Genomic DNA, 60,142 nt, shown 5'->3' on the forward strand with positions numbered 1-60,142 from the left:
AATGCTAACATTTTAAAAATCATCAAATCAAAATGTTAGCATTTATAATTGCTTTGTTTGGAAAAAAATAATTAATTTAGAAAGAAATTAAGTTATTGGAATTTTACGAATTAAAAATAATTATAAAAGAAGAGTAATTATATTAAAAATAAATAGTATAAAAATATTCAATATGGATATTATTATATTTGTAAAAATAATAAATATTTTAATAGAATAAAATTTTTAAAAATATATATTACAATTAAATAATTTTTTTTAAGTTTAAGTTTTTTTTTAATGTTGGACTATATGTATTAAATGAAATAAAAATTAAGGGAATTTTGAAAGACCACCTCTTTATATGGAATTTGAAAAATGAAATTGCGCTACTAAAATCATGAAATTCTCCCATATTTTTACAAAAACAACTAAATCCATTTTTAAAAATTTGAAAATATTAATACAAATGAAATTTGTTCTACAAATCTGTCATCTGGGCATATCCTAAAGGATTTTATAAAGGATTTAAGAAATATATAAAAATAAATTAAATTAAATTAAATCATGAAAATATCACTTTTCCCTTTGAAAACATTCTTTGGTTTTTGATATTCGCTCTATATTTATCGAAATCCATTTTTGGTTCATTAGTCTTTTATAATAAAATAGTTATATTTGTTTAACTATTATAGTGAAGAAGTTCAAAGCTTCCTATAGAAAAAAACTCAAATTGACGGATTACGAGTTGATCTGACTTGAAATGGTTGGTTTTTTCGAAATTGAGTTTCATGTCATGCTAATTTTAAGACATAATTGAGTTAGGTCGGGTTAGGTTTAGCGTGAGACCACCCTTGAGGTAATTTTAAAATTACTCTCCTATATATTTAATATTAATTAGGTTTAAAAAAATACAATTTTACCACATTTATTCTCATTTTTATTAGTGTCCTTCCCTTTCTTTTTAATTTATTTTTCCAAGTTTCCCTCTAATTTTTGTTCATTATTTTTTCTTATATGATATAATATATATTTTACTTAATTATCTCAAGCATGGTGTTTGTTGTAAATCTCACATGCACCTCTATAGTTGGACATGACTCCAAGGTGCGACAAATGAGATCGCAACCATTATAGAAGTTTTGGAGCCTTTCATATTTAACTAAAACCATCTGTTCAACAACCTCGGGCCTTGTAAGCTTGACAACTCTTCATAATGGCTTAAAGATATCCATCTAGATTCAAACCCAAATATACTCTTCGCTAATCCCCTTTTTTGTCTTTTTAATCAACAACCAAGACTTCCTCCCATAGAACCCCTGAGTTGATGGGCTATAACTCAGCACATCTAAGTGTGGGGGGAATTATAAAAATGTAACCAAAAAGGAACCTTAGTCAAATGATAATCAGCAAGAAGGCAACCCTCGATGTACTTGGTCATAACAAACAAAGATTTGTCAAAGTTCCAAGGACCTAAGTTGAAAATTTTCTTTCTATCCTGAACAGAACCAAACTTAATGAGCACTAGTGAAAGGATAAGGAGGAAAATTGTGCCTCTGTAGTTGTGTACCACATGCTTTGGAAATTAGAAAAAGAGCTTCATTATAAGAGCTATTTGAGACAAGCCTTCTGATCTGCCACAATTTATTGTGGCAAATTAAGCTCTTTTCACTACTTAAGGGCTTGTATTCGAGTAGTTTTATGTCTTTTATGTTTATTTTTAGAATTATTTAGTTTTAAGGTTGAATTGAATAAATTGAGCTTTTGGTGCTGTTTTATGACCTTTTAGGTTAATGGCCTAAGGATGAACTAACAAGTTGATTGAGTGTGCAGGACAACAACTTAAGTCGAGGAGTCAATTGACTTCCATGGATGTTACAACATTCAAGGGGAAAGTCGCGACATTGAAGTAACCCTCAAAACTTAGTCGATTTTCAAATTCAAATCCACAAGGCAAGCTACTAGAGTCAATGTCGCGACATCATAGAAGCAAAGTTACAACATTCCACTTGAGGGGTTCAAAGCCAAATATTCTGCTAGCAAAGTCGCATCACCAATTATAGGGTGTCATGTCACCAGTTCGACAAGATTAGTAATTTCTCAAGGGTGTTTTCGTCCATACAATCTCACTTAACTTGTTAAGCAGTTTGTAATTGACCTAAATAGATCATAATACATTAACACTATAAATAATAGCTACTGAGAACAAATTAAGTGGGTTTTAAAGTTATTCTTAGTTATTTTCATAAATTGTTAGAGTTTTAGAATAGATTTTTAGATTCTTTTAAGTTGTTCAATACTTTGTTATTTTTTAATTAAATTTCTTTTTAGTTTATTTGTTTCTTTTATTTTCTGTTTCGACTTTGGCCAAAGCATAATCAATTATTGTTCATGGGTTCAAGCAACCAATCATCTAATCAAGATTTTTGGATTTCTGAGCAAAACTTTCATTTCTATTTTATTTTGCATTTAATTGAATGTTTGATAATTGGGTAGGAATGTTTGCCTCTAGAATGGTCGCTAACTAAAACCCTAGGAAGGTTGATTGACCGAAGTGAGAGTGATTGGCTTGGGTTTAAGGTTTCAAAACTGATTAGTTGGATTAGGTTGAATGTGTTTAAAGCTTAGTTTAACATTGCTTCTCAAAAGTGCTTTTGGGCTAAAAAGTACTTTTGAGCAAAAGCTAAAATTTTCTGCTTCTGCTTTTGACTAAAAAAGTGCTTTTGCAAAGTACTTTTTTTGTCTCAAAAGCAGTTTTGAAAAGCTCAAAAGAATCTTGTTTAGCAATGCTTTTATCTTAAAAGTGATTTTTGCCCCAAAAGTTCTTAGAAGCAATGTTAAATTGGCCCTAAACCCTAGAATTGACGACTCTAGAAAGTCACTTAGGTGGATGATACCGAAAGGGTATTTTACTTACACTAGTTCAACCTAGCTCGGTTTAACTCACCAGGTCGAAAGATAAGTGAATTAAGTCGATCAATTGACTTAGTTATAGGTCGAAAGGTATTAATTAGGTTAATTGTTAGCTAATTAGTAAAAACCCCTAAATTTAAGTTAATCATGAACATAAAGGTTAATCATACTGCTATCTACTTAATAGGGTTGTGAACTTGGTATTTTTGTCTTTTATGCACTTTAGTTCTTTTCTGCAATTTCTCGATCTTAGTTTTTGTCGTAATATGATAAGTAAACTAGTATCTATTTAGACCTAGGTTAATGTGTTCTTCCTTACTGTTAATTTAGAGCCCCTTTGGATGGGCATTTACCTCCAGTGCAGTGCGTTTAGCTTTCTTTTTGTCTAGCGCTATAGTATCGCTACAATATCTAATCTGACCACCACCACTGTTTTTACACTAACCGCAAGTAAATGCACCGCCCATCCAAATTGGCCCTTAGTTTAAACAAACCTTCCTTGGATACTATCTTCAGAATACTTACGTGTTTCATTGTAAACAAAAATCTATATTATAATTTGACATGTTCGCTTGCAGATACCACATTTTAATTCCAAATTTAATTGCAATTTTTTAAGCCTCAACCCACACACACTAAGGCGCAGTGACCTTCTAATTTCTTATGCCTTAAAACCCTGTGTGAATCAATTTTTCATTATTCGTAATTGTGAGCCCCTATACCTTTTTTTCACAAAATATTATCTTTCGTAGAAAAACATCAATTTTGTTTACTGTGAGTGCTAAACAAACTAGAGGAAAACTCAAATTCAAGGAGCATAGTAGAAACACAATCGTTCACACAAAATAAGAGAATTTTGTCAAAAGACTTTTAGCTTGAAACCACTAGAGCTCGCACAAGTTTAAGGCATCCCATGTTCAATGTTCTAGTTTGGCTTTAAAGTTTATGGGAGAGAATTTTCGATTAAAACTGAGAAAATTGAGAAAACCAACTCAGTTGGTTTAATTAGTTTTGGTTTGGATAGTTTGTGCGGGTTTTCCAGTTATGGGTTTGGTTTGGGTGGTTATTTCATTTAGTATAGGTTTTTAAATTTTCAAATCGACCCGATCGAAAAACAAACTTAATTTAATATATATTTTTAATTATTTATAATATATTTATAATTTATGATATATAAACTAAATATATAAGATTCAAGCCCATTAACTAAAGTTGGTTAAGTCAGTTAACCAACCGAATCAATCGACCTAAAGTTAGTTCGGTTATGTCGGTTCTTGAGCTTTAATTCGATTGGATTGGTTTTTTTAGAATATAATTAGTTAAGTTGGTTGAATAAAAAACGGACCAAAGCGACACAAAGAAAACCCAAATGCTTTCCCCTACTAAAGTTCGCCTATATAGGCCCACAATAAACTAAACACTTTTGGTCCAGTGTGTACTAAACTCTACTAAGAGTTTTTGCGTGAGTAGGCCACCTCAAAGAGAGTCATAATCTAAGTTGGACTCTTACTAGTTACCGCCTATCCACCCAATGACGATGGCCAATCACCTTGTCTTTCCACCCCTTGTACTATTGTTGTTATCACTCTATTCGTCCTTATGGCACCATGAAAAAAGGCTAAAGAACAACTAGTACGATGCGTCATGATCAGATTTTATACACTCTTACCATGTGCCCACACCTACCTATAACTTGCATTCAGAATGCTACTACTCTACTAGTATTCCTACAATCAATTGACGCTACATTTATTTTTTGATAATTGAAGGTGGAGGATAAGATTATTTGAAATTTTGAACTTAATATTTTTGTCACTGCTAACAGAGTGTTGAAATTAAACAGAAATTTTTTTGGTGAAAATAAATAAAGATTACACCTAACTTAACTATTTACAAATACCATCAACTCTATCAAAACGTATGAGTTATAAAACCTCTTTTGGCATATTATCATAAACCTGCAAATCTCCTTTCTTGTTGATCAACATTTTGGCTAGGCAATCAACAACTCGATTCTTTTCTCCAGGGACATGTCTTAGACTTCAATGCTTAACATGAGGCAGAATATGATGAATTTTGCTAATCAAAGCAGAGTTTAAATCTACCAATAAACTATCTTGAATACCTTTAATCACTTTCAAGCTATCAGATGAACCACTATCTTATTGTAGCCTTGTCGTTGGAGAAGGACCAAGCCATCCAAAATATCCTATAATTCCATATCAAAGGCTAAGTATTTCCCCACATGCCTATTATACCCGAAAATCCACTCCCCAACCCCATTTTGCACTATTCCACCGACACCCCTTAATCCTGATTCCTATTTAACTGCTCCATCAGAATTTAAATGGACCCAATTTTCTGAAAAGGATTGACTAGGACTATCTTCTTGATAACTACTTCGAGCATCCTTATGAATTGACATGTATTGTTTTGCCTAACTATACGTAGCTTTAGCAATCTCAAAAGAACTCTAAGTTGTTCTTTGGAAAATGAGGAGATTCCTATTTCCAAATGGGCCAAACAATCAAACTGAAAAGACAAGGCCAACTAACCTCCCTTATATTGAATCCCGAAAGATTCTGTAAATTAGAAACAAACCATTCATAAAGGTTAGTCGAAAAAACGTACCATAGTGATTTACAGGAATGACTTGCGCCTAAACTTCCTTCGCGGCTAAACAATCCATGAGCACATGTAAGATATCTTCCATGGATTCACCACAATGTATGCAGGAGCTGTCATAACCAACACCTCTTCTCACATGCTTGACATTAGTAAGCAAACCCTACTTAAACACTAGCCACAGGAACAACCTTATCCTTTAGGGCTCCTAAAACTTCCACACCAATTTCCACTATGTATTTCTAGGGGACCAATTTCCTTTCCGTAACATCCAATACGCATTTTTCACGAAAAAAGACCCTATTGGATTATGCATCCAAATAGTCCTATCCAACCTCGCAGAAGGATGGAGAGGGAGAATGCTCACAATATTATTAATGACTTCATCCAATAACCAAACCTAAAAAAGGTCTAAATCCCACATAACTTAACATGTTACCATGTTGCTAAGTAAACAACCTGAAGTAATATTGGACTGCGAAAGGATATAGTTTATTAAAGGGTCTATTTCTGGAATCCAAGGATTCTCTCAACAATGAATAATGTTTCCAACTACCATTGACCAAACTAAATTATCTTGAAGCAGAGACCACACCTTAGAGTGTCCTTTTCCAAAGAAAAGAGCATCTACTCATCGCAATATTTTTTGGGAGTGTTTCCTTCATGTTGTATTTAGACCGAATGACACGAACCCATAAAGCATTATCTTTTGCAACTAAGTTGAACCCAAGTTTCAGTAATAAAGAAATATTTTGATATTTCAATAGCCTAAGTCCAAGACCCCCACAAAATCATCGTTGCCACACAAAATCCCAGCCAATGAGAGACATTTTCTTCTTACCATTAGAAGACTCCCAAATGAATTGTCTGACCATACGTTCAATCTTCTTGCTGATTCCTTTAGGAATCGTCATGGACTATATAAAATACGTTAGAATAGATAACATGACCACTTGTACCAAAATAGGCCTACCTACAAGCGAGAGTTTTTTAGCCTTCCAACTCTACAATTTGTTTCGAACCTTTTTGAATACAAACCTTAGGGTGTTATTAGTGAATCTTTCATGGTACAAGGGAACCCCCAAATAATAACCCAAATCCTCCACTTTTTGGAAGCCAAGCATACAACTAATTACCCTTGTCAGATTTTCCCAACTGTATTTGAAAAGAAGATATTTGTCTTTTTAGCATTAATCTTGTGACCAGAGAAAGCACAAAAATTCTCTAAGATGCCTTTAAGTAATCTGGCTTGTTGGACGTCTACTTTGCTAAAGATAACCAAATCATCTGAAAAGAATAAGTGAAATAAGGTCAAACTGAAGCGTGATAACCAGATAGCACACCATGTGGCTAAAGAGACAACATAGTGAATTCTATGTCACAACCATTCCATACATAACACAAAGAGGTATGAAGACATTGGAAAACCTTGTCGAATCCCTCTAACAGGCCTGAATTTTTATGTAGGTACTCCGTTCCAAAAAACTTGCACAGTAGAATTAGATATCGCAGTTATAATTACATTCTCGAAGGAATTTAGAATATGTGCAGCTTGGAGCGAGGCATCAATAAAGTTCTATCACACCTTATCATATGCCTTATACAAATCAATCTTAACTGTCATCTATTACTTGTTATTTTACTTTCCTTTCATAAAGTGTATAACCTCCGATGGTATAATGATATTATCCATATTGCTTCTACCTACTATGAAACTCGCTTGTTCTTGAGCAATTAATTTATGAAAAATAAGTTTAAATCGATTGGCTATAATCTTCATAATTAGCTTGTACACTACTGAACACAAACTAATTGGGCAAAATTGAGCAAAATTCTCAGGATTAGCGACCTTCAGAATAAGAACTATTAGTGTATTATTTAACTCAGAATCAATAGCCCCTCCATCAAAAACATTCTTGACCCATTTACAAATATCTCTCTGAATAACCTTCCATTGGTTTTGAAAAAATAGATCGTGAAACCCATCACTGCCTTCAAATGAGCCATGTCAAAAATGCCTTTTTGTTTCATCATCAAATTTCAGTCTACCTAGAAACTCAATATCAAGATCAAGATTAGGAAAAGAGCTTTGGGGTAAGCCCCTCATAGGTTCTGGAATATCACCATATAATTTTTGAAAAAAATCCACTACTTCTGTCCTTAAAACATCCGGATTGTAAATCCACTCTCCAGAAACATTTCGCAAGGCTATAATTCTATTATATTTTCTTCTTTAAAATGTATGTTTGTGAAAAAACTTGATGTTACAATCACCCAATTTAAACTAATCACATCTTAGTTTTTGTTTCCAAAGTAACTTTTCATGATGAATGACGGTTTCCAGCTCCTCCCTTAACCTAAATTCCTTCTGAAGTACATGATTCGAGATCGAGCCTTTCATTGTCTTTTGAAATTCTGACAACTTTTTTATTAAACGCCTTTTGTAAGTCCTAATATGCCCATACATAGACTTATTTCATTCCTTTACACTAGAGGTAAAGTGGGATAAAGAATCTGATATATTCTCGTTAAAGTTCAACTTACTTTGAAAAAAGGATGAAAAGCTTTGTTGTTCAGTCCATCATGCCAAAAAATGGAAAGGCTTTCCTCTAAGTAAATCAAGCTTCGGAGAAACTGATAAAAGAAGAGGTCTATGATCTGATTTGATTTGTAGAATATGGGTAGCCAAACTATTAGGGAAATCTCTCATCCAAGCATCATTACTAAGAGCATGATCTGATCTCTCAAAAACACCACCTCTATGCCATGTGAAAGGACCCCTGAATCTTAAGTCATGAAGCTTTTCCACCTCCACAAATTCACCAAATAGAGGACAACCCTTCCCTCTGGATCACCCTAATTTCTTTTTATTAGTAGAAAGAATTGTATTAAAGTCCCTCATGACTACCCATGGTGACGAATTCAGAGGGAAAACCAATTTTAAATCTTGCCAAATCAACTTTCTTTTCTATCTATCAGGACTTCCATAGACAAAAGAGACAAAAATATCATGCAAGGGAAATCTACTGAAGACTATTATCAGAATAAACTAACTATGGTTCCAAATTACCTCAACTCGAATCAAGTCCTTCCAACCAATCCAAATTCCTCTAAAATAACCAATATCTTCCACACGATGAGACCGTTGAAAGCCTAATTTAGCAATAATTCTATCTACCTTAGCACAATTGATTCTCAGTTCAAGTAAACCAATAATATCTGGTTTATACTCCACATTATACTTACGAAAAATTTGAGGGAATTTAACACTAGCACATTTTTGACAATTCTAAGAAAAAATTGACAAATTCATAATAAAAAATAAAATAGGAAGGAAGCCGACCTCCATTAACCGAAAAGTGTATTATCTGCCAGCCTTGTATTTAAGTCAATAATATCCCCCTTACCAGTCTCAATTTCCAAATGGGAAGCAATAAGATCGACCGTTGAGTTAATTGAGTCAGACAAAGGGACTATTAAATTTCCAAACATTTTAAAATGACTCCCACACCCACGGAGAGAATTGTTAAGTTTCTTCCCGCCCCTACCAACACCGATTTTCTCACTAGCTCTTCTTCCTTTCACACCTAAAATTCCAAAACCACCCCCTTCCGAGTTTCCACCATCAATTTCAAAGGTGATTTTTGGTTGCAAATTTTCTTTCCTAAACTTAACAGCTGAATGTTTTAAAGGATCCAAAACACCCTCGTTCAATAGAATTCCAACCTCCATTGGACCTTCAAAGGTTGGGTTAAAATGAGAAATAATTTTGGAATTAATTTCAACATCCAAACATGAATTACTTGTAGCTAGAGAATCAACAATATGTACAATAGGAGATAATTCACTAATGAAATTCAATTCCATATGTTTCAATACCACTCAAGCTTTCAAATTAAAGGCTTGGGAGTTAAAGACCGAAACCTCAAAGTCACCATTGACCCCATTCAAAATTTTGGTTGATTTCACAATATTATCCTTACTTGGGCCCTTAGGAGAAGAGGCCCTAGTACACCTAGGAGCCCCAATACCATCCACACAACCTCTACTAACCAACGGGCTTGACAATTCATTTACCATCATGTGGCCCACTTGAGAAACCTTACTACCCAACTCCCTATTTAACCCACCGATAGTCCTGCTACCATTAATCTAAACCCCTAAACCAGAATTAGCAACAATTTCTTTTTCCTTAGATCTAGCACCTTTAGATTTCTCACCACCATCAGCAATAATTTCTTCATCTTTATCTAAGGAAATTAACACAGAGAATTTGGACCCCCCGATTATTCGTCCCGAATTTTCCTCATTATATCTTTGTTTGCTTGATATTCGCCATGATCTCCTCTCAACAACTATCCACGGCTCGTAAGCATCCTTCCCATTAGCCATGTTAGCCACTATAGTGGGCGTTTTAGTTGATGAGTTTTGCTTCTTCGATTGCACCATGCACCCGACCCAAGTATAAAAGCCTAATTCAAATGACCATAGCATCTACAGGAGAAGCAAATAATCGGTAATGATTCGTATTCAATTCGCTGAAATTTGGCATTAATCAACACCTGCGACACCAATGGTTTGTCTAGATTTATATAGACTGCCATATGAGCAAAACGCCCCCTCACTTTAGTATTTGTGTTAATATCTAGTTTAACACCTTTCTCTTGTACAAATGCCTCGGAAGGCCTGGTAACTAATCAGAGTCTTAACAACACTAGGGTATGGCTGAGCCGAACTAAATTCTATTGTTTAAGGTTGTATCATCATTTGTTGTCCAAAGACAACCCAAGGCCCTTGAGATATCACCTTGTCGAAATCCCCTTTGTCTGAGAACTTTGTGAGAAAATAACCGTTTTCAATGTCCATTAGTTGGATCGACACAGAAGGTCTCCAAAGACTATGAATCCTATTAAAAAGAGCCACATACCCTATATTACGTCCCAACAGTTTTAGCACAATTGTGATAGACATATCCTGGATGAAAAACTGATGAACCCTTTCCGAAAACTCAATCAAAGGAATGCCATTGATAGTTGATTTCTTAATATCCCCTTCACAAAATTCAAAATCATCATCACATTCTGGATCTATGCCTTCAGTCGTCTTCTTCAAGTTTGATTGTCCCTTACCCACTAACCTATTCTTCCAAGACAAGGTTGACTCATTAGATATATCTATATCCCTCGACTCGTCCGGATTGATATATTTATCCTTAAACATCACCGACTCGATCATTAATATTATGAGTTTCAGCCCCATTCTCTTCACCTGTAGACATCATCGTCGCCATAACCAATCTTGCTGTTCTATTGCGCTTATTCTAAATGTTATGATATACATTAGACACGTTTTTTAAAATACAGGTGGTGACATTGCAATTAAGAGGGCGGGACCATTAAATCAATAGTCTGACACGACTGGCCTAAGTTGCTATGGATCCAATACATTAAACCTGTTGTGATAGTTAATGTTATGTTATAGATATATAGCAACCATAATGATTCACATGTCTTAATTTGTAACCTGTAGAGACAATTAATTATGTGTTCTAAGGTCATATTGATATAAAAGTTCCTTTGAACCAGGAAACTTAACACTATTAATCCCGTGATACAAACAAGATCAAGCAGCACATGTCATCCAAGATATTGTTTTTAATAAACAATTATATTGCTATGCAAATTTCACTGTTTTCAGGAATAATCTAGAGATATAAAGCGCCCGCATATTGGGAGTAATAAAAACTTATAAATATTTCTCGATAACTGCATCATTTTTGGAGTTTTGGTTAGGACTTATAGGAAACCTTGGTGCATCAATGATTGCACTAAAATTAGGTCTCAAATAATTTACCTTCATTCAAAAACATTCAACATCACAACAAAATCTTTCAATAACAAACTTTTAACTGCAGGTAATTCACATCATATCACAACTAAAAACTTTGTAAAACAAACCTCTCATAAATTGATAAGCATCTTTTTATTTATGTTGAGGTTGTCAGTTGGCGGTGACCAATGATGCCATAAAAACCAATTTAATTTACAATTTTTAATCGCATTGTCTATATTATTATTATGGTTGTTTGTTTTTTAACCATAATGAGCATCACGTGTTTTGATGGGTAAATGCTATAATCCAGAGCATTTCGCCTCCCAATTTTATTAGAGTTTTTAGATTACCACTTGGAAATAATGTAAAATTACCAACACCTTTTTCTTAGCCATTCATGTAAATTTGTAGTTTGGTGAGACTTGAAAATCTAGGACATCATGATCTCTAAAACTTAAAATTTATGATTTCAACCAAAACTTCTTTTTTTTTTACCTAAATTTTTTTTGTTGATATATATTAACCTTAAACTTAGTTGTAATTTTTTTTATTCAATAAGCAATTTATAGAATAAGATTAAAATATGTTATTAGCCCCTGTATGTTGACAAAATGTGATATTTAATTCATGTATTTAAAATTTTAAAAATTAAGTCCTTCTACTTTTCGATTTAAAAAGTCTAGTCCATTCATTAAAACTGTAAGTATTTTCTCTCAAAATTCATAAATTTGGAATTTTGATTAAGCTGTCATCATATGAAGTTGCATGTGATTGACAGAAAATAAACATGTTAAATTGATAAATTTTAACAAAAACTATTAACGACGATAATGATTAGAATAAGATTTTAAAATTGAAAAAGCATGAGAATTGAATTTTTAACTTCTAAAATAGGAATGGAATCTCAAATTCTATACGGACTAACAACAAATTTTAACCATAGAATAATTAGCTATTGTAACCCTAAACAAACTCGGGTAATATTTTGGGGTTTGAGAGGGGTGATGAAAATGACAACGAAGTTAAACAAATCAATTTAAACAACAGATGAGATTGGTGTCGAAGCAAGCGAGAGAAGCACGCACCCTTAATTGGGTTTGGCAAAAGTCAATATTATGTACATAACTAATGGCCTGCACTCATCTCATCGATTTCTGCATTATTTATTCTGTACTCCTTAATATTATTTAATGTCTGAGTTTTCAATGTTCACAAACACTGCCCTATTCCTTGGAATTTCCATTTATTTATTTCCTTCCATCTCCATTGTTTTAGCTTCACCAACCGCAGTGGTCATTGTTTATTGTACTTGGTTTAATTTAATTAGTTTACATAATTACGTTTTTTTGTTAAAAATATCGATTAAAATATATTTTAAGTATAAATAATTAAAAAAAATTAAAATCAAATCATTGTATGCAATATATGTAGGTAGTGCAGAGAAATCTCACATTAGTTGTGTATAGGCTAATAAAAAGGTTTAAATATAGACTTACTCGTTTCCCTTATTGAGTAATTGGGTTAAAGGCTTAATACATGTGTATTGCTGTTGTCAGTGTTAACTTTAGATTTTAACTGGGATTGCTTGTATAACCCTTTTTTGACCACTTTCCTCATTCGAGTGTATGGATTTGAAAGCACTATGTTAACCATGAGGGACGATGTCCATTTTCGATTACACTTAAGGCAGTGGTTCTCCACTGTGTAATATTTATTTATTTATTTATTTTCTCTTATTATTTGTACTTGTCAGTGCTATTGTCTTTGTTTTGTAGTAGTACTTTTCCAACAATATATTAGTCCAAAAATATATTCAATAATATGATTATAATAAAATTAATAAAAAATAAATACATACACAATTTTATCTAATTACTCTAGAATTTTATATTTGTCAGGGTAAATCCCGCTCTAAAATTAAACATATATTCTTTATCATCAACGGTTAGTCATTGGTTAAAATATAATACTATGTAATTTAGTTAAAATTAGTATAAATAATTTATAATAATTCTAGATAATTTAATTAAATATCAAGAAAATATCTCAATTGTCAATAAAATTTTAAATTATGAAATTAGTTAAAAAAACATATATATAATTATATTTTAAAAACAAAATATATATTAAAATTAAAAACACTATTTTTATTGTATAAAAAATGATTTCTTAAACTTAAATAATGTATAGGTGTGTTTGGAAAGCCATAGGATAATTAGATTTGAGTGTATTGTTTGTAATTATTCAAATTCTCACTCTCCCTCTAAGAATTGGAGAGTGTAATTGGAGTGCTTGAATTACACTCAATTCAATGAGACTCACTATAACAATGATTACCTAAACATGTCACATATATGTTATTACAAGCAAATACACTCGATTAATCCAATTACTAGTGACTTTTTAAACACATCCGTAGCTTGTAACGAAACTCTAATAATTATTACTTTTAAATACCCTTTATTTTTATTATGTGATTTAAAAAAGATGTATGATTCATTATTCCGCTAAAAGTCTTTGAACTATCATTTAGATTCTACATTGATCCATAAATTTTAAAATGTTCTAATTGAGTCTTCTAAAGATAATATTGTATTAATTAGGTCATTCCTTCAACCTAATAGACAATTTAGGCCTTAAATGTCAGTTTGAGTCTAACATGGAGCATTGTTAAAACACGTGAATCAAATTGTAAGTGCGTTTGCAAATATTACATGAGCAACTTAGATATGACATGTTAAAAAGAACAAACAATGTCATTTTTTTTTAAGATGGCTATTTTTTATCACGTCAAATCCAAGATGTCTATGTATTAGGTGCATAGGTAATACAAGAGCGGTGCCAAAAGGGCAGGCAAGGGTCTTACACCCCTCAAATGGCAAATTTATAATTAAATCCCTCCAAAAACTGTAAAGTTACATGTTAATATAATGGTAAATTCAATTATGCTCCCCCCAAACTTATAATACAATTCTAGCTTTGCCTCTTGGATATATGTATTTACAATTTGATACACACATTTTAAATATGTTCCGTGCCATATTTGAGCCGACATTTAATGTTTTGAAGTTTTGATACGATATTGATTCTTTGAGAACAACAAGTAGAATGCATTAAAGTTTCGAGACCAATTTAAAATATAAATCATTGTTTGAAGACATCTAATGAAATTAATCCTAATAAACAAACTTCATCTGTATTCTGTGGTAGATCTTGGGATTAAGCTTTTTTGAGGGGCTTAATTAAAATTTTCAAAAAAAGGAGTTTAATAAGAAATTTTTAAAAAATTGGGGGGGTTCTAATTAAATTTTCTAAAAATTTTGTGAGATTTAATGAGAATTTCCCAAAATTTTAGTTAATTAAAAATTTCAAAAGAATTAAAAGGCCAAATTAGAATTGTCAAAAATTTGGAGGACCTAATTTAAATTTTAAAAAATATTCAAGGAAATTTTAATTTTTTTAAAATTTTAGGGGTTTGGCGAAGTCCCCCCGTTGGCCACCATTACTGTTTGCCCTTTTCTGTTATTAAATTGATTCCTTTGAATAAGTAATTGAAGATGATTTATCCCTATTTCTTAGGGGAAGATTGTTTTTTGAAAGTGAAAATATTCACAAATACAAATATATGTTTAAACAATTATAACGTAAAATTAAATTAGTACAAAGCATAACAGGTAAAAAATAAAAAAAGGGACAAAATTCATACATTGCATACACATATATAGACTAAAAACTCATACTTAATAATTACTTAAGGTGAAATTTAAACTTGAGTACTTAATAATACATAAGGACCCAAAACATATACCTTAATCAACATGCCAACTAGGGAAAAATCTAAATGAATAATTTGTGTTTATTTATTTTTTTGGTTTAACCCATAAAATGATATCTAAACTATACCATTTTTTCATTTTGTACCTTAATTTTTTTGTCACAAGTGGTATCTAAATTATTTTTTTCCGCAGGTTAGTACTTTTGTTGGGTGAAACAGTTAAGTCTATTTCAAAAAAGGTTTAACCTACAAATTGGCACATAAACTATAATTTTTTCCCATTTTAGTACCTAGACATTTTTTTTGTCAGGAGTAGTTCCTAAATGATTTTTTTTCTCAAGTTGATACTTTTATTAGTTTAATCGTTAATAAACAATGAAGTTTATTTAAAAAAAAAGATGAACAATTAAAATTGAAAAAAAAGAGAGACATAATTTAGGTACCAATTTATGAGTTAAATAAATTTTACGGTTTAACTACTAAATTAGCTAATGAAAGTATCAGCTTGGGAAAAATATAATATAGATAGCAATTTGTAACCAAAATTTTTTTTAGATATAATTTAAATATCAATTTAAGTTTTTTTTTTCAAGAAATGAGTAGGTTTGGAGAGGGAGTGATTGTTGCTCTAAATAAATGCTTCACCATACTTCAGTTAATATAAGGTTAAGTAAAGATTATTGAAAGCAAAGCACCAATTTATTCCTTTAATTCCGATGACTTTCAATTCCTTATTAACCCCTAACATAATACATTGAGAAATTCAACTTGAATATATATCATTATAACCTGATTTTGGACGTACAAACCGAATCAGCGGTCTGGTTTTGGATAAAAACTGTGATATTACAACTGCTACTACTCGAAGCTTTCAACTTGAAGATGTTGAACACATTCACTTTGCCCTGCAACCGTGTCGACGACGTAAAATTGAAAACTCCGGCAAAAAAATCGTTCAAGAAATTACCATCGGCGGCCAACCTATCGGCAAAGATGATTACCGACGCACTAACGTTGTGCTTCGACCGAGGTCGGATCGTGTCCTTTCCGATTGGAGCTTCGGCTACTAAATTCCCACGATAGTTTATGTAAGCGGTAGAGTTATCGTAGTCGAAACCTCCGTAATTTCGATTATCAACAGTCACAGCTAATTCCAACGAAAGGTTTCCTGTTATAGAAGGGAAAACGACCAAACGAAAGCCTTCGAGGGTGACCGATTGAGGGATGATTTTGGGGTCTTTGGGTTTAAAAAGGGTGAAGGCTAAAGTAACTAAAACAACCGCGATGACGATGATTAAAATCGCAGTGACTGCACAACAGAACTTCCATTTTCTTTTGACTTTAAACTCTTTTCCCATGATATCAGTTTGGTCTGATTGTGGTTTAAATTGAGGGTTTTATGATGATGATAATGAATATATGATTTAACAATTTGGCGAGTACTTTGATAACAAGATTTTAAACATATGTGATTGTTTGGTCGTATCGGTTACCATTCGTTTTTTTTCTCTGAGATTTTCTTTTTGCTTTTACCTCTGTATGGAGAGGACGGTTAGAATCTTGCTTTTTATTTGTGTTATGCTTTTGGATGCTACTGTTTTACGAATCAGATTAGATCGGTTGGTTGGTTAAATTTATTTGATCGAGAATTGAGTGGGATATCAATTCAAAAGGAAGGGTTGAATTGGTTGCTTTGTGAGTCGATATGGACAACTTGAACTAAACTAAAGAATTAATTGAATTGATTTTTTTTCTATTTTTTAATATTTTCATTTTATATTCTTTTAATAATTTATTTGATTAAACTAGTCGAATCGATCGAACTAATTAAACAAAAAACCAATGATCTAATTAATTTAACCACTAATCTGATTTTGAAAAGTTTACCTGCAATGCCGTGCTTGAATTTTCAAGAAAAAAAATGAGAAGGATTAAGTGAAACAATAGAAATGAATTCAATGTTTGAACACATGAATTTGAGAATAGATTTGATTTAATCGGAATATTTCTATGTTATGATTTTAAAAACATATCATTGATAATCTAATTTTAAGTTTATGTAAACGGTACTTTGATAAGAATATATATGATTCATCATAAAATAATTAAAGATTTAATTAAGTTTTTGTAAAATAATTAAATAAGTCATTTTTCATGCCATACTTAGAAGTATTCATAATATTTCTTCAACCCTTAGATAGAAAGATAAATGTGCTTCAACACATATCTATGTTCTTTTGCACCGTCAACATTAAATAAGCTTTCAAATCAATATTTTTTCACGCAAAATCTCACGTCAGCTGCCACATCATCATTTTCCACGCCTGCTACCACATTAGCCACAACATCACATGTCGAATCAATAGTTAATGATGTTAGTGGCTTCAATGAAAAACTATATTATAGAGACTCAACTGGTTACTAACTTTCAATTAAAGGTTCAATTAATTGTTTAATTATTTTATAAGTATTTTTTTAATACTTAACCCTAAATATAATTAAAACTTTAAAGTGTTTATACACGTAAAAGGCTAACCTTAAACCTAGGGATAAACAATATCAATATGATAAATAATAATGTTTGTTAAAACGTTGTGAACATTAATTGCATTGTTGCAACATGTCTTCTGACATTGCAAGTATTCATACTATAATGTTAAACCTTTGGAGTCAATGAATAAGAGATATACTATGTTGGAAGCAAACAACTGTTTTAAGAAGAGAGTGACTGAGTGAGTGCATACAAATACAATTATCTTTTGGTGAGTTTGAATAGATTGGATTGTAAGAGTTGTATTGAGAAGTTTGTATAATGAAATTCATTTTTTATAAGAACCCTGCAGATGTAAGTTTGAGTAATTATTTAATATTTTTAACTGTCACACTCTATTGCCATACCATACTGCATCAACATTAGTTTAGCCAATTCATAAGCCAAACGTTTTCAGTTGATATCAAAAGCTTATCACCTAGGTGAGTTCCTTAAGCTATAGAGGCAGTGAAGGAAGGGGGTTGGATATCACATCCATTTTTACGGATTGGAGCAACCAATTATGACTATTGGAAAATCAGGATGAGTGCTATCGATGAAACGGCCTAAAAAGCTATTATGAATGGATGGAAAAGACTTGTTACCACCAATGAAGATGGGACAACTCCTAAGGTTGAAGATCTGATATACCATAGAGGAGGAAAAGACAACCATCTTTAATTTAATCTTCAATAGGGATGATGTGGACCAGTTCAAAATGAGATCAATGCGAGAGTCAACTAGGGAGATTTGGACAATTCTTAAGAACCAACATGAAGAGAATGCTTCTATTCGCACATCCAACTTTTAGCTCCTCACTACCAGGTTTGGGAACTTGAAAATGAATGAAGATTTTTTAAGTTTTATGAGAAGCATTACATTTTGGTGAACGATTTTAATAGATGAAATTGATGCGCAAAGAGCTTCGATCTCTTCCTAAAAGATTTGCTATAAAGGTAACTGTCATTGAGAAAACCAAAGACATACATCACCGCTATAAAGTTTGACGAACTCATTGGACCATTTAGAACATCTGAGATGAATTTGAAAGAATCCAAAAAGGGAGGAAGTGATACCCCCTTAGAAGAACTAGTATAAAAATAGGCTCCCCAGACAAAAATTTCAACTGTACATTCAACAAGTTTTCCAAGAAAAGATATACAACCCAAAAGATTGAAAGAATATCAACAAGAATAAAGGAAAAGTCTTGTTGAAAAAAGAGACGTCTCCAAAAAAAACAAAACAAAAAAGAATTCGATGCCATAAATGTGAAGGGTATGACTATATCCAATCTGTGTGTGCTAACACTTTAAAGAAGCAAAAGTAATCCTTCACAATCACCTAAAGTGATGGGAAATATGAAAGTGAAGATACTAATAATGATGAAGAAAAGGATAATAGTAAGCTAAAGAATTGAATCTTGTGTTCTGAAACGCTTTCCAATGATCAAGTCAACTAGCAAAGGTAGTATTGATATGGAGGAGGAAGTAAAGAACTTGAGTTGGAAGCCTAGAAAGAGAATGAGACGTGTATCTAGGGTTTTTATACCATGTCTTTAAGTTGTTTGAGGCTGCCCGGATCATGTTAGTATATTCATTGGCTAGTTTGTTGGCCATACAATCTAGATTTCTCAAAGTACAACTGATCCTTAGAGTATCAGGTGGCTTGCCCTAGTCCGTAGCTAATTATGGTAGATACTTGGTGTGAGCTTTTCTTTAAATTATAGCTTGTTTTAGTATTGGGTTGTGCTTAACAGAGTATAATAAGTTACTAACGGATTCTTGTCATGTTGTCAGACTAGTTATGAAGGATAAAAAGGAGTAAAATGACAAGTATATTAATTTAATAATTAAGCTACAAAGAAACAGAATGGTTATGAATTTTAACCATAATTATAAAAATGTTTCAAAAAAACTATCAAGGCAAAACATGTAAAACAAAGAATCTAAGATAAATTTAAGAACTGGTGCAGTGAAAAAAACACACATAAATGTGGACCATTATAATCAAATCAACACCTGAAAATCTAATAGCAAATTGATTTTCCAGGAAAAAATGATGTCAACTTGTAACAAAACAATGTTCTTCAAGGCCAACATTATGTTATTTAAACATCTAAAATTGATATCAAATTCTAAACTAAATTTTCCAAATGTCACAAAAACCATTATTCACCTCATAGTAGTCGAGGAAACAAACAAAGGTGATGATGATGACCTTTTTAATTCCATCTGGAAGGCCAGAATCCATGAATCGCATACCTTGTTTTCCAATTGTCCAAGAAAATCACTTGCTTTACAGCCCAGAAAGATACGAAAACCGAAAACAGCATTCCTATACGCTTGGTCTTTAAATCCTTAACATAAACAAGAACATGGGTAACCACTGCAAGCAACAATCCCACAATTGTATAAAGAAAACCCACCATGAATCCTTCCAATCCAAGCTGTACCCCTGTTCCTTGGTAAAAGAAAATCAATTTGTTTGGATCCTCCCTGTCCATCAAAAACATGGGCATTTTCCTTATTATAATATGCATTGCCCCCGAGACGCTGAAGAAATAAACGAAGATGGCACCGGAAAGCCAAATTCTTGGATTGTGAAACATGGTTTCGCCGGCGAAGATCTTTCTAGCAGCGAAAGGGGACCAAATCAACAAAAACCCAATGATCAGAACCATTTGCTTCTTCGAAATGATGGGTGAATGATGGATTGGACCCACGGTGAGTTGAGTCCTGGACTCGATGAACTCGACGAGCGACTCAGTCAGTCGGGTGAAACCGCTCTGTTCCATTTGGTCTGTATCGTCTTTCAAGGATTCCGCATCGGGGCCGACGAGGTAGATGTTGGGAAGGGAATTGACATCGAAGAGTTTGAACGAGGATTGGGATTCACGGAACTCGAGGTCACAGAAGAACAACTTGGTGTTGGAACCGTTGTGGTTGGCAATGAAAGAAGAGGCAACGAGGGCGAAGTCGTGGACGAGCACAGGGAGGCGGAGGTCGGATTTGTCGTGTAATGGGATGGCGTCGAAGAAGATGAGGAGGGAGTAAGGACGAGGGGTTTTGGTGGAAGTGATGAATTTCGAGACGGTTCGATCGTTTAAGTGGATAACACCCGATTCTGATTGCGATTGAAGGGTTAAAAGATCGGCTACAAGCTCCGATTCCGCTCCAGCTTTTGAAATTACAAGGAAGCGAGAAATGGAAATGAACGATAGTATGAAGAGAAGAATATAAGAAATCGCCATTTTGGGGGAGGGGAGTTTCTGGGAGACGTCTGGTTTACGAAGAAGAGAGTTTGGGTTCTACTTTCAACTGCTGCATGTAGCTGTTTTGTTGGAGAGAAGATTGGGTGAATCTCTCTAGGAGGGCCTCTATTATAGAAATTTGATCAAATTAGTTATTTTACTATTAAATATATCAATTTAGTCCTTATATTGTTAAAAAAAAAACTAAGTTAGAATAGTTAGAAAAATATCATTTATCAGTAAATGAAATATTTTATAATGTAATTTGAAAAATATTAAGCCAAAACAGCTCCTGTATAAGGAGCGAGGTATTGTAATGTAGTTAAAGAATGTCTTTCGGTAACCACAATGGTATATATATAATTATGCTGAAAAAATATTAATATAAATTTTATTATCATATATATATAAATATTTTGAAAAAGATATTGAATTTATTAAATTGGGATTGGATCCGAATTGGTTGGGTTTGAATTTTTTGCCAGTCCTAATCTATACATGTTTAAAGAAAGAAATAGCATTTGACGATAAAATTGACTGCTAAATTTACAAAATAACTTGATTGGAAGAATAATTTAGTTTTTGAAGATTTAATTGGAAAGTTTTAAAGTTTAGGGATTAATTTAAAATTTGATCCATAATTTAGGGACTTTATATGGATTTAACCCTTATTTTAAACAACAAAACAAATACATAAATGCCTTCTATTTGAGACGGCCCAAGAGAATCCTAAGGGCTCCGATCTGTGAAAAAGGGGAAAAGTTGCAGAGCAAAAGAAAAGAACTCCAATGGTGTGCGAGAAGTGTAAGTTTTCTTTTTATTTATTTTTTCTTCACTTTTATTTAAGATGTTTTCGATTAATTGGCGTTGATTGTGATATCATTAATCTGAAAAAACTGTAAAGAAAAAAAAAACTTACGGATTTGATTAATTTAATTTGTAGGTCAAAAGAAGCTGTCGAAGGTGATCGTGCCGGATAAGTGGAAGGAAGGTGCCAGCAACACAAACGAAAGCGGTGGCCGGAAAATTAACGAGAATAAACTCCTCTCTAAAAAGCGAAGGTATTTGTGCTTTACTCTATCGTTTATTAGTTTTTTTTTTGATTTATTAATTGCAAATCGTGATCAAATTTTAGATCTTCGTTACAATATTTTTCTTAAAAAGTTGATTTCCCTGTTTTTTTTTTTCCTCGTAGCAATAGTTTGTTGATCAGTTGATTTCTTGGCTTGATGATTGCTGTAAATTACAATTAATTCTTCCATGTTTGGGATTGAGTTCTTAATGTTGAATTGAAACTCTTATAGTACTAATTAGTATATACGCAAATTTGCATGTGTGGCGGTAACCCGTTGGGAATATGATTTAATTAGAGTGCTAGTTTTCTGGGTTTAAGCTGAAGGTAATGGTCGAAAACATAACTTAGGGCTTAGGTTTTGAGCTGCAAAATTTTCTTGTTGTTCCTTGTCTTTTAAGTAATTAGTAGTGTTTGGGATCATAGATTTCAAAATTTTGATTTGGATTTAAAAATAGTGCAAATTGTGTAATTATCAACACTTACAAAGGTAACATTCATGATTATTTCCGAAATCACTGCATTTGTTGAATGCCTATTTAGGGTCTGTTTGATTGCCAGTAAAATGTTTTCCGTAAAATGATTTCTGGAAAATGTTTTACTTTTCTGTAAAATGATTTACCGGAAAATATTTTCTGGTGTTTGATTGAATCTGTGTAAAATATTTTCTGCTGTTTGGCAGATTTTCTGAAAATATTTTTCGAAAAAGTTGTTTTTACATATATTAATAATTTTTTATATTTTAAATTATTTTTACATATATTGCAATGATTTATTTATAATAATACTCAATTATTAAGCTACAATATTAATCGTTATAAATTGAAAAAAACTAATATCAAATAAATTATTTGTAATTGTGTTAAAAAAAAGGTATTGAATAATTAAAAAAACAAGTTACTGGAAAATCGATAAACAGAAGCAGTTTTCTACTGGAAATGAAGGAAGAAATGAATGAGGCGATAGAGAGGAGAGCACGGAAAATGTCTTACGGAAATTGAAAGGGTAAGACATTTTCCTTAAAATGTAACCCATTTTTCCTTGTTTTGGAGTTCATTTTCCAAATAGAAAATGTTTTCCGCCAATCAAACGCTGGAAAAGTTGGAAATGATTTTCCGGAAAATCAATTCCGTCAATCAAACAGACCCTTAGTTGTGAATTTAAAATTTCTATAGTATTTATGAATCTGAGGAACTTGTGTTTTTATACCTTTCAAATATAAGATCATATCAATTTGCAACTAATTTATTCATAATGTATTCATTTCATTCATACAGTTTATATATCATCAGAATTTCAAATTTATGTTTCTAAAATGTAACATTAAAAGAATGCTGATTATCTGTTCAATGCTATTAGGTCTAGTTTTGAATTTTATCCCTTTACTTTATGAAAACTGAGAAGTTGGTCCCTCTACTTTAGTTTATTGTATTTTGGTCCTTGTATTCTGTGGAAACTGAGAAGTTAGTCCAATTAGATAATATTGCTAAACCTTGTCATTAAATTGCTGACTTGCAATTCAACAATTTTTATGTGAAGAATTAATAAAAATCAGATGTTCAACAATTTATATGCTACAAATTAACAAAAATAGCAGTTCAAGTTCATGTGTTTGCCAACAATTGGACTAACTTCCCAGTTTTTGTGTAAAAGCACGAGGATCAAAATCTGACAAATTAGAGGGACTAAACTTTCTGTTTCCATAAAATAGAGATGCAATTCATAATTAGACCAATGCACTTATATGGTCAATTACACTTTTTTGTCTTCTATGTATGAATCTGGATTCCATTTTTCATATTCCTTTATTTTTTATCTGGAAATTTGCTCCTTGCAGGTGGACTCCTTATGGAAATACTAAGTGCATCATTTGCAAGCAGCAAGTGCACCAAGACGGCAAGTACTGTCACACTTGTGCTTATTCCAAAGGTATGACGGTTTGGTGTTGCTATATCTTGCCATTTGATTGATTTTGTGATTCAGTTTTTGTAACATCGGATACATGTTGTGTGTTCTATAGGTGTATGTGCAATGTGTGGCAAGCAAGTGCTCGACACCAAGCTTTACAAGCAGAGCAATGTATAATAAGGAAGGGGCATTAGCTGTTCTTCAAGTAGATACCTTAGTTCCTCTTTGTTATTGACAACGCATGAATATGATCGCGAAGGCTGTATAAGATTGTCAATGTTAATGTTTATCTTGCATACCCACCGGTCTTCTTTCTGGTCATTTGTATTTCATTTCCTTCCATGGTTTTTACTAGCAAATGGAACCCTTTTAATTTACTATGCTATTAATCATGTCTATAGCTGGAGTAACAATGGCGGTAATAACAACTTGACACGTTTCCTTTGGAAACGAGAGAATGATGAGTAGGCTTGAGTGTGTATATATTCTCTTGTCTCAAGTCTTTGAACCGGACTAGTTGGTTGGACCGGGAATCAATTGGGGTACCTCTTTGGAGAGGGATTTTGAACCAGTTGATTCGAGTGAATCGGATTTTGATTTTATTTTTTGAAATTTTAATGATTTATTTAATTGAATTGGATGGACCAATTTAATCGATCTAATTGATGAAATGATGGTTTGACTGGTTTGACAATCAAATTGGTTTTGAAAACCTTGGTCACGAGAGAAGACAAACCAGAGCTCTAATCCCATACCAGTGTCCAAAAATAGTTAGCTTTGTCTTCTTTCAGCTGATTGGTGTATGTTTCGATGTTAGTTAATGTTACACCAATTGTTTTCTTCATTTCAGTTGAACAAAGGAGTGGAGAATATTTAAAGCGTATGTTTAAGGCAATTGACTTTGACTTGTTTATTTCAGTCTTGCCCCAAGTCCACAACCTTGCAGGACTTGCTTAGAAATTTTTGCATGATCGGTTAAGTCTGCTTCAAGCGTTTACTTCAATCATCCTTAATAAAACCCTGACAGCTTAATCTACCAATATCGGAATCATGAACGTTTTAAGCATTCAACTCCGTGACAGGAGCATTCATCATTTTAATATACTCTGAAAATCATGCATTAAGCTTTGCATATCTGCAGGGAATCATGGCAATGGATCTTTCATTGCAGTTTTTGTTCTCTTCTTTAGTTACAGCGTCCCTTGTTACTCTTACCGTTGCTCAAGAACAGCCTCTATACCTATACCACTCTTGTTCAGAGTCAGTTGGTAACTTCACCAGAAACAGCACTTATGAGACCAACCTCAATCGCCTGCTTTCGTCTTTCTTCCGAACCACAACACATGAAAACGGCTTCTACAATTTTTCATCAGGCCAAGGCTCCGACATGGCAAACGCAATTGCACTTTGCAGAGGAGATGCGAGCTCAAGTGATTGCTTCAACTGCATCAATAGCGCAAACGCTGAGCTTAGAGATCGCTGCCCTAACCAAAGAGAGGCAATTATATGGTATGACTATTGCATGTTCCGCTACACAAATCACTCCATCCTTGGTAAAATGGAAATCAACCCTATTTTCTACAAGTGGAATGAAAATAACGTGAGGAGTGTAGCTGCTTTTAATCAGGCGCTGGGTTCTTTATTTAACAACCTAACAAATATGGCTTCATCGGGGACTTCGCTTGGAAAGTTTGCAACTGGAAACACACGAGTTGGACCTTCCCAAACAATATATGCGCTTCTTCAATGCACTCCTGATGTCAAACAGATTGATTGCAGCGCTTGCTTGTCTCAGGCCATTGGACTTATCCCGGAATGCTGTAACGGAAAACAAGGAGGCAGGGTAGGTATGGCTAGTTGTAATATTAGGTTTGACATTGAACGATTCTATAATCTTACTGCTGCTGATAGTGGTACAATGCCAACACCAGCATCCTCACCCTCATATTCCCCGCCCTCAAACAATACAACAACAACAGGTAACGCTTTCTCAAGAGTATTCAGATACTTTCATATCCTGTTTGCTTATGCAATTGTGGAGATCCAAACTTAATTATTTCTTCATTCATAAAGGAAACACCTTGAAATTTTGCAGGAAATAAGAGTAATTCATCTCAAACTACTATTATCGTATCTGTATCTGCTGTTTCTTTTGTTCTACTTCTAATTTCCAGCTGCGTCTTCATCATTTCAAGGTTGAGGAAGCCAAAGCTGAAACCTCAAAGTAAGTAGAAGTGTCAATTTATTGATTTTCTTTCTTTTGCAACGTTGTGGCTGAATCTACAATGTTTTTATTTCATTTTTTACACCTCTGAAGAGCATGAAGCAACTGAAGCAGTGGATGAAATCATAACTGAAGAGTCTTTACAATATGATTTCAACACCATTAGAGCTGCAACAGATCACTTTTCTGATGCAAATAAGCTTGGCCAAGGTGGATTTGGAGCAGTTTATAAGGTAATACGTTAGAATTTAAAAAAAAAGGTATTGCACCAAATCATAAGGTCAATTAGCATATACATACACACATATATAATTCATTCTGATATCTTGTCAGGGCACACTTGCTGGTGGAAAATTAATAGCAGTGAAAAGGTTATCTTCAGATTCTAGAGAAGGAGACTTTGAATTTAAAAACGAGGTTCAGTTAATGGCCAATCTTCAGCACAGGAATTTGGTTAGACTCCAAGGTTTCTGCCTTGAAGGAAAAGAAAGGCTTCTCATCTATGAGTTTGTGCCTAATGGAAGTTTGGATAAATTCTTATTTGGTATGATATGTCAGTGTATTAATGTATTATAGAATCTCTGCTACAAAGCTGAACACCAGCAACCATTTTTATTTCATTATTTCAAATTTGTACATTTTTGGTGATGTAGATCCAGTTAAGAAAGCGTATTTGGATTGGGAAAGACGATACAAAATCATAGAAGGTGTTGCTCGCGGACTTCTCTACCTTCATCAAGATTCTCGAGTAAGAATTATTCATCGAGATCTCAAAGCTGGCAATATATTGTTAGATGCAGAGATGACGCCCAAAATTGCAGATTTTGGCACGGCAAGGTTGTGTGCTGTCGATCAAACTCAAGGTGCTACCAGTAGAATTGTGGGAACATAGTAAGTACTCCAAAATAAATTTTTGGTTGATGATGGGTAATCACTGTCACATAATCAGGACGATTCAAAAAAAGAAAAGTAGTTAATTTTTCTTATATCGATTGCCTTGTAGTGGATACATGGCCCCTGAATATGCAATGCATGGGCAATTTTCGGTTAAATCGGATGTTTTCAGTTTTGGTGTATTGATTTTGGAGATTTTAAGTGGTCAAAAGAACAAGGTTTTTCAAAATGGGGGTGATATAGAACATCTTCTAAACTTTGTAAGTATCCAAATCTTCTGCATATTATGATGCATTAAAAGAACGTCGAGTTTATCACTTAGCACGACTTAAACCTTACAGGCATGGAGAAATTGGGAGGCTGGGACAGCATTTGATCTTGTAGACCCCAGTTTGAGGGATGGATCAAGAAGTGAGCTAATGAGATGCATCCACATTGGGCTGCTTTGTGTTCAAGGAAAAGTAGCTCGGAGACCAAATATGGGTGCAGTTATTCTAATGCTTACTAGCTACTCTGCCACTCTGCCACTACCCTCAGAGCCTACATTTTTTATGCACAGCAACGCTCAATCGGAGGTGCAGCGGTCGCAGGACTTAAATTCAGGGGCAACAGGGGCAACAATATCTAGTCGATCTGGAAATGAAATTGCTGTAGCCTCAGAAAATGAATTATCCATTACCGAGCTGTATCCAAGATAGCAATTTGGTCACATTTGTAAGTGTTTTGTGTGTTAAAATTCAGCCTCATTATCATTCTTGAATAAAATTCAGTTTTTTCATTCATAGAAAAGAGTATAAGGTTGAAGCTTCATATCCATCTTCTTTCACCACTCCAATGTCAATAAGCTACTCTCTTTAGATTCTTCAACATTTGTAAAAGAGAACATTATTAGGAAGTTTTCAAATATTTATAATGTTCCAATAACTATAAATAAAAAGGAGTAAATAATCAAAAGTCATCACTTTAAGTTATTAGAAAAGAATGACCGTAATAATAAGTTTTGTCAAATAATTTTAACTATTTGAATAATTGTATCTTTTACTTTAATAGTTATATCTATTTAAAAGATTAGTTGAATAATTATGTCTCTTTTAAATGTGTGATTATTCAAAAAAGGTACCTATTGAAAGTTAAGTCTCTATAAAGAGACATGAGAATTTTTATAGATAGGAGTGAGAACTCATTTGGAAAATATACCAAAAAGTTCTTTTTATAATTACTCCATCTTCTACTATTCTTAGATTATTCTGTAAAGAATTATTGTAGAAAATTTTCATAGAAATTAATTTTATTGGTATACTTTGTTTAGGGCTTAGTGGATTATTTTCGTGGGTGCAAAACACAAATAGTCATTAAGCTTCATTATATCCTCGAGGTTCATTTGCTTAAAATTCATTTGCATACCGAGTATGGATAGGGCGAATAGAATCTTAGAGATAATGACTTAATACATGCCTTAGAATCTTGTCCAATTAATTTGAGTTATTATTCGTATTCCATTGATATATTCGAAATTTTCCTCACTGAAGTTTCACGCTGATATTTATATTTAAGATAGATTAGGTATTACATTGGAGGGTGATGTTAGATTCCAAATTCCATTATTTTATTAGTACATGTGAGTATATTGTCGGATCTACTCTTTTCATCAATAGTTGATGGAATCTATTAAAGTGAAAAAATTGAAGAGAAGAGTCCTACTAATTAGTTAGTTCTTTCTTGTGTTTTTTTCTGCTATAAAAAAATTCTATTAAAATTCGAAAGTTTAAAATTAACTAAATGTTTACAAACATTGTAACAAATCATAAAACATCTCAATCTAAATATTGCACTTATAAACAAGAAAGAAAATTCAAGCATCTTAAAAACTCCTCAAAGCACTCCATAAAAGCACCCAAAGTTCGATTAATAAGAAAGCAAAAACAAAATAACACTAATTTATTTGTACTTCGGTGTCTCTGTATACACTTTGGTGTCTCTATTTGCACATCTGTGCCCCTGTTTGCACTTCGGTGGTCTTGTATACACTTCGGTGTCCCTATTTGCACGTCTATGGCCCTGTTCGCACTTTGGTACCCTTGACTACACGTATGTGCCACTGTTCCGCATATACGATGCCCCTGAAAATAGAGTAATGAACTAGCATGTGAATTGAGTACTAAGGATTTGGAATAAATGACATGGATTGTTACATGGAATTGGTGTAATTACCCAAGTACTAGAGTTAAGTTGTTAATTCATCGGGCTATGAAATAATTGAATTCTAGTTTATTTATGTGCTTATATATTATGACATAATTATAGTATTGGTAAGTAAAAGATATCATAATAAGTCTATTAGTTACATGTATAGATTGTTACTTTGAAAATATGTGATTTATGGCATGAAAAAGTCCTTTGAAATGAAGGTTGTTTTCATGTATTTGAATTGAAAATGTAACATTTGAGTTATGTGGACGAATGATTTAGATTGTGAAATTCTTTTCACGATATGAATGAAATTCTTTTCACGATATGAATGTGTAATTAAAGCTTTACAGAATATATGACTGTATAAAATGATCTATGATTTAATGTACGAATAGGGAATTTATGATAAGCTTGGTTAAAATAAGACGAAGGTATATAGTAGTCATATAATAGATGAATGGTGAAATTGAAATGCTTGATATATTATATGCCTTGTTTTGGTTGGATTTATATGTGTATTGCTTCACCTATTAACCTTGTGAAGTATGATGTATAGGAAAAAGAAATTTGGTTTATGATAAAATGAGGTTTCTCATGGTTGGTTAATCTAATGCAATTGGTAAGTTTAAGTTATTTTATATGAACTCACCAAGCATTAGTTGCTTATATAGTTGATTTTCTTGTTTTGTAGATCATCGAAAAGCTAGAATGGTTGAATATTTGTCGGAGCACGATCCCACTATCCATCGATCAATTTTGGTAGCTTTTGAATATATTGAAATGATTATAAGTGTCATGTATAGGGTTGTGTGTTATTTTGGTATAATTTGATTGTAATAAGGTTTTAAGTGTTGTTTTAGTGATTTGTTTGTTTTTGAATGGTGCCAAGTTCATTTTATTTATGTCTTTTGATGAAGACTTGTAAGAGATGAGTATTCATATGAGATGATAGTAGTTATGCATACTCTCATGTAAGTAGAAAGGAGAAGGTTGTTTGATACGTTTGTGATATGGTCATTTGGTATGTATAATGTATGCTAAGGGATAGAAGTTATATTGTTGAATAGGTACAAAGTCGATTATAATTGTTGTACCTATTGTTGTTACATTGGTTAAAACATATAGAATGATTGATTTGGTATATTTTGAGTAAGTTTGGAATGAGTTTTGGTCTTATGAATACTTGTGGAAATGGTGTGTATTCATGTGTAAGTTTTGGCTTGATTTTAGTTTTGTTTAAGGTGTTAATTTGGAAGTACACGGCTTGGGACACGAGCTACCACACGGTCGTGTGCCACACACGGTCACCCCATATGACCGTGTGTGTTCTGTTAAGTTTGGTGCAGGTTTCACACTGTCTAAGACACGGATTGAGACACGGCCGTGTGTCTCAAGTCAGTAGGTTACATGGGCCAGCACAAGGCCTGCGACATGACCGTGTGAACCACGTCAGTGAGTTGCACGATCTATGACACGGGCTAGGGCATAACTGTGTGTTCTTACTTTGAATGCTCACACAGTTTGAGCCGTGCCACACGGTTTGGCTACACGACTGTGTGACCCCTGTTTTCTAAAATTTCAAGTTTTCCCAAAAAAATTATGTTTTGATTCATTTTTATCCTTGATTACTTTCAAACTAATTTTTGGGCCTCGTAAACCTGAATTATGGCCCATGTGAATATTTATTCTATGAATTGATATGGGTTTATAGGTTAATTGAATATTTGTTTTGAATTAAGATAAATTGTTTTGTTTGGTTTTGTAACACTCCAATCCTTAATCTGGCAACGGAAAAGGGATGTAGGTGTTACACACCAGATTCTAGTCTAACACAAAACTTCTATTTTTCATCAAGATTGTTATAACTTCTTGCCCCAATGAGTCAAATATAATGCAGTTATAATTCTTAAAGAGAATATTATAATTTTTCTCAAGCACTTGACCAATCCTAAGGTGATTCTGATATATCGCAGGTACTAAAAGAACATCTGAAATTATTTTAGTACCTGATGGCGAACTGATCACCACTTTGCCCTTGCCTTTAGCTTTTAAGAGTTCGTGGTTACCAATTCCCACCTTAAGATCGCAACTTCTGTCAATCTTTTTGAAATTGCTTTCATTTGAGGTCATATGGTTGGTGCATCCATTATCGATAAACACACCTTTCATCACTCTATTTTTCTATGTAGAACTTGTGGCTGCAAACACCTGCTTCTCCTGAATGTGATCTCCCTCAGCCTGAGCCTACACATTCTGTTGAGAGGTTAGCCTTTTGTTTTTGCATACTTTTTCCATGTGACCTAACTGCTTCCATGATCTAGATTTTATATTTGGTCTACACCAACAATAATTTTCAATGTGAGTGTTTTTCTTATAGTGCGAACATGGTGAATATTTCTTCTTTCTACCATCTTGTTTTACCCTCTTATTCTTCTCTCTCCTTCTTTTCTTACCCTTATAGTTCTAGAAGTTTGTGCCCTCAACAATCAGGGCTCGCAGTGCTTCTTCTATGTGCTCCTCTCGCCTTGATGCTCTTCTTTACTCTTGAACATACAGGACATTTATTAATTCTGAAAAGAGATCGCCGAGAGGTCCCTTAAGTCATCAAGTGAGGAAATCTTAGATTCATACCTCTCAGAAAGTGTTGTTATGACCTTCTCAATGACCCTGCCATTTGCGAACTCTTCCCCAAGTAACCTGATGTTATTAACAACCGCCATAATCCCTTATGCACACTACTTCACCGTTTCAACCTCCTTCATCTTTAAATTCTTAAAATCTCTTCTGATATTAATGAATTGTTGCTGTCTGGTCTTATTCGAACCTTGAAACCCTTCCTTTAGCTTATCCCAAGTTTTTTTTGGAGTCTCGTAGTTTTTGCCATTGAAAATGATTGATGAAGGTGGTTAAAAATTCGCAGAAGCCATGTATAACTTAGAAAAAAAAACAACAACCCTTAAGGAGATAGCTCTGATACTAATTATTGGAATTTTGATATTCAAGAAGAAAAAATTGCTCAGAAGAAACGAAAAATTTAACAACAAAATTGTCTGCTAAATTTTATATAGTTTTTCCTTTATATTTAAATAATGTAACATAAGTACTAATAACAAGAACTCCTAAATATAGAAAGAAATAATAAAGATTTTATACTAATAAATACTAAATTCTGTAAAACATAACTTGCACGCAAACTCTTCAAATCCAGTTGCTACTAATTTGCGAAAGTAATGAGTTCGCCACTTTCTGTCAGTTCGCTCAAAAGACTATCCGCCAAATAATTTACTTTCGGTCAGTTTGACAAATGTGTACGTCATTTGGCCTGTCCTCCATGTTTTGTTCACCAATCTTGGTTAGTTCACAAAACTTAGAGTACGCCAAGTCTGGGGAGTTCGCCAGTTGTGCATCTGCATGAATGGTCATTTCACAATAGTTTCTACCTGAAAATTTTGACACCAAAGACAAGGGCAAGGGACTTGGCTTTCCAATTAATTACCATTTCTTTTTTAACTTGTCAAAGACAAAGTTCATCCACCAAAAGAATTTTCAACGTTTTTATAGACTTATTTAAGCCTTGGCCAGATACAGTGCATACTACCACATGAAATGGTCATTTTCTGATATTGCTACTTACAACCTGCTGCATGTCATTGGCCAATTTTCAGCTTCCGCTAGGTTTGAGTTTCTAGTATTAGCATATACAATCTCTTCCACTATGCCAAATTGCAGTTTCCTCCCGATTTCCAATCCATTTGCCATGTATTAGTCTTCTCATGAGAGTTAGTATAGGATGTTGATATATATTTTTAATTTGAAACCGTGGAAATGTGAAGTATTAGTACATGATTTTCATGGGCCATTGACTTTGACTAGTTTATTTCAGATTATTCAAATCCATAGCCGAGCAGTGGCTTTCTTAGAAATTTACGATTAATTAGGTCTGTATCAAGCCTGGACTTTAATAAGTCGTCTTTAAGAAAATTCCTACAGATTTATCTACCAATTCCTAAATCATGAAGGTTTTAAGCATCCAACTTCGTGACAGAAGGGGGCATTCATCATTATAATATATTCTCAAAATCCTACATTAAGGATGACAATGGATCTTCCATGGTTGTTTTTGTTCTCTTCTTTAACCATTGCATTCTTTCTTACTGTTACCGTTGCTCAACAAGAGTATCTATACCATTTTTGTTTAGACCTCAATGGTAACTTCACCAGAAACAGCACTTACCAGGCGAACCTCGACCGACTGCTTTCGTCTTTCACCCTCAATACATCAAATGAAAACGGGCTCTACAATTTTTCATCAGGCCAAGGCTCCAACATAGCCAACGCACTTGCACTTTGCAGAGGAGATGTGAACTCAAGTGATTGCTTCACCTGCATCAATAATGCAAACGATAAGCTCAGAAACAGCTGCCCTTACCAAAGAGAGGCGATTATATGGTATGACTATTGCATGTTCCGCTACACAAATCGTACCATCCTTGGTGTTGCAGAAACCTTGCCTAGTCTTTACACGTGGAATTTAAATAACGCCACGAGTACTAAAGATGCTTTCAAGCAGGCCGTGAGTTCTTTAATGGACAACCTAGCAAACATTGCTTCAACGGGGACATCCCTTGGAAAGTTTGCAACAGGAAGTGCACTGTCACCTTTCCAAGCAATATATGCGCTTGTTCAATGCACTCCTGATTTGACAATGAATGAGTGCAGCTATTGCCTGTCACAGGCCATTGGAGAAATTCCGCAATTCTTGGACACAAAACGAGGAGGCAGGATATATATGCCTAGTTGTTATTTTAGGTTTGAGATTGAACGCTTCTATGATCTTACTGCTGCTGATACTGGTACATCAATACCATCCCCACCTTCTCCCCCGCCTTCAAACGACACCACAACAATAGGTACCTTCTCTTCTTTGTTTTATTAAGACAACAGTTGTTTCTTTTACCAAATAAGAATACCCAGAATTTCACCAACTTGTAAAATGGGATGAGTGCCTGTGACAATTTTTTTTTGTTGTTGGAAAAAATCTAGAGACCGTAAAGAGAAGGGACACTTAAAATGGCTTACATTGACTTCATCACTTACAATTTTTTATATAGATGTTCTAAGTGACTTTAGATTCGATGGATTCATCCATTCTGCTCAAGTAATTAATATTGATCTATTACATTCATGCTTCTTAGTTAAATAATTACTAGATATCCTAAATTTGTCCATTCTAATCACAATGATTGAATACAAACTTTAATGAAAGCACATTATTCAAGCATGAACAAAGGGTTTTCTAATTTAATTAACTAAATTAACCTACTTTCTTATCCTTTTGCCTGTGCAATTGGCTAGAGTAGTTCCAAAGTTCATATTTCTTCTATCAAATAGGAAACGCTTTTTTAAATTTTGCAGTAAATAAGCATAATTCATCTCGAACGACTATTGTCGTATCCATCTCGGCTGTTGCTTTTGCTGTACTATTCATTTCGAGCTGCATGTTCATCATTTCAAGGATGAGGAAGCCAAAGCTGAAACCTCAAAGTAAGATAACAGTTTATTGTTTTCTTTCTTTTGCAACGTTGTGAATGAATTTAGGTTGTCAGTTGTCACTGCATCTACAGCGGACTCCTTTTTTGTTTTTTTTTTGGGTTACACCTCTGTAGAGCATGAATTAACGGAAGCAGAGGATGAAATCACAACTGTAAAGTCCTTACAATATGATTTCAATACCATTAGAGCTGCAACAGATCACTTTTCTGATGCAAATAAGCTTGGACAAGGTGGATTTGGAGCAGTTTATAAGGTATAAGACATCAAAATACAAAAGCGGTATTGCACCGAATCATAAGTTCAATTAGAGCATATATATATATATATATATGATTCATTCTGATATCTTGTCAGGGCACACTTGCTGGTGGAAAATTAATAGCAGTGAAAAGGTTATCTTCAGATTCTAGACAAGGAGACCTTGAATTCAAAAATGAGGTTCTATTAATGGCCAATCTCCAGCATAGGAATTTGGTTAGGCTCCAAGGTTTCTGCCTTGAAGGAAATGAAAGGCTTCTCACCTATGAGTTTGTCCCTAATGGAAGTTTGGATAAATTCTTATTTGGTTAGTTATTCTATCAGTATATTATTGTGTCATATACCAACATCCATGTTTTATTTCATTAATTTGGATATCTACAATTATGGTGTCGTAGATCCAGTTACGCATGCATGTTTGAACAGGGAAACACGATACAATATCATAGAAGGAGTTGCTCGCGGAATTCTCTACCTTCATCAAGATTCTCGACTCAGAATTATTCATCGAGATCTCAAAGCTAGCAATATATTGTTAGACGCAAAGATGAATCCGAAAATTGCAGATTTTGGCATGGCAAGATTGTGTGCTGTCGATCAAATTCAAGGTTCTACTAATAGAATCGTTGGAACATAGTAAGTGCTACAAAATTATATTGGCTGATGCATGATTAGTGATGCCACTTGAGCAAGATGAACTAATTTTCAGCAAGTCATTTATTCATTTTATTTTTCACAAGGAAAAGTAATTTTCTTATATTGATTGATTTGTAGCGGATACATGGCTCCTGAATATGCAATGCATGGTCAATTTTCAGTTAAATCAGATGTTTTCAGTTATGGTGTACTGGTTTTGGAGATTTTAAGTGGTCAAAAGAACAGAGCTTTTCATAATGGGAGTAACACAGAAGATCTTCTAAGCTTTGTTAGTATCCAAACCTTCTGAATTCCATGGATTAAAAGAATAAAGAGTTGATCAATTTGCATGAATTAAACCTTGCAGGCATGGAGAAACTGGGAGGCCGGGGCAGCAGTGGATCTTGTAGATCCCAATTTGAGGAATGGTTCAAGAAGTGAGGTGATGAGATGCATTCACATTGGGTTGCTTTGTGTTCAAGAAAATGTAGCTCAAAGACCAAACAAGGGTGCAATTGTTCTAATGCTTGCTGGCCACTTTGCCACTCTTCCACTACCCTCAGAACCTGCACTTTTTATGCACGGCAATACTCAATCCGCAATGCAGAAGTGGGACTGGGAGGACTTAAACTCAGGGGCAACAAAATTAAGTCAATTCCCAAATAAATTTTCTGTAGTCTCAGAAAATATGGTTTCAATTACCGAGATGTATCCAAGATAGCAAGTTGGTAACGTATGTATGCATTTTTTGTGTCAAAATCCATTCTCATTGTGACACCCATCATCCGACCTACTTAGACCTAGTTACCATATCCGAATAGGTGACATCACATTATATTATTGGAGTAACTTGGACTAGCTCAATATCATATATTAAATAACATGAATTCAAATAAACAAAATCATATATAAGCTCAATTGAAACATATGAATATAATCAATGAATATTAATGGAACACGTTTACAGTTTTCAAATGTTGTACAGGGTTAAAAACGGAGTTAGGATTTGAATCCAAACTCATTTATCCAAATTCTACTAGTGATCTTGAGACATGGTCTTTATACCTGAAAACATGTTTTTCTATTTATTTTTTATTTAATGTTGAAGTGTCTTGAGATGTTAAAGTCCATGTCTCAAGACTAAAGTCTTCTTGTCTTGAGACGTTTTTTTCCTATTTACTTAATTTAACTTCAATGTTTGGTTGTCTTGAAATAAGAGTTTTTTGTCTCGTGAATTGAAATAATATATATATTTAAATTCGATGTATCCTTGCCTGTAGACACAAGCCAATCTCTTTCGAGACTTAGCCATGTTATCTCGAGCCTTGCATGTTTAGTCTCAAGAACCAAGCTAATGAAATGCACCCTTAACTTGTACCAATCTATTACCAAACTCAAAACACATCAATTTAACATTCTAAACATGTTTATTCATCTCCCAAACATTGCACTCGATACACTACAACCTAATAAGATCAATCGCATTAAGTAGCACTTATAAACAAGCATTAAAGTTTAATTATTAAATACCAAAACCAACCCAAAAAGCATTAAAACACAACCTAATTTAGGTACATGCCATAAATTATATACAAACAAAATGAATACAAATTTGGTCCAAGCTGAGTTGTTGAGCTTCATATGCTTTCTATTAAATCTATTGAACTCGTATGAAACCTACATGCGGAAATAAACAAATACACTGAGTATTAAATACTCAGTGATGCTAACATATTTTGAAAAAAAATAAAAATAGGAAATTAACATGTTTATAAATCATCTTATTACATAATAATGAGCAAGCTATTAAAACAATAAATCACATAAGTTTTCATGATAACCAACTTGTAAATCACTCTCGGGGTATTTGTTTAATATATTTCATTGTTTGGTATATTGAAGCACCCTCAAGATATTAGCGTCTCATTTTGCATAATTCAATTCAATCTTGATATTCATGTTTACACATTAACCAATTACCAGTACAATACACATACATTTGATTATCAATACGACCCCTATTAACTGACTCGAATTTGAAGACGTATACACAAATCATTCCACCAACATACCAGTATATGCATCGAAGTGCTAGTCAAGTATAAATGCATCGACCCCATCAACCACACCAAAATATGCTTGTACCCTCAGGGAATTTGAGCTGGCGATAGATTCTCAACCCTTAAGGAATTAGAGAACTATCGCAATGTAACATGTGTTGAGAATTAGATCTCTCACCTATCAAACGGACTCTATGGCATGTCAACTATACTTGTAACTCTATCTGACATTGTTAATATGACATTATTCATTATTAATGAAAAACACTAAAATAATTTGTCTCAAGAAAAGTCACTTTGTAACCTCTCTCTCGACTTGAAAAGGGAAATATTGTTATACCTCCCCCACTAATGAGGATATGTGGTTGAACAAAAGGCTACCTATGGGACATACTCCACCCATTATAGACCGGGTGATCGCCAGAAGCCTCACTCACCGTCTCAGCCATCCGAGCGGGCGAAAGGAAACCATTCGAGAAAGCTAACCATCCACTCTTCCAGACACTCGACCTTCTGTTAAGAATGTGATCTGTTGAGTGTGACTCCTATTTCAGTCAAATTTGAGAAATAATCTTCCAGTTAAACTCTGTTTATTTGTTTCAATTAAACTCTGATCAGTCTAGATTATTTTATAATTATTTTACATATGAATTTAGCTTATAAATAGGATCTTTTACAGCCTTGGAAAATACACTCATTAGATATTAGAATTTATAACACTTTCGGAGAATTTTGTATTTATATTTTGAGGGTTCTTTGTTTTCAGGTTTTCGGGGTTTACTTTTTATCTCCATCTTTTGCACTCTTCGTTTTTTTTCCATTATAGTAAAATTATCTTTGCCCGTGGTTTTTTATCCTCTTTGGAGAGATTTTTCTTCTTTTTATTTGTGTGTTCAATTTCTCAATTTCTTTCGCTATTTTTACTTATTGTTTAATCGGGTTGATCCCTAACAAGTGGTATCAGAGCTAGTTTAATTTTCGTAGGTCAGCTTGTTTAGAGATGGCAGCAACAAGGTTTGAAATTGAGAAGTTTGATGGTGTCACAAATTTAATTTGTGGCAAGTTCAGGTGATAGCAAATCTAGTTCAAACAGGCCTGAAAAAGGTCGTTATATGGAAAAAGCCTGAGAATCTAAATTAAACAGAATAGGAAGAACTTGATAAAAAGGCCTTTCCTGCAATCTAATTGTGCCTCTCGAATACGATATTGCAGGAGGTATTGATAGAGAAGACCTCATCTGCCTTGTGGAAAAAGTTAGAAACTCTTTATGCGACTAAGTCTCTAGTTAACCGTTTAGTGTTGAAACAACATCTATTTACGTTTCGTATGAACGAATGTGAGTTTCTTAAAGATCATATCAGTAAATTGATTACTCTTTTAAATGATTTAAAGAACGTTAAGATTTAGATTAATGATGAAGATCAGGCTATGCTATTATTCTGCTATTTACCCCCTTCATACAAGTCTTTTAGGGAGACCCTGATTTATGGTAGAGACAAACTCTCGTTCAAAGATGTGAAGGGTCATTTGTTGAGTAGAGACAAACTCAAAAATGAGTTTGGTTAAGATAGCAAGGCAGATAGGCAAGATTCTATTTTGCTAGCATCAAAGAATCGAGACAAAAGGTGCCACTATTGTAAAAGAGTTGGGTTACGTCAAAGAAAATTGTTATAAACTGCGAAATAAAAGAGCTGTTAAAAGTACCGAGGAAGATGTAGTTGGTGCAAATTTGGCCGATGAAAGCAGTGATGATTTCTTGTTTGTGTCAACGAGCGATAACTCCAAGCTTACGTCCGAGTGGATCCTAGATTTGAGATGTTCTTTCCACATGTGTCTCAGTAGAGAATGGTTCTCCACATACAGTTCGGTTGAAGGTGGAGTCGTGCGCATGGAAAATGATTCATCCAGTAAGGTAATTGGTATTGGTACTGTTAAAATTAGGATGCACGATGGGACGATTAAGACACTCTCAATTGTTAGGTATGTACCTAATTTACGAAAAAATCTCATCTATTTAAGTATTTTAGACTTGAAAGGATGCCTAATCAACATCGAGTCGAGCGATATTAAGGTATCTTATGGAGCTCTAGCTTTGTTAAAAGGTAAAAGGACTGATAGTCTTTATATTCTAGAAGGTTCTACAATGACCGGTGAAATCGGACGTCCATCGTCCGTTACGGAGTCGAAGTTAACTCGTTTGGAGCAGAAGCAACTTGGTCATAGGAGGGAAAAATGTATGACTGCTTCGTTGAAGAGATGTTCTCTTTTTGATGCAGGTTTTGAAAAGTTAGGGCACTGTGTTCATGAAAATCAAACCCGAATTAGTTTTGGTTTGGTAGTGTACAAGTCGAAGGCTATAAATCTTCCAGTTTCTATGCATAGATTCGATTCAATTAGTTCCTTGCATAGTTGAAGATAGGCTCGTGGCGGGCTTTGGCAAAGATGGTGTTGTGAAAAATTAGTCAAGGTGGAGATTTGTTGAGTGTGACTCCTATTTTAGTCAAATTTGAGAAATAATCTTCCAGTTAAACTCTGTTTATTTGTTTCAATCAAACTCTGATTAGTGTAGATTATTTTTTTAATTATTTGACCTATGAATTTAGCTTATGAATAGGCTATTTTACAATCTTAGAAAATACACCCATTGTTGACACCATTTTTTTGATAAAACGGGGTTGACTTGGATTTTGAAAATGAAAACGAAAATGCGAGTTGCCACCAATCTTTTTTGATGAGGTGTAATCGGGTCACCTCAGAAAGTGGTTGTTTTTTATAAACAATTTAATTTTATTAAAAAATGAATTTGGTCCACGAAATTCAGAAAAATGGGTTCGGGAGTCGGTTACGTACGAGGAAGGATTAGCACCCTCGTAACGCCCAAAATTGGTACCTAGTTGATTAGTTAATGTCTTCGTGTTGAAGATTGAAAACTTTAAAGAGATTTAAAATACGATCCTTTATTGAAACGTTTGTATAAATCAAATTACCCGTTAAGACTTTCATTTAGGAGAGAGAAAATATCACAGCCAATGAGTTAGGGCATGATATTTCACCTCCTCAAAAATGAGCTTGTTCAAAAAAACTCGTGCAATAAAGTTTAAAAGGATATTCAATTGTTTAAGTTAGATGAAGAAATCGTAACCCAATACGTTAGGGCACAATCTCTCAAAATTCTAAACATTGAATATTGCCTTTATTATTTTTTAGAAAAATTCTCGTCTCGAGAAAATAATGTGTCATATCCAATGCGTTAGGGCACAACGTATTGAATTCCGATAATGAGCTTTTTATTTATGTTTTGATTAAAGAACATTCTCGATTATTCAAATTCAACGAAAGAATCGGAACCCAATACGTTAGGGCTCAATCCTCTCGAAGATCCCCAAATACCGAGTAAAAATTTTCTCTTTTTACAAATTTGAGTAAAAATTATATAATAGAATAACAATTGTGATAATGTAAATATAAATAGCAAAAGCAAGAACAAAAAAGAAAAAGAAAAAAAATAATGAAAAGATAAATAAATAAAAAAAAACAAATCAATCATGTATACACAATATCAAGTAAATAAACAAATAAAACTGAAGCATATAAAAATAATAATGAACATATGAATAAATAAATAAATAAATGAGCATCGAGTAAACAAGGATAATAACAAATAAAATAAATAAAGCTATAAAAAATGGAAATGTATATAGTTTTAAATTATAAAATATATAGAAAATATGTATGTATAGTTTAAAAGGCTATAAAATATGGAAGGTGTTTGTATATGCGTATGTATCTATGACAATCAAAAAATACATTCGTATGTACATATATTATGAAATGTGTGCATGTATTTATATATTTTAAAACTATAAAATATATGAAAGAAACATATGTATGTATATATATATTTTAAAATGACGAAAAATGGAAAATAAGTATGTTCATGTATATATATATAATTAAAATATGTAGATATAGATATAGGTATGTGTATGTATGAAATATGAAATATGAAAATATATTTATAATAACTTTTAAAATGTATGTATATGTATATTAGAAAAATATATGAATATACAACAAAATTTGGAATTAAAGGTATAAATTAGTGAATAATAATAATAATAACATTAATGATGTAATATAATAGTAATAATAATATTAAAATAATTAATATAGAAATAAAATAACTAAAATAACAAATGAAGGATTAAATTGAAACTTAACCAAAATTTAAGAGCAGAAATCAAAGTAAGGAAAAAAAGTGCAAAAACACTGGAAAGGGTTAAATCAGCATGTGCGCGAAAGAAGGGGGCTAAACAGGAAATTATCCCCCTTTTGTCCCTTAAACGTAGCTTTCTCAAGTGACAAAATAGTCGGAGGACTAAAATAAAGACAAAACAAAATCAGATGGGTAAATTAAAAAAAAGAAAAAAAACTAAAACAGGGACCAGATTGAAGGAAAGCCCAAAAGCGAAAGGATTGAAAGGGTAAATAGACCATCAGTCTAAAAACACGCGGGTCTTTGGGGTCCATGGGTTGGATCTCGGGTCGTCTTAGAACGGCGTCGTTTTGGCACCTGAAGCTTAAGCTCAAAACGACACCGTATCAATCCCACTATAAATAATAAAAAACATAACAAAAAAATCATTTGAACTATTTCCAGAAAAAAAAATTCTTTTTCTTTTTGGGTCTCCAAAGTCTGGCCATGAAGATCTGCGCACCTCCTCCGCAGCTCCGCCGCAAGCGGCGGCCGGAGGTGCAAAAATCGGCCCTTTCTAGCCACGCTTGGAGCTCGTCACCCCTAGAACTAGGATTCAAGGCTGAATCCTTTGAAAGGTGGCCACGAACCCTAGAACCGAAGGGAAACGATTCGGCTTCTCCTTCTCCGGCGCGACGCAGGTAAACCCCCTTTCCCTTTTTATTTTTATTTTTTTGTACTTAAAAATGAAATAATATGAAAATAAAACAAGGTAACAGATTAAAAAAGACAGTAATCACCTCAAAGTTTTTTGTTTTTATTTTTTGAATCTTGTCATACAATCTCCCCTCTTTACATTGTTTGATTTTGGGCTGCTTTTTTGTGCTGCTTGTTTCTTCTTTCGTGCTTGTTTGTAGGTCTTTAGCGAAGGCAGAGGAGTGGCTTGCCATTTTGGTGCAAAGCTGGCTGGCGGTGGCAGACCTCGGGCGACGAGTATGCTGGAGGCACATGAGCAGCAAGCTGCGGAGCGAAGAAAGGAGAGAAACCTAAGGTTCCCTGATGCTGTTTATTTTGGGCCCCATTGGGCCATTTAGGGTTTTGGATTTGGGCCGCTTGGGCTTGTTGTACACGGACTGTCAACTCTTTTTGGTTTAATTTGGGCCCCGGGTAAAATTTGGGCCCTACAACTGCCCCTCTTTGCTTATTATCGTGTAACGAGAATGGAGCAAAAACTTCAAAAGGACCAATTTTTCCCGGTCTCGCCGAGTCTTGACTTCTTTTGGTGCTCATCTTCTTCAAATAGCCTCCTTTTAGTCCACTGTGTCTAATTGCTTCGATCCACTCTGCTGCAACTTTAGGGGGACGAGATTTGTGGTTTTAGTCTGTTCCACTGCAATGTCAGAGAAATAAGACTTGCTTCTTCAACCTATTCTACTGCGACCTTAGGAAGATAAGATTGGATATAATAAGATTTAATCCGACCCTCTGCAACTTCAAATGTATAGGATTCATTGTGTTAATCTGCTCCACTGCAACTTCAAGGAGGTAGGATTAGTAGCTTTAGTCTGCTCCACTGCAACTTCAGGGAGATAAGACTTGTATCTTCAACCCGCTTCACTGCGACTTTAGGGAGATAAGGTTTATTACTTCAACCTACTTTACTGCAACTTCAGAGAGATAAGGTTTGATATGATCTGCTCTACTGCAACTTTAGAGGTATATGATTCATCGTTTTAATCCACTTCACTGCAACTTCAGGGAGATAGGATTAATAGCTTCAGTCTGCTCCACTGCAACTTCAGGGAGACAAGACTCGCTATCTTCAGTTTGCCCCACTGCAACTTTAGGAGGATAAGACCTGATATGATCTGCTCTACTGCAACTTCAGAGAGATAAGATCGATAATTTATAACTTTAATCTATTCCACTACAACTTCAGGGAAATAAGATTTGCTATCTTCAGTAAATTGACTGTAATGTTAGGGAAGTAAGATTCGCTGTTGTAGCTTCAATCTGTTCCACTACACTGCCAGAGAAGTAAGACTCGCCGTTGTGGCTTCAATCTTTTTAATTGCAATGTCGGGGAAGCAAGATTCGCCGTTGTAGCTTCAATCTATTCCACTACACCTCCAGGGAATTAAAACTCACTGTTGTGGCTTCAATATTTTTAATTGCAATGTCAGGGAAACAAGATTCGCCGTTGTAGCTTCAATCTATTCCACTATATTGCCAGGGAAGTAAGACTTGCCGTTGTGGCTTCAATCTTTTTAATTGTAATGTTAGCGAAACAAGATTCACTGTTGTAGCTTCAATTTGTTCCACTGCACCGCCAGGGAAGTAAGATTCACCTTTGTGGCTTCAATCTTTTTAATTACAATGTCGGGGAAGCAAGATTCACCGTTGTAGCTTCAATCTGTTTCACTATACCGCCAAGGAAGTAAGATTCGCCGTTGTGGCTTCAATCTTTTTAATTGCAATGCCAAAGAGATATGATTCGCTTCCCACAGCTTTAATCCACTCCACTTTAGCTATTCCAAGCCTTAACGCAAGGGAGATAAGATTCGTTGCCCTCAGCTTTAATTTGCTCTGCTGCAACGCTAGGGACACAAGATTCGCTATCTTTCACTTTAATCTGTTCCACTGCAATGCCAAGGCGATAAGACTGGTGTCTTCAATCTGCTTCACTACTAGTACAGGAAGACAAGATCTACAATCTTCGACCTACTCCGCTACTGCTCAGGGAGATAGGACTGGTGGCTTAAATCTGCTTCCCTACTACCTTAAAAAGATAAGATTCGCCGTCTTCGATCTGCTCCACTACTTATTAGAGAGTCAGGATCTGCGATTTTCAACCTACTCCACTACTGCTTAAGGAGATAAGGCTGATGCTTTCGATCTACTTCGCTGCCAGTATAGGAAGATAAGATATGTAGTTTTTAGTCTACTCCGCTACAATTTCAGAGAGATAAGACTTGATATGATGACTTCAATCCTTCCCACTGCAACTTCAGGGGTATGGGTAACTTTATTGATCTGTTCTTTGGGGAACATGACCTACAAAATCCATTTCATGGACCTATTTATGTCTAGTGTTTAGGATGTCATGATTAGAATGATTCAAATGCCCCTAACTAGATGTGCATGTATGATATTTACATGAATGCATAATGTCATTTTTCAAGAATGATCCCTTCTTAATGTCGGGGTTGTCGTTGCTCGTTATTCATTGATGTGTTACCATGCCTTCTTGTTCAGCTGGTATCTTCAACAGAAAATCCAAAGAAATAGTCACAATTTAGACTATTCTTTCTCAAGCGTTTCCAACCCTTAAGTTTGGTTAGTTCTAAACGCTAGTCCTATTTCAGGTCATCGTACTATTTAGAAGCTTTCAGAGTAATATACAGAACTCCTTCTGGTTGAATATTATCAGTCCATTAATCGTTATTTCAATGAAAAATGCTTGAAAAAGATTATCAAAATGGACAAGACGAAATTTTGTTGAGATCAAAGCTCGAAATGAATAAATCAATCGAGATAGAAAATTTTGCTAAGAATAAATTGATCAAGATGGCATATTTTTCCAGAATACGAAAATGAATAAAATGGAAATAGGTGCCCCAGATATCGTAGTATGAGCTTCTCTACTCAAACTTCTTGAGGATCCTTTTGAACTTGATATGTGTTTAGAAGTCCTAGAAGACTTTATTAATGCCTCAAGATGTAACGTCTCACCTTCTTGCTAATTCAGAGAGGATAAAGCTACCGCATGCCCCACCTTCGATCAAAATTTGAAATGCCCCTTCCTGGGTTTTCAATTCAAAACCCATTTGGTCTCAAGGCGCCATTTGCGGGTTTTCACCTTAGCCTCTCCTTTTTTTTCTTTTCCTTTTTCTCTCTTTTTTTTTATTTTTTTATTTTTATTTTTATGAAACATTCCTTGATTGAATCTGAACTCGTAGGATTAGGCAAATCCTTATTATCCATTCCGGCCAAAATCAATACTCTTCCAGATAAGGCCTTCCACATAAGGTCCTTTTCAGTTTGGTATCCACTTCCTTCTGAAGTCTTTTGTGAGGGGAGAATCTTATTCGATACCAGGTCCCTCATGGAATTTTCTAGGGCGAACTTTTTTTTGGTTAGCTTGCATAATTTATTTTGGTATATTTGACCGTGACGAATAACTTTGAACATTTCTCTTCAATCGGGATCGGATCCAACACTTGGAGAGAAGGAATCTTGACCTCAATGAGCAAAACTGCGATAAGCCAATATGTTGCCCTAGCAGGGAGTGAGTTTTTTTTTCACGTCGTTCATCTTGGGGCGACATGGTATTAATCTTGAACAGACTGCAAACTTCTGATGTCGTACCGTTGTTCAATTTTAGTACGTTGTCAGATATGATCCTTTTTGGCATTCCATACTGACATATTATTTTTCAAGAATTTGCAGACTGTCAACTTTGTGATATTGGCAAAAGAAGCAGCTTCCACAAAGATGAATCGACGACTGCTAAGAGCTTTTGGTGAGATCAGCCCAATGACATCCGTGCCTCTATAGAGAAATGCCATGATTTTTATTGATTCTTTGTAAGGTAGGATCTTGTTCTCATCTTGTTCTCTCATCCTTAACAAATCAAGAGATAAGCTACAGTCTTGGTCACCTTCAAACTCCTAAAGTTCCTCTAGACACATATCTTGCTCAAAAAGAGGTTCTGAGTCAATAGTAGTGTCGCTCATATCATTGATATCTGGAGACCCGTTATAAGGACGGAGGCCGATCCAAAGAATAAAAGAATCTAAGAATATTTATCTGAATAGTATGATTATGAATGAAATGGAATCAATGAAAGAATATTTGCTCGAAGTGAGAAACAACAATACATTTTATTGAAATAAAGATATTAGACATAAGCCTATTTCACAAGAGGATTCTTATTGCTCCTAGGCTTAAAGCAATAAGCATGTTTTGGACATTACTCCGAATTAGCTCTTAAAAATACAGGGATTTCTTCCTCAGTCCCATTGTTCAAAACACTCCCTGATGTGTAAAGGAAAACGCCCGATAAATTCTCATCCTCGACTCCCTTTTTAGATACGTCGTTAACGTTCAAATTCCATAACATTCCTTCTGGGACTTTGACTTTTCAAAGAATTCCAACTCCTTATTATCCATTAGGCTTTGCACCAAAGCTTTGAATTCAGCGCACTTTTGGATTTTATGGCCTTCTTCTGCGTGGAACTCACAGTAGCTTCTCATCCCTTTTGGTTTCTTCTCTGAATTATGAGTGATTAATCCCATGTCTATCATTTGTTTCAAAACTCATTTCAGTGGGGTTTTTACTTCTGCAGCATTGGTTTTGGTTCTCTTCCGTCAATTCTAGATTATCGAATTTACCCCTGAGTTTGAATGACTGGGTGACGGATTTCTTGCCACATTAGGTCCAGATGGATCGTCAAATTTTACGATTCCCATCTTGATGAACCTTTTAACTAGCTTTTTAAATGTAGTGTAGTTTTCAATCGAGTGTCACGTTGTTCCCGTGTGGTATTCACATTGGGCGTTCGCATCATACCATTTTGGGAACGGAGGTTACATGGGTTCTGAGTAGAATGGAGCTACCACATGCGCATCAAACAGGTTTTGATATAACTCTATATACGTCATTAGGATGGGTTTGAACTGGAGTCTTTCTGTGTTTGGCCTCGAGTTGGATTCTTGCCTTGAGAGGCCTTGATAGCTAGCAGCTGTCGTCCTTGGCTGGCCTACAGTGACCAATTTGGAATAGCCTTTATTATACAAACTCAGGTTGCTCACTTTATTTTCTTTGTTCTTTGGGGTTGATCTTTTAACACTTTCCCCTGCGTCTATCTTCCTACTTCTTATGACATTTTCAATCATCTCGCCAGACATTACCATACTTGAGAAGCTCATGGTAGTGCTTCCCAATATGTCGTTAATGAATGGGGTTTTCAGAGTGTTGATGAAAAGCATAGTGGTTTCTTTCTCTAAAAGAGGTGGCTGGACTTGTGTCGTTAACTCTCTCCATCTTTGGGCATATTGCTTGAAGCTCTCACTTTGCTTCTTCTTTATGTTTTGTAATGTAATTCTATCAGGTGCCATGTCTGTCACGTGGCCATATTGCTTCATGAAAGCTTGTGCTAAGTCCTTCAATGAGTGGATATTGGCACGACTCAATTAGTTGTACCATTTGCCAGCCGACCTGATCAGACTATCTTGGAAGCAATGAATTAACAGTTGATCATTATCAACGTATCCTGTCATTCTTCGATAGAACATCGTGATGTGAGCTTCAAGACAACTAGTCCCATTATATTTTTCGAATTTTGGAGCCTTGAACTTCGGCGGGAGTACTAGATCTGGGACCAAACTTAGATCTTTGGCATCAACCTCGCAATGGTAATCAACATTCTCCATTGCTTTGAGTTTTTCTTCTAACCACCTATACCGATCTTCGAGTTGCTTTGGCAGTTCTACCATTGATTTTTCTATTTCTGCCATTTCGTCTAAATCAGGAACTACAGGATTGGTTGGATCGTTCCTTGGATTAGAACCTGAGCCTGCCGGGTAGCTCATTGGCATCGATGTACTGGCCTGATATCGTTGGGGTGGACGCCCCTTATAGATGCGTGTCGGGTTTGGCTTGGACGCTTATTGGGGTAAAACCTGGGGGATAAGTAGGGTTTTCATATTCATCCCCAGAGTTGACTACTGGGTTTTTCCTTTTATCTCCAGCCAATAGCTACGCTAACTGGCTCATCAAGCTTCTTTGGGATTATTGCATGTCTTTTTGAATTTTATCTAGTTGTTCCTGTATATGATCTTGCATCTCTTTTTGCAATTGTTCTAACCTTTCTACTATTTGATCCATTTCTTTAGTCTTGAGATGGGCACCGTAATGATGTTCGATCTGTTGACTCTTGTTGGTTTCCAGATTAACTGAAATAATTTTACCTAATTAGGGTCCTTTTGTGAAAATCTAATGCATATGATGCAATGTAATGCAAATACATGGAATGAATGCAAAAAGAAAGAGAGGCATTGATTCTGAATTCAATTCCATTAGAACAACTTTTATAAAAGATAAATTTCTTTACATAAAACGGATTACATATGCGGTTTAACCCTCATATTCCAGGCGAAGAAATCGATCTTTTTCTTCATATACGAATGCTAGGATCAGATCTTGTGAATTTTCCAAAAATTTTCTCTACTGTCTCCTTTTTGTTTGATCCGAGCCACGACCCATTATCATCCCGCGATGCTCTTTAGTTTCTTTGAGACGTGGCAACTCTCGAATAATCTTTGTCGGTTTGAATCCACAGGTAGCGAAGCATAGTCACATATTCCTCCATGAACTTCCAGCCTTCTCTCATTGTGCTTAATCAGACCATATTCAGGGCAGTTGTATTATATTCCACTTTATCAAGAAATTTGGTTTCCATGACAAGCTTTTCTATTAGTAATCAAATTTGAATCAACACCTCTTTTCTATGATGAAAATGCAAAACAATCATAAACAAAACAAAACAAAATACGTCAGTACAGAGGAAATAAACAACAAAGTAAAACACCTATCTGGGTGACCACTATCTTAGGGCTCGCTATATGTGGTTCGGTTCTAAAGTAAGGGTACCTGAACTGACAGATTCCTCGATCCTCACCCATTATAGGCTCATACGGACCGAGTTCAGTTCAGGGGAATACATTTCCCTATGGCTGCACGAAGATGAAAATCTCACGAAGACATAGGTACAAATGTATCCTGGAAGCGATCCACTATCCTGCACGAAGGTGAAAACCTCACGAAGGAAATAGCTTATCACTCCCACTTAAAAGGATATAATCGAGCGGTTATGTAATGCAATATGCAGAAACATCAAAATTCAAACCAATAGAGTAATTACAAACCGAAGTAATGATAACAGAAACGGACAAAATACAACAAAATAATCGTAAATTTAAACCATATTTTCGGGTGACCTCTAGGCATTTGGTGTGATTCTACCTAGGGTAGGCTCCTAAGGCACATTATATACGGTTCGGTTCTAAAGTAAGGGTACCTGAACCAGCAGATTCCTCGATCCTCACCTATTATAGGCTCATACGGACTGAGTTCAATTTAGGGGAATACATTTCCCTATGGCCATACAGAGATGAAAATCTCACGAAGACATAGGTACCGATGTATCCCGAAAGTGATCCACTATCCCATGCGGAGGTGAAAACCTCACGAAGGCGTAGTTTATCACTCCCACAAAAGGGTGTGACCAACGGTCATGCAATACAATGTGCAGAAAGATACCGAAACTTAAACTAACACAACAATTATAAATCACAATGATGAAGATCGTAATAAAGACGAATGAAAATGCAACGAAAGGATCATATATTTAAACCAAATTATCAACTTTCGACAAAAAAAAAAAAGAAATAATCAACTCGTGGCTTGACTCTCTTATTTTTTACCCAGTGGAGTTGCCAAGCTGTTGACAACATTTTTTTGATAAAAATGGGGTCGAATTGGATTTTAAAAATAAAAACAAATACGGGAGTCGCCACCAATCCTTTTTGATAAGGTGTGATCGGGTCACCTTAAAAAGTGGTTGTGTTTAATAAATAATTTGATTTTATTAAAACAACGATTTTTGTCCACGAAATTCAGAAAAGCGGGTTCGGGAGTCGGTTACGTACGAGGAAGGATTAGCACCCTCGTAACGCCCAAAATTGGTACCTAGTTGATTAATTAATGTCTTAGTGTCAAAGATTGAAAACTTTAAAGAAATGTAAAATACGATCCTTTATTGAAATGCTACAAATTTCGAGAAAATGGCATATTTCAGGTTAATCAAGCAAAAAAATTATATCTCGTAAGTTAGGACACAATGCCTTGAATTCCCGATATGAGAATAAATACCAAAAGATTTATTTATTTTGAAAGATATTCGATCATCTCGGTTTTAAAAAAAGAAGATCATATTCCGTAAGTCAAAACACGATCTTTTATTAATTCTCAAGATTATCACAAATTTGTGCTTTAAAAGGTTCGTATATTTGGATTTGTCAAGAAAATCAAAACCCCGTAAGTTAGGGCACGACCTTTTCGAATATCAAAATATGAAATTTTGCTTATTTTAAAGTAATATATCGAGTAAAATTAATTTAACATGCATTCGTAGAAATAAAATACGGTGCTAATGTGCATAACAAAATAACAATAAATGCGATAATGTAAATAAAATAATACAAGCAAAAACTAAACAAAAAAAGATAAATAAATAAATAAAGACAAATCAATTATATATACACAATAACAAGTAAATAAAAAAATAAGAACTAAAACATTTTTAAGAAATAATAATAGACACATAAATAAATAAATAATAAAACAATTTAATAATAATAAATAAATAAATTATAGAAACAAAAGGAAAATATAAAAAGAAATACAAAAAAAGAAAAAAAAGATAGTTTTAAATACTAAAGTACCTAAATAGTAACTATGTATTTAAAAGATAGTAAAATATAAAAATAAAATAAAACAAAATATAAACAAAAAAATAAAAAATAATAGTAATAATAGTATTACATTAATTAATTTAATAATAAAATAGCAAAAATAAATAAAAGGGGGGCCAAATTGAACTTTAAAACATAAATTCGGGGCAAATCTAAAATAAATAAAAGGAAAAGGACCAATTTGAATGCGTGAATAACAAGAAGGGACCAAATAGGCAATAATCGCCACCCTCCAAAACGCACAACTTCAATGGACCAAAATGAAACGAAAACAAAATTACATGGTCAAATTTAAAAAAGAATAAATTTTTTTTATAAAAACCAATTTTTTTTTTAAAAAAAACTTCATTTGCACCTTTTTTTAAAAAAAATTTCGAGAGTTCTCTTCACTCTCTCCCTCTCTTCTCCTCCGACCATGGGTCCGGCCATTGGCTGTCGCGCCGGCCACAGGTCACCGACAATGGCGCCACCTTCCACGGTAGCCGAAAAACTAGACCTGTCCATGGGCCGGGTGGCCCGGCCTGGCCCGACGGCCCGCCCGAAATATGGGAGGGTTCGGGTAAAAATATAGGCCCGAAAGATGGGCTTGGACAAAAAATACTTTTAAAATACTTTTTTATTTTTTTATTTTTAAAATAATTTTTTAATGTTTATTAAAAAATGGGCCGGGCTCAGGCTTATAATATTTTTCCCGGGCCGGGCCTGGGCAAAATTTCAGGCCCATATTTCGGGCCTAGGAGGCGGGCCGAAAACTTTTTCCAGGCCCGGCCCATGGACAGGTCTACGAAAAACCAAAAACCCATCTTTTTTATTCATTTTTTGTGTAGAACCCCAATTTTGGGTTAAAATGGCCAAAAAGCCTTCAAAATTCAAAAAAGAAGCAAAGGAAGCCTTCGTCTCCACTTATTTCTTTGGCGACCATTCGAGGAACCCCCAAGGGTCCGTCGGTCTTCCAAGATGGAGAGCGAAACTCCGGCAAAATGTAAAGATTTTGTTTTTTTATTTTTATTTTATTTTTTAAAAATAAAGGATGAAAAACAAAAAGTAAAATAAAATCACCTTTCTTGTGAATCTATATCTGATTATAAATTTTTTGTATTCGATTTTCTTTGTCTTTTCTTCTTTTTATTTAATATATAATCTTATATATATGTGCTAAAAAACGAAAAAGAAAGAAGTAAATCAGGAGACAGAATAAAGAAGAGGAAAGAAGAACACATTTTCTTCAAATTTTTGATTTTTTTTATTGATTCATCAATATTTTTTGTATTTTTTCAATAGGTTTCCTCTCCCTTTTTCTTTACAATATGTTCGGCTTTAGAGTTGAAAGAACAGAAAATAAAAGATTCAATATTTCCTATTTTTTGTGTTGTCTGCTTCTCTTTTCCCTTGTTGCGTGTTTGCAGGTGCCTCTGGTAGAGTTGCACCGATAGCAGAGGGCGTCAGACGCACATGGCAGAGCAGGTCGCGCGGCGCTTGGAGTGGCAGAGGTGACAGTGGTATGCGGCTAGGCTTTCTTTTTTGGCCGACAGTTTTTTCTTTAAGTTGTGCTCTAGAGTTTTTACTATTGGGCTGTTAGATTTGTTTAAATTTGGGCTTGATTTTGTTTTGTAATTTGGACTATTATTGGGCCCGAGCAAATTGGGCTTATACAGTTGCCCCTCTTTGCTCGTTGTCGTGTAGCGAGAACAGATCAAAGACTAAGAAAGACTAATTTTGCCCGGTCTTGCCGATTATTGACTTGTTCTGGTGCTTCTCTTCTTCAAGTAGCTTCCTTTCAATCCACCTTCTCTTGTTACTTCAATCCACTCCACTGCACCTCAGAGAGATACAACTTGTAGCTTCAATCCACTCTGCTACAACTTCAGGGGGACGAGATTTTGGTTTTAGTCTACTCCACTACAACGTCAGGGAGATAAGATTTGATACTTCAACCTGCTCCACCATGATCCCAAGGAGATAAGGTCTAATATGATAAGATCCGCTGTCAACAGTTTGCTCCACTACATCTTTAGGGAGATAAGACTAGATGCGATCTGCTCTACTGCAACTGCAGAGAGATAAGTTTTGTGGTTTTAATCACTCTACTACAACTTCAGGGAGGTAGAATTGGCTTTTTCTGTCTGCTCCACTGCAACTTCAGGGAGATAAGACTAGATGCGATTAGCTCTACTGCAATTTCAGATAGATAAGATCTGTGATTTTAATCCACTCTACTACAACTTTAGGGAGATAGGCTTGGTTTCTTCTGTCTGCTCCACTACAACTTCGGGGAGATAAGACTGGATGCGATTTGCTCTACTGCAACTTTAGAGAGATAAGATTTGTGGTTTTAATCCGCTCCACTGTAACTTCAGGGAGATAGGATTGATTTTTTTTGTCTGCTCCACTGCAACTTCAGGGAGATAAGACTGGATGCGATCTGCTCTACTGCAACTTTAGAGAGATAAGATCTGTTGTTTTAATCCGCTCCACTGATACTTTAGGGAGATAGGATTGGTTTCTTTTGTCTGCTCCACTGCAACTTCAGGGAGATAAGACTGGATGCGATCTGCTCTACTGCAACTTTAGAGAGATAAGATCTGTTGTTTTAATCCGCTCCACTGATACTTTAGGGAGATAGGATTGGTTTCTTTTGTCTGCTCCACTGCAACTTCAGGGAGATAAGACTGGATACAATCTGCTCTACTGCAACTTTAGAGAGATAAGATATGTGGTTTTAATCCGCTCCACTATAACTTTAGGGAGATAGGATTAGTTTCTTTTATCTGCTCCGCTGCAACTTCAGGAAGATAAGACTGGATGTGATCTGCTCTACTACAACTTCAGAGAGATAAGATCTGTGGCTTTCATCCTCTCCACTGTAACTTCAGGGAGATAGGATTGGCTTCTTTTTTCTTCTCAACTGTAACATCAGGGAGATAAGACTGGATGTGATCTGCTCTACTGTAACTTCAGAGAGATAAGATCTGTGGTTTTAATCCTCTCCACTGCAACTTTAGGGAGATAGGATTCGTTTATTTTGTCTATCTGTTCCACTGTAACTTTAGGGAGATAGGATTGGTTTCTTTTGTCTGCTCCACTGCAACTTAAAAGAGATAGGATCTGTGGTTTTAATCCGCTCCACTGCAACTTCAGGGAGATAAGACTGGATGCGATCTTCTCTACAGCAAGTTCAAAGAGATAAGATCTGTGGTTTTAATCCACTCCACTACAACTTCAGGGAGATAGGACTGGATACGATCTGTTCTACTGCAACTTCAAAGAGATAAGATTTGTGGTTTATAGCTTTAATCTTTTTAACTGCAATGTAGGGGAAGCAAGATTCGCTATTGTTGCTTCAATCTGCTCCACTGCACCGCCAAGGAAGTAAGATTCGTCGTTGTGGCTTCAATCTTTTTAATTGTAATGTCGGGGAAGCAAGATTCACCGTTGTAGCTTCAATCTGTTCCACTGCACCGCCAGGGAAGTAAGATTCACCGTTGCGGCTACAATCTTTTTAATTACATTGTCGGGGAAGCAATATTCACTGTTATAGCTTCAATCTGTCCCACTGCACCGCCAGGGAAGTAAGATTCACCGTTGCGGCTACAATCTTTTTAATTACAATGTCGGGGAAGCAATATTCACTGTTATAGCTTCAATCTGTCCCACTGTACCGCAAGGGAAGTAAGACTCGCCATTGTGGCTTCAATCTTTTTAATTGCAATGTTAGGGAAACAAGATTCGTCGTTGTAGCTTCAATTTGTTCCACTGCACCGTCAGGGAAGTAAGATTCGCCGTTGTGGCTTCAATCTTTCTAATTGCAATGTCGGGGAAACAAGATTTGTCGTTGTTGCTTCAATATGTTCCACTACACTGCCAGGGTAGTAAGACTTGCTGTTGTGGCTTCAACCTTTTTAATTGCAATGTCGGGGAAGTAAGATTCGCCGTTGTAGCTTTAATCTGTTCCATTGCACCGCCAGGGAAGTAAGATTCACCATTGTGGCTTTAATCTTTTTAATTGCAACCTCAGGGGTATGAGTAACTCCATTGATCTGCTCTTTGGGGAACATGACCTGTAAAGTCCATTTTATGAACCTATTTATGCTTAGTGTTTAGGATGTCATGATTAGAATGAATCAAATGCTCCTAACTAGATATGTATGTATGATATTTGCATGAATGCAGAATGTCATTTTTCGAGAATGATCTCTTTTTAATGCTTAGGTTGTCATTGCTCGCTGTTCATTAGGTCTTTATCGCCGACACGTCAGAACGCCATCTTATTCGGCTGGTATTTCCAAAGAAATACTCACAGATTGCCCCCACTATAATCCTCCTGATTCAATCCACTGTGACATAAAATTCGTACCAAAACGGGGTTGTTTTAAGGCGACCCGAGATCCGACCCATAGATCCCAAAGATCCGCATGTTTTTGGACTGAGGGTCTATTTACCCTTTCAGTCCTTCCGCTTTTGGGCTTTCCTTCAATCCGGTCCCTGTTTTATTTTTTTCTTTTTTTTAATTTACCCATCTGATTTTGTTTTGTCTTTATTTTAGTCCTCCGACTATTTTGTCATTTGAGAACGTTGTGTTTAAGGGACAAAAGGGGGATAATTTCCTGTTTAGCCCCCCTTCTTTTGCGCACATGCTGATTTAACCCTTTCCAGTGTTTTTGCACTTTTTTTCCTTACTTTGATTTCGGCTCTTAAATTTTGGTTAAGTTTCAATTTAATCCTTCATTTGTTATTTTAGTTATTTTATTTCTAAATTAATTATTTTAATATTATTATTACTATTATATTACATCATTAATATTATTATTATTCACTAATTTATACCTTTAATTCCAAATTTTGTTATATATTCATATATTTTTCTAATATACATATACATACTTTTTAAAAGTTATTATAAATATTTTTTCATTTTTCATTTTTCATACATACACATACCTATATCTATATCTACGTATTTTAATTATATACATATAGATATACATGTACATACTTATTTTCCATCTTTCGTCATTTTAAAATATATATACATACATATGTTTCTTTCATATATTTTATAGTTTTAAAATATAAAATACATGCACACATTTCATAATATATGTACATACGAATATATTTTTTGATTGTCATAGATACATACGCATATACAAACACCTTCCATATTTTGTAGCCTTTTAAACTATACATACATATTTTCTATATATTTTATAATTTAAAACTATATACATTTCCATTTTTTATAGCTTTATTTATTTTATTTGTTATTATCCTTGTTTACTCGATGCTCATTTATTTATTTATTCATATGTTCATTATTTTTTTATGCTTCGGTTTTATTTGTTTATTTACTTGATATTGTGTATACATGATTGGTTTATTTTTTTTATTTATCTTTTCATTATTTTTTTATTTTTTTGTGCTTGCTTTTGTTATTGATATTTACATTATCACAATTGTTATTCTATTATATATTTTTTTACCCAAATTCGTAAAAAGAGAAAATTTTGAAAAAAAATAAGGGCAATACTCGGTATTTGGGGATCTTCGAGAGGATTGAGCCTTAACGTATTGGGTTCCGATTCTTTCGTTGAATCTGAATAATCGAGAATGCTCTTTAATCAAAACATAAATAAAAAGCTCATTATCGGGAATTCAATATGTTGTGTCCTAATGTATTGGATACGACACATTGTTTTCTCGAGACGAGAATTTTTCTAAAAAATAATAAAGGCAATATTCAATGTTTAGAATTTTGAGAGATTGTGCCCTAACGTATTGGGTTGCGATTTCTTCATCTAACTTAAACAATTGAATATCCTTTTAAACTTTATTGCACGAGTTTTCTTGAACAAGCTCATTTTTGAGGAGGTGAAATATCATGCCCTAACTCATTGGGTGTGACATTTTCTCTCTCTTAAATGAAAGTCTTAACGGGTAATTTGATTTATACAAGCGTTTCAATAAAGGATCATATTTTAAATCTCTTTAAAGTTTTCAATCTTCGACACTAAGACATTAACTAATCAACTAGGTACCAATTTTGGGCGTTACGAGGGTGCTAATCCTTCCTTGTATGTAACCGACTCCTGAACCCGTTTTTTCAGAATTTCATGGACCAAAATCGTTTTTTTAATAAAATTAAATCGTTTATCAAAAACAACCATTTTCCGAGGTGACCCGATCACACCTCATCAAAAAAATTGGAGGCAACTCTCATTTTCGTTTTTATTTTCAAAATCCAAATCAACCTCGTTTTATCAAAAAAATGGTGTCAACAGCTTGGTGACTCCGCTAGGGAACAAAAAAAATCAGAGAGTCAAGCCACGAGTTGATTACTTCTTGTCTTTTCGTCAAAAATAGAAAACTTGGTTTAAATATATGATCCTTTCGTTGCATTTTCATTCGTCTTTATTACGATCTTCATCATTGTGATTTATAATTGCTGTGTTAGTTTAAGTTTCGGTATCTTTCTGCACATTGCATTGCATGACTGTTGGTCACACCCTTTTAAGTGGGAGTGAGAAACTACGCCTTCGTGAGGTTTTCACCTCTGCATGGCCATAGGGAAATGTATTCCCCTGAATTGAACTTAGTTCGTATGAGCCTATAATGGGTGAGGATCGAGGAATATGATGGTTTAGGTACCCTTACTTTAGAACCGAACTGCATATAATGAACCTTAGGAGCCTATCCTAGGTAGAATCACACCGAATGCCTAGAGGTCACCCGAAAACTTGGTTTAAATTTATGATCATTTTGTTGTATTTTGTCCATTTTTGTTACGTTTATCATTATTTCTGTTTGTAATTACTCTATTGGTTTGAATTTTGATGTTTCTGCATATTGTATTACATAACCGCTCGATTATATCCTGTTAAGTAGGAGTGAGAAGCTATTTCCTTCGTGAGGTTTTCACCTCCGTGCATGATAGTGGATCAGTTCCGGGATACATCAGTACCTATGTCTTCGTGAGATTTTCATCTCCGTGCAGCCATAGGGAAATGTATTCCCCTGAACTAAACTCTGTCCGTATGAGCCTATAATGGGTGAGGATCGAGGAATCTGCCGGTTCGGGTACCTTTACTCTAGAACCAAGCCTCATATAGTGAGCCTAAAAGCCTACCCTAGGTAGAACCATGCCAAACCCCTAGTGGTCACCCGAATAGGTGCTCTATGTATTTCTTTCTTGCTTTCTTTTGATTTGTACTAACCTATTTTCTTTTGTTTTGGTTATAATTGCATTGCATTTTCATCATAGAAAAGAAGTGTTGATTCACGCTCAGTATCTAAATAGAGAGCTTGTCATAAGAAAATGAGTTTCTTGATAAAATGGAAGACAATGCGGTTGTCCGAATACGGTCTGAGAAAACATAATGAGGTAAAGGTGATAGTCTGATGAATGAATACACAACTTTACTTCGTCACCCGAGGATTCAAGCTGACAAAGATTATTCAAAAGCCGCCGAACTTTCTTAAAGAAGCTAATGAGCATCTCGAAGATAAGGGAGCAATGAGTCGCAGCCCGGATCAAGCAAAGAGGAACTAGTAGAGGCATCCAATGGAAAGTTTACAAGATGCGATCTTAACATCTAGATATGAAGAAAGGGATTGATATCTTCGCCTGGAGTATGAGGGCAAGGCCGTATAAATATCCATTTTATATAAAGAGATTTGTTTTCTAGAAAAGTTCTTCTAATATAATTGAATCAGAACCAACGTCTCTCTTCTTTTGCATTCATGGCATTCATTGCATTCATGCATTAGCTTTGCATTGCATTATATACATTAAATCTCACAAAACGACCCTAAAATTTTGGCGGTTATCCTAGAATATCGGTACACGAGGAAAAACTAAAGTAATGGATCAAAGATTAAAAAGACTTGAACAACTCCAAAGGGAGAGGTAAGATCAAATATGATGGACAATAAAAATGAAGTTCTGTGAAAGAGTTAAAAGAAACATTCACATCAATGCCATACATGAAGGCAACTAAGAAGGGACCTTGTTAGATATCCACCCTTATAAGCTTGGGAGTGTTCTAAATAAATCAGACTGTAAAAAAAATCTCTGTAGTATTTAGAGCTTACTTAGAGTAGTGTTCAGAACACACTTGTTGCTTTCAGCCTAGAGGCAATAAGAACTCCTTTGTGAAATAGGCTCATGTCTGAATGTCATTATTTTGATACATCTTTGTGATCATTTTTAAGTCAATATTCTTTCATCCTTTATGAATAATCATTTTTTATTATTTCATTCTTTTGGATTTTCTTCCAAATTATTCTTTCATTAATTCATAGCCATATTGTACAAATAATTATTCATAAATTCATATATTCTTTGTATATTCTTTGTACCTACAATGGGTCCCTAGATTGTAGCCTATCTCTAGACTTATTGAGGATGGTAGAACAAGATGGAAAACAGATCCTACCCTACAAAGAATCAATAGAATCCATGACTTCTCCCTATGTGGGGCATGGATGTCATTGGGTCAATCTTACCAAAAGCTTCTGGCGGTCAACAATTCATCTTTGCAGCCGTCGTTTACTTCACTAAGTGGGTGGAAGCTGCTTCATATGCCAATGTCACGAAGTCGACGGTCAACAAATTCTTGAAAAATCATATATCAGTATGGAACGCCAAAAAGGATCATATCTGACAATGCACCAAATTTGAACAACAACATGATATCAAAAGTTTGCAGTCTTTA

The 60,142-nt window shown here is 34.4% G+C and overlaps 5 protein-coding genes across 5 annotated transcripts; 3 read left to right on the plus strand and 2 right to left on the minus strand.

Moving 5' to 3' along the window:
• Positions 1 to 15,776: 15,776 nt before the first annotated feature.
• On the minus strand, positions 15,777 to 16,710 carry LOC107891811 (uncharacterized). The gene has a single exon (XM_016816731.2). It carries the CDS (start codon positions 16,480 to 16,482, stop codon positions 15,907 to 15,909), a length of 576 nt encoding a protein of 191 aa, XP_016672220.2. The 5' UTR covers positions 16,483 to 16,710; the 3' UTR covers positions 15,777 to 15,906.
• Positions 16,711 to 19,626: 2,916 nt separating this feature from the next.
• On the minus strand, positions 19,627 to 21,005 carry LOC107891810 (probable dolichyl-diphosphooligosaccharide--protein glycosyltransferase subunit 3B). The gene has a single exon (XM_016816730.2). It carries the CDS (start codon positions 20,902 to 20,904, stop codon positions 19,876 to 19,878), a length of 1,029 nt encoding a protein of 342 aa, XP_016672219.1. The 5' UTR covers positions 20,905 to 21,005; the 3' UTR covers positions 19,627 to 19,875.
• A 581-nt stretch (positions 21,006 to 21,586) lies between these two features.
• Positions 21,587 to 24,269, plus strand: LOC107891812 (cysteine-rich PDZ-binding protein). The gene is made up of 4 exons (XM_016816732.2): positions 21,587 to 21,708; positions 21,848 to 21,965; positions 23,814 to 23,905; positions 23,997 to 24,269. The coding sequence occupies exons 1-4, from the start codon at positions 21,693 to 21,695 to the stop codon at positions 24,059 to 24,061; spliced, it is 291 nt and encodes a 96-aa protein (XP_016672221.1). The 5' UTR covers positions 21,587 to 21,692; the 3' UTR covers positions 24,062 to 24,269.
• Positions 24,270 to 24,747: 478 nt separating this feature from the next.
• LOC107891809 (cysteine-rich receptor-like protein kinase 26) lies at positions 24,748 to 30,312 on the plus strand. The gene is made up of 8 exons (XM_016816729.2): positions 24,748 to 25,863; positions 25,980 to 26,108; positions 26,202 to 26,341; positions 26,442 to 26,652; positions 26,762 to 26,999; positions 27,112 to 27,262; positions 27,344 to 27,716; positions 29,884 to 30,312. Exons 1-7 carry the CDS (start codon positions 25,032 to 25,034, stop codon positions 27,698 to 27,700), a joined length of 2,058 nt encoding a protein of 685 aa, XP_016672218.2. The 5' UTR covers positions 24,748 to 25,031; the 3' UTR covers positions 27,701 to 27,716; positions 29,884 to 30,312.
• A 2,704-nt stretch (positions 30,313 to 33,016) lies between these two features.
• LOC107891808 (cysteine-rich receptor-like protein kinase 26) lies at positions 33,017 to 36,400 on the plus strand. The gene is made up of 7 exons (XM_016816728.2): positions 33,017 to 34,102; positions 34,608 to 34,736; positions 34,859 to 34,998; positions 35,100 to 35,310; positions 35,402 to 35,639; positions 35,778 to 35,928; positions 36,007 to 36,400. Exons 1-7 carry the CDS (start codon positions 33,286 to 33,288, stop codon positions 36,358 to 36,360), a joined length of 2,040 nt encoding a protein of 679 aa, XP_016672217.1. The 5' UTR covers positions 33,017 to 33,285; the 3' UTR covers positions 36,361 to 36,400.
• Positions 36,401 to 60,142: the final 23,742 nt, after the last annotated feature.

The sequence above is a fragment of the Gossypium hirsutum genome, chromosome D09 (assembly GCF_007990345.1).
Source record: "Gossypium hirsutum isolate 1008001.06 chromosome D09, Gossypium_hirsutum_v2.1, whole genome shotgun sequence".
Classification (NCBI taxonomy): Eukaryota; Viridiplantae; Streptophyta; class Magnoliopsida; order Malvales; family Malvaceae; genus Gossypium; species Gossypium hirsutum.

Excerpts from the sequence above, each read along its gene's own strand:
- LOC107891809 (XM_016816729.2), top strand. The coding sequence starts at position 25,032 with ATGGCAATGGATCTTTCATTGCAGTTTTTGTTCTCTTCTTTAGTTACA. Across the intron at positions 26,109-26,201 it reads GCCAAAGCTGAAACCTCAAA|AGCATGAAGCAACTGAAGCA; the intron begins GTAAGTAGAAGT and ends ACACCTCTGAAG. Across the intron at positions 27,263-27,343 it reads TAGAACATCTTCTAAACTTT|GCATGGAGAAATTGGGAGGC; the intron begins GTAAGTATCCAA and ends TAAACCTTACAG.
- LOC107891812 (XM_016816732.2), top strand. Across the intron at positions 21,966-23,813 it reads CTCCTCTCTAAAAAGCGAAG|GTGGACTCCTTATGGAAATA; the intron begins GTATTTGTGCTT and ends TGCTCCTTGCAG. Across the intron at positions 23,906-23,996 it reads CACTTGTGCTTATTCCAAAG|GTGTATGTGCAATGTGTGGC; the intron begins GTATGACGGTTT and ends TGTGTTCTATAG.
- LOC107891811 (XM_016816731.2), bottom strand. The coding sequence starts at position 16,482 with ATGGGAAAAGAGTTTAAAGTCAAAAGAAAATGGAAGTTCTGTTGTGCA.
- LOC107891810 (XM_016816730.2), bottom strand. The coding sequence starts at position 20,904 with ATGGCGATTTCTTATATTCTTCTCTTCATACTATCGTTCATTTCCATT.
- LOC107891808 (XM_016816728.2), top strand. The coding sequence starts at position 33,286 with ATGACAATGGATCTTCCATGGTTGTTTTTGTTCTCTTCTTTAACCATT. Across the intron at positions 34,103-34,607 it reads AAACGACACCACAACAATAG|TAAATAAGCATAATTCATCT; the intron begins GTACCTTCTCTT and ends TAAATTTTGCAG. Across the intron at positions 34,737-34,858 it reads GCCAAAGCTGAAACCTCAAA|AGCATGAATTAACGGAAGCA; the intron begins GTAAGATAACAG and ends ACACCTCTGTAG.